Source organism: Spea bombifrons, chromosome 9 (assembly GCF_027358695.1).
Source record: "Spea bombifrons isolate aSpeBom1 chromosome 9, aSpeBom1.2.pri, whole genome shotgun sequence".
Lineage (NCBI taxonomy): Eukaryota > Metazoa > Chordata > Amphibia > Anura > Pelobatidae > Spea > Spea bombifrons.
Genome location: NC_071095.1, coordinates 29,942,055 through 30,014,143, shown reverse-complemented (window position 1 = coordinate 30,014,143; position 72,089 = coordinate 29,942,055). Strand labels below are relative to the sequence as shown.

General features: G+C 41.8%; 1 protein-coding gene across 1 annotated transcript; it reads left to right on the top strand.

The window, feature by feature from the left end:
- Positions 1-30,471: 30,471 nt before the first annotated feature.
- Positions 30,472-62,331, top strand: SPRED1 (sprouty related EVH1 domain containing 1). The gene is made up of 6 exons (XM_053475644.1): positions 30,472-30,716; positions 49,267-49,441; positions 57,059-57,227; positions 57,636-57,688; positions 60,356-60,505; positions 61,072-62,331. Exons 1-6 carry the CDS (start codon positions 30,694-30,696, stop codon positions 61,714-61,716), a joined length of 1,215 nt encoding a protein of 404 aa, XP_053331619.1. The 5' UTR covers positions 30,472-30,693; the 3' UTR covers positions 61,717-62,331.
- The last annotated feature ends 9,758 nt before the right edge of the window (positions 62,332-72,089 follow it).

Below are 72,089 nucleotides of genomic sequence, written 5' to 3'. Positions count from 1 at the left end.
ATCGGCTGTAGGTCTTTAATAATTTTGCGGATTTCCTCAAGAGTTGGGTTGTAGGTAACTACTATATATATATATATATATATATATATATATATATATATATATATATAGTGTTAGTGGCTATATGTATGGCTTTTAGAGTGGGTGCAAATGAGTACGGTATATGTGAGTCAGGAGAAGGCAGGTATCATATTTCCATAGAGAGGGAGTGAGTCGAGCTTCCTGGTAGCGTAAAGGTAGGGTATGTATACAGCAACTCTAACACTATATACTTACTATATACACTAGGAATCATGAGGATATGAACCAGCAGTTCTTTGTATGATAGGTAGGCCACCTAACCTTTACACCAGCTATGCTCTCTGCCTCCCTGCTGTAAACTCACATATACTCTGCTCTCACTCAAAAACATTACATATACAGTACATACAGCCATCCTAACACCATGGATTTGTATACCGACACAACAACTGTACCACTAATTACATACACAAATTTAACACCACACACGTAAAGGACTCATGGATATTTGAACCAACGATCCTTCCACTTGAAAACCTGATATATATATATATATATATATATATCTACACACACTCTAATACTTGTTTAACTGTACATTTATATACACACCAATTCTAACACTATATACTTAAACGGCCACACCAAAGGTAGGTAGGTAGTACACCTTACCTTTATCAGGCAGCTAGAATATTTGACTCACCATGGATATTTGATGCCTGCCTGCCTGCCTGCTCCTGACTCACATCTACTCTTATATATGCCCACTCTAAAACCTTAGATATACATACAGCAACTATATATATATATATATAGATATACACACACAGCAACTATAACACTATATACTTAAGCAAACAGCCACACCATACACTTACTTATGGGAGTCATGAGTGTTTGAACCAACAATCCTATGGTAGGCAGGTAATACACCTGACCTTTACCGTCAACAGGCAGCTATCATCTCTTTCTCCCCATGGATATATTTTGCCTCTCGCATCTCACATCTATGCATATGCAAACACTCAAAAACCTTACATATACATACAGCCGCTATGAAAACTGTCATATTTTAACTGACCTTGTATAACCTAATATATGACAATTCTAATTTTGTCATTACTGTTTTTATTTTCATTTCATGTTAATGTGTTGGTTGTTTTATCAATATCCATTATAAAATAAATAATACTAGAAAATCATTTCTGAGATTCAGTACAACTGTTCCAACGGCTATCTTTACCAGAGGGCAAAGGGGTTAGAGCCTAAACATTCCCAGAATCCCATACATTGGGTGCCCCTTTGCCAATTGATTTATTTTCAATAATCAGATTGGGACTTTATGGGTCATGTGAATACATTTAAGGTGGAAGTACTATTATATATTATATTTTGTATTATAGAGTAAAAGAATTGTCAATATCCTACCTTATTCTACTTAAATGCACACTATCCAGTCCTAACCGATACACATACAAACAAAGGGACAGCACCAAAACCCTATAAAGTCAATAAGAAATTATTTTTAAAAAATCCCTTAAAAAGCCAACAAAGCACTGGCTTAAGTGGATCAATAAAAAGAGTTATACCTGTGTAGCCATGCCAAAATTCTGATTGGAAACGGGTCATCTGTAGAGTATAGAGGGCCAGTTCCTGTGGATCTTTACTGAGCAGAGAAGACAACTTAGAGAGCATGGTTGCTCAAGTTTGAAAAAGGCAAACGGTCCATTAAGTTTAACCTGTACAAGTACCCATATCTCTTAATCAAGAAGAAGGCAAAAAGGATTTTATCCAATATTTGCCCAAAGAAGTTAAAAAAGCATTTTAACGTGGTTGGCAAAGTGAATCCCACCTATCTCATACATGGTGGCACTGCATGGTCCCCCCTCCGCAATCACTACAAGCATTTGTGGAGAAATAGTTTCTGTTGTGTAGGAGAAGCTGCTCAGGAGCCATCCAGAGAACGTCTTGTGCATTCAACACAATGGGACCAGGTTTATCCAACTTGACATAGCTATCCTCTGTATTCTGCCTTTCATCCAGTTCTGTATGCAAGTACATATGCTTTAGTAAAAACATATTAAAATCCAGAAAGATCACGTTCACTGCTTTCCCTTGTTCACACTGTGTCTTGAAGTTTCATAAAAAGCAAGCAAGTTAGTTTGACATGACATATCCATGAAGTCCATGTCGATTCATACTAATGATGTTGTTAAATAGACCAACATCCTATACATTTCTAGGTAATTCTTTAAGTAGCTTTCCCACTATGGTTTTCAGCCTCAAAAATGTTCCTTACTTTCCTATAATCTAGACATGGTTGACAAATTGCTGGACTAAGCTCCTGAAGTACTCAGCGATGAATCTCGTCTGGTTCAGGTGCTTTAACTTTCTGTCTATTCGGTTGCTCTTGAATTCTCTCCTAGATCAACAATGTAAACTTTGATGGTAAAGTTATAGTCTCCTTCTTTTGTGGAATATTTTTATAGAAGTTCTTTTTGCAGTCATTTTCTCTTTCTCCTCTTTAACGAACCTCTGTCTCCACTGATGTAGGAATGTTTAGCTTTTTACTACAAGAGTTAGTATTTTTCTATTTCCCCCCCAATTTTATATACTTACTAGTAGACCTTAAGTGGAAGAGTTCTCCACCTCCTTTACTCCAATGTAACGTTTGTTCAGTAGACCTTAATAAATCAGACTTGGCCTTTCTGAAATAAAGCTTTTTTTATTGACCTCATTCAAAACTGTTTATCAAAATACATTTGAAAAAAGACCGTGTTGTGATCAGTTTCCGAAATGATCCCTTTCTTGGATATTGGATAGCAATACTGGACGATTTATGATCATCAAGTCCAGTAATGCATCATTACTGGTAGATTCAGAGAGGTCCTTGTTCTAAGTGAGATTAAGGTGCAACATTTTTTAACCCCTTAATGACAAAGCCTGTACATGTACAGGCTCAAAATGCATTGTTTTCGATGGGTTTAAGGAACGCCCATTGTCCTTAAGGGGTTAAATAACTTATTTTCTATATGGGACTCATTCATTAGAGATCTTCTGAGGAGCTGGCTCTCATTACATATACTAAAATGCACTTCTATGGTTACAAGGGTGCACAACCATATTTTAGATCAAGGGTATTTAAGTTATGGCCGGGGGGGGGCATTGCACCTTCCTCAATGTTAAGACACAGTCAACATATTACTGTAGTAGGCAGCTTGGTTGTATCGTTTTATGGTCCCTGTAGTATTTGTTACTAGGGGCGCTCAGGTGAACATTCACCCCTGGACTATTTGAGTTAGGTTTTTATTTTTTGTTGCTCTTGTCCTGGCGTGTAATGATACGTTTCTTCTGATACATTCTCCCTAATTTTGCCTGTCAAGGAGAAGCTGTCTTTGTAACCATGAAGGGCCCTCCTCACACGTTTCCTGTGTAGACTCAGATATCCTCCTTAGGGGGGACAGCTCCAGAAATTTTTAATAGCTCATAGATGCAAATCTGTGTAATCAAAAGATTAAATATATTTGTGCTGCCAAGACAAATCACCACTGACATTTGTTATGGAAAGGATCCAGATCAGCAGATCTCACTGAACAACCTTGTGCAAATATAGTAGCCGTAGCCTGTGCCAGGCAGAAAAGGCACCGGCCAGACTGCATCAAGATTAACCCATTGTTGCTGAATGAAGCGTATTCAGCAGATTCTATGACTGGGTCCAATGGGCCATTCTGGGACGTTAAGAGTTAACAAAGTCTCTGCCGAGCTGTGGTTCCATTCTTGAGAATAACGAAAAATCTGGACTGCCAGAGTACGCAGACTGTGCTAATTATAATGCATGTACGATCCTCTCCTCCAAATGCAAAACTCTAGTCGCCATTCCTTGCTCATATTCTGCCTCATTATCTCATTGAATTTGTCTTTGAAAGATGCGGCCTCTGTCCTTCTGTCTCCTTTGCGTTTTCTCTCACTCTATCCATTACAAGCTGTCTCTCTTTGTCTGCATCCTTCTCTCCTTTCCTCTTTGTCACACTCTTTTCTCTCATTCTTGTTTTTCCTGCTCTTGGCTACATCTGTGGCTGTTTTTCCCTAAGATACAATTCCATATGTATTCTGGGAATGCTCCACTAAAATGGCTTGTACAAGAGATGGTCCCGGAGGCTTTCTAAATAAATAGTACTCTATTTTTTTTCTCCGCTGGAAATCATGCTATGAATTAGGATTCAGGCCTCGCAAAGAACTTGAGTTCCTTGCCTCCATGCAACAGGCAATCCAAATTGTAAGATCTTATAGGCTGGCTGATCTGAGATGTGGTATGTTTCGTGAGATAATTATATACTGGGACTATTCACGAGCTCCTATGAGAAGATATGCTTAACTGTTGGGTTAGTGAATTGGATACGTTGGTGCCACTAGTAGGAGCTGAGCTCATAACATTCATCATTAGTGAAGAAATTCCTGGCCTCGTTGTGTAAGTTAGAAAGTAACAGCTAACTAATGTTTATACACATTTAGGTTTAAGGATAACCACCTTATGTTAACACCAGGGGAGCAGCCTTCTTATCTTCCTGTTCTCGGGGTCTACACCATTATGCCTATTGAATTATTTATTGATCTGTTATTGTAACGTTGCTGAATGCTGTGTGAGGGTGCGCGAGCAGAAAGGAAGGTAACTCCAGGACCCTTCTCAGTTGGAAATATCTTCAAAACACACTGTATTCTGCAAATGTTAGCCTTCGTTTCTTGCCCAATTGAGAATTATGGAACATGGCTTTTTGCATGTACAGTATATTCTCTGATATCCTCTAAAAAGTAGCCAATTCGGGTTATTCCTCTATGGTAATTTTTACATATTTGGTGCATTTATTTCCCCATCAATCTCATATGTATGTAGTGTGTGATCAGTGTTTGTGTGTGTGATCATATTGTGTTGAGGTGTGTGCATATGTTGTGAGTGTGTGAGTGTATGGTGTTATGTGTGCATGTATGCTGTTTCACTCTGCTACCATTAGTATTAGTATGTGTGTTAGTCTATGATGTTAGAGCGAGGTTGAATGATTAATAATATGTGTTTGTGTCTGGGTGGAGGGTACCGAAGACACCCAGGCACAACTAACCCTAGGCTTATGTGTCGGAGATTTTGAAAAATACTAAAAATAAAGCATATTAGACATAAATGATATTTATACCAGTAGGCAGAATTTTTTAAGGACACTTGCTAGAAGAAGTCTAATGTTTCTGCCTATTTCTACACATGCACTCTGTCTACACTTCCCTATAGCATATTCTGCTTTTTTTTAAAAAAAAAATGTAAAATAATTTCCGTATGTGGAATTATGCCGGTAGTTTTACTGTCATGGGGCAGCTGGTCTCTAGATCTGACTTTGCTACCTTTATAAATAGATGTAGGGGGCATGTCCCAGTTAATCTTCTTCAATCTTAAATTTGTAATCAAACATCATACCGCTAAGAAAAAAAAAATCTCACGTTGGAAAAATTATTATCATTAGGGATAAATCCAAATGTTGGAATGAATACAATTCTGGCCTTACTAACATTTAAACTATAGAATTACAGAATAAGCAGATTACGCAACAGTTGTGTAAGGGGTTCCCTAGACCATGAAAGATGGGTTCCTCATAAAGTCATCACTGTAATATATTTTCCTTTAATAGCAATTAGTAGCAATAAATGAGTGCATCCTCAGTTCATGCTTTATTATTCTTTGTATTACATGTTTTAAAGGTGGGGCCCCCGTAAATGTTTTTGTTTATGCCCCCAAACATCTGGAGTTGCCCCTAATGGGTATGTATCAAGTGCAGCAGCATTCAGTAAACAGGAAAAAAAAGCCAGTTGACCTGAAGGACAAGTAAGACACACTTGAGATAGGGTTAAATTTTTTGCTGATAAAACTGATCCAACATGATTTGGAACACTCAGCAAATTCACTCTTTGTTGGGCAGCCATATGTTTCCCCCATTTCATTGAGTATCTATCTCGATAGGTGTCCTCCAATGTTGCTGGAAAGAAGAGCCTATGTCGAAAACATCTTATTTTGTATAAAAAATCTTCGATTGATGGGGTTTTAAGTATTGAGTGCATCTAGTGTACACAATTTCTGTGACCTTTAAAACCCATATCCAGTTATTAAAGTGTTCACATTTGCAGCATCATTTGTTGAGCAAGGAGGCTGAAGGTGAAGTAGGAAATGATTCTCATAAACTTTTTGAAGTTGTTTTCCAACATTGGACAACATTGTCTAGGGCTGAACATATCTTAATTCTTAGCACCAGCACCGAAAGTTGTTTTTTTTTCTTTTTTTTGTTTACTTGTGCTTTTACTATGATTCAAAATAAAATGCATTGGGGTGTACAGATGAAGTTAAAGGTGCTGTCCCACCTAAGGTACCTCTTGAAATATCCCTGCATCATGTAGAGAGAAGTAAAAGTAACCTGTCTGGCATGTTAACATAATACACAGTGATGGCCAGTGAGTTATGATGTGTGATAGGTATGATGAGAGTGATGTGTGATAGAAGTGATGGAGTGAAGTCACTTTAAACTAGAAAACCTCAAAGATAACGCTTCTGTGATATAAGAGATTGGCAGCCGGAGCAGCGCAGCCAGAAAAGATTAAGAGGCCCCTAATGTTTTCAACAAGAAAATACAGCAAAACAGTATACTATTTTTTTTTTTTTAAACTAAATACGGTACGTTTATTTAAGATGTTTACCATAGTAGTACATAATAATGGAAACATCTAGGAAAGTTGGGAAAATGTCTAGGTGGAACAGCACCCTTAAGTAAGGATTTTACATTCTGTGTTTGCACCGTTAACCGCCTCACATGTTATTGTTGGTTTTGAATGCAGTCTGGTTTTGGTGAATGAGTGTTTCGTGAATAGTCCCCATGGTTACACTACAGCGGGACTGTATGCTCATGAAAATGTATTCTTAGCGCTTGGCGTGCAATGCAAGGATTGTCCAGCAGATGGCGACACATTTCCAGAAATAGTAAGCAATAGTCCAGGAACCCACACACTCACCACTCCTTTTCTGTAGCTGATAGGAATATAAGTCAACCATTCCCTAATTGTATAGCCTGGTTGCCGCAAAAGTTGTTGACAAGATTATTTTATTTCTAGGCACCTAACTTAGTTGAATATACATGATGGTCGGTTTCATACCAAAAAAAATTACACAAAGACTATCAAGTTCCAAGTTCCCATATCTGTTGATGCAGATAATGGCGAAAAAAACCCCAACGACACTCAAATTCCATATTGTCCCAAAGGCAAACCAAAAACAATAATCTCCTTAATCAGAAGAACTCTTCCAGTTACCCCACTATTCCTAAAACCGACAGGAGTTCCACTTATAGGACAACAGAGGTAGAGTGTCTCCGAAGAGACTCAAGTGGATATATGCTGAATAAGGGAAAAGTGACAATAGTGTAACAATGTATGAAATATAAAAACAGTTACACAAAAATGCATTAACACAGCTCAAGTGCTAATCAGACTCTAATAATGAGGGTTACTAGAAGCCGCCCTCCTGTTAGATGGAACTCAGGAGCAACACAGCTGAGACGCCTTCTTGTCAGATGTATACAAGCTCCAAGCATAAATGAGGAACTAAAAAAGATCTTTAGTGTGTAGGCAGGCTTGGTACCCGAACCATGAAAAAACTATCTGAAATAAAATACAGCTGTCTACCCACACCCTGCGTATTTCTTATATAAAAATCACGATGGGCAGTACAGCATCCATTATCTTTAGGTGTTCAACCCAAGCCCCTATTGTTGCTATCTACATCCTTCCTAAGTTTCTCCATAAGAGTTATATTTCAAAATACATGTCTGTAGTCCAAATTGTTTGTTCTATAAGCAGTGTTGCCTCAGTCTAACAAACTGGCTTTTGGAAACCCCATTCGGCCACCTTGAGTGGTGGCGACTTGACCTGTCTATAAACCTGTCACCGTCTGTGGGGTTAAAATTTGACTGAATGTGAGGTCCTCGGGTATATAATGCTTGAGCCCAAAACTGTATAGAATAATTATTGTATTCTGATATAAAAATTAAATATTGGTTTTTGTCAAATCAATTAATGAATCGGGCGCACCATCTCAGATAAGGATGTACATTGATAGGTTCTTGTATGACTGTCTTTGTGTCTTTAAGGTAAGACTTACTAGATTTTAGATATGGTCAAACCTGGAAGTCAACAAAATCTGATAAGTTAGCTGTCGGTGAGTCTATACCCCTGATGACGGGTCGTCTGGGTGGTTTCTGCTCCTTACGAATACAGTAAAATATAGGGGTAAGTTGTAACTCTTTATATAAATACTCCAAATGTGATTTGGAAATAATCTGATGGTGAAAAAAATCTAATGAAAGTAATTGCTTGAGTTTGAAATTGAGTATTTTTGTTGGCTCTCCAGGGAGAATTTAATATGTTACATGGTCACCCAATATTCTATTTGCTTCCTCCCAATAGGCACTTTTGTACACAATAACTACCCTTCACCCTTCTCCATCGGCTTCCTGAATTACTAGATTTGGGTCAGATTGTAGAGACTTGCATGGGACCAAGCCCTAAATAAAACATTTTTTTTTGGTTTTGGGATTATCAGCTTCTCCAAGTCCTTCTCCATCATGTGGACAAATGTGTCAACAAGAGCCCTTTTACCAGGTGAAGAACTTGGACCGTGGTTTCAAAAAACAAATAAGTTGCCTTTTTCTTTTCAACGCTTAAAAAGCCTGATTTGGCCCCATCTTTTTTCATAAAAAGGATTTAAAAGTGAGCTTCCATAATTATTTCTGCACATCAGTCTACCAACTGAAATGATTGCAAGACTTCTCTGAATCAAATTTTAGACCTTTTTGCAACCTTTTTGTTGCTTCTGGTTTAGAGAACGAGAAGATAAATTAAATATTCCATAGCCATGAAGTTGTTCCTTACATAGCACAGTGGTATCCTCATCCAGTTGAAATTATATATGCCTCTTATTCTAATTCTCTTCACTGATGATTCTGTGTTTATTTGGGAAGCAAAGCGAATGGGATACTCCAAAATCTGCTGTGCGAGGTCTAGAATAATTAGTAATCTTCTCTTCTCTCTTTTGGACGGATGGCTTCTGGTAACCCTGATTATTAGAGTTTGATTAGCACTTGATCTGGTTCTCAGTGCATTGATACTGTGTTTACATTTTATACATTGTTACACTATGTGTCTTTCTTTTCTCTTATTCCCCTCAGGGGCGTAACTAGAAACCTCAGGGCCCCGGTGCGAGAATCTGTTAAGGGCCCCCCCAACCCATCTATCCCTTTCTCACTATCTCACCTCTCCCTCCCTACCCCCTTCTCACGATCTACCCTCTCCCTCCCTACCCCCCTTTCTCATGATCTACCCTCTCCCTCCCTACCCCCCCTTTCTCACGATCTACCCTCTCCCTCCCTACCCCCCCTTCTCACGATCTACCCACTCGCTCCCTACCCCCCCTTTGTAGGTCACTTACCGTCAACTCCTGTGTTGGGAGCATGAGGAGTTTGTCTCGGATGCCGGCACTCAGCGTGAATCGCCGGCACCCGAGACAAACGCCTCACGCTCCCAACACTGCACTCTGTGCAGTGCTGAGGCAGACGGCGGCAGCAGCGGCGGGGAGCAGAGGCATCCTGGATTTCTGTCAGTCAGGGGGGCCCAAGAGTTGCCGAGCGGTCGTTTTCAGCAACCGCTCGGCACCCCTTGGGCCCCCCTGACTGGCAGAACTCCAGGGCCCGGTCGCAGTCGCGACCCTTGCGACCCCGGTAGTTCCGCCACTGATTCCCCTATATGTCCATTTGAGTCTCTGCGGAGACACCCTACCTCTGCTGTATCAAGAAGATGTCCTATAAGTGGAACTACTGTCTGTTTGCTGTTCTATGTTAAGAATACACTCATTTCTAAAAGTTTCTACTAATTTCTACTCGGGTGTGCTGTTGTGTTGACGCCTTACTTTCTTATACAACTCTTGCTTTGCCCTTAGGTGGCGCTACTACATAAACAGTGTGTGTAGCTGGTAAGGGTCTCCATTGGACACAAAAAAGAACAAAGCAAGTGCACCACATTTACCAAACTGTTAAAATTACAAGAATATACTTAAAATAACATATATATTGCATTGTTTTCCTTAATTAACTTAATTTTCATCAACTTAACTGTGCATTATGCAGGGCCACAGTAACCCTTCCTGCAGATGAAGTTTCTTTTTGGCCCCTCATAATGCACAATAAAGTCAGGTTGAAACTGCAACTCTCCTGCAAACGTCTGCTTTAGTTATCTCCCCCAATTATGTTAACCATACAGATTTTTACTACCTGTCATGTTTATTTTCAGTGTGTGTCAATGGCAGCAGAGGTGGCTTTTGACATTTGGAATCTACTAAAGTATTTCTAAGGGAGCATTACATCTGATGTAAAGGTACCTATTACACAAGACATATAATATCTATAATGTTATTATTATTATTAATATATTTTATTTATAACGTGACAATTTATAGAGTACTTCTTACAGTCCATGTAGTGAAAAGAAATGGCAAAACCAGGATTCAGAAAGTAAGTTAAACCAATGCATTAGGTAACAAGTGCCATGCAGTACTCATCAGGGTTGTCCCCTATCCCCTTTACTTTATGCACTGGACCCAGGCAGCATTTTGACAGGGGTGACATGTTCTTTTGGGATAGATTCATGCCCCGCAAATCTATCTACATTATTATTGCCTCCTGCTTCTGTCTTCTTTCTTCATCCGCTTCTCATCATGTCTTCTTTCTTCTGTCTTCTGCTTCTCCATGAACCTGGCCTCCCAGTACACTTCAGCAAAAGAGCGGAGTCACGGGAAAGCCTCCCCCCACCCCTGTTCCTCCAATTCCACTTTTTGATAGTCAATGTAGCCACCTTGAGAATGTTGAACAGGAAACAATCTCTTCCTAGTGCTAACTTTTATACTTGATGTAGGTATTTTCTCCAAACTCTTTATTTTAATGTGGGAACCCCACTTTTTATGTTTCCTTGTTAACATTTGATTACCTGAACTGAGAATATTTTTTCTGGGTGTTTTTTGTATAATGATATACGGTTGTACTAATCTGTTATGTGCGTGGAAATTCTGTTTTAATTTAAAATGTTGGCAGGAATGGGCGTAGGAAGTGGGTGGTGGGGTTGGCAAATATATCAGAGCAGCCTTGAAGAAACTAGGGGGTTGTTGTTGAGCTGAGCGACTCAATAATATGCTACATCTATGGATAGCTGTTTTGGGGAATTCTTTTTTTATGTTGTGTTTTACTTGAAATTCCAAAAAACAAAAATCTGTATAGGATAAAGCTTTCGAGCTCCTACACTTATGTTCTTAGTATTATTATAAAGAAGGCAAAGTTACTCAAACCACTCCATTACAGGTATAAATGTAACAAAAATATTAATATCTAAAGGAAAGGTCAAAATAATAAAAACGTTCTCCCGCACCCACTCGCTGGAAAGTATAACAGGCTGTGGAACAAATGATCTCAGAAGGAGAGTTTTATAGTCTTAGTCCAGTGCAGAGGATGAATAGACCATGTGAATGATTATTCATTGGTGAAAATGTAGAAGAACCCTTTGTGCATTGTGACATGGACTGTGTATATTTAAGTACATGCACCCTACTAAATAGTACTGCTTACTATATAGTCAACAACATATAACCCTACAGCTGCCTGACTAGTGGTCTCTAACGATATATTGATCATAAAGGGGTGTGAAGGAACCCTCCATCACTAGGGCCACTAGAGAGGCCTGACAGCCAGCCTCCTCCCTACTGGCTATGGGCCCTGACTTTGTAAAGTCTTCTGTGGCTGCCCTCAGAAGGATATTGTCTCATTACCTGCCGAGGGGATTATCTCTGGCAGACAGCCAGGATCTGCAAGCATGGAGTGACCACCATTGTTTTAGTTTAATATCAGACCCCCCCCATCCCATGGTGTACTAATGTGTTGTTTAAGTCAGTCCTTGCCATCCCCAGTTCCACCACTACAGACATTTACCCCGGTCAATCCCTGGAATTGATTTGGCCGGTAAAAAGTAGTGGAGGTTGGGACCTAATTGTATTGTTAATCCCATTACTGACCCCATTGTCTCTGGGAGGCAGATTAAGGGTGGGGGGTTGTATCCCAATATCTTGTTTTATGTTAATGTGTGTTTTGCTGGCTATATCCAGCCATGTGTGTGAAAAGGTTAAAGTAGTCTTCGTTTTGGTTTATACCCTACACTGAGTCTCGGCTAGTGACTGGGAAATCGGGGAAAGAGTGTGTGTCCCAGGCTAAGGAAGCACAAGTCAGCCGAGGTAGTTGGTCGGACTATCCAACTCCTGTGACATTGGTGGCAGGCGGCGGAATTGCTTCCTAGTCTGAGGGACACTTTCCACCGGGATCTATCTCCAGGAAAGAGAATGGAAGGGAGCTACGCAGAGCTGATCCAGAGGAATTGTACCAGTCTGAAGCTCTGGAGGGAGGTTCTCCACCTGGAAATTAAGTATAAGGGCAAAAGCCTCCCAACATTAAATAGATAACACCCCTCCTGTTGTATATGTTTTATGTTTGTTAATAATATAGATTAAACAGTTGGCATTGAGGCAGTACCAGCTGTTGGGGGGAAAGCCCTTCTGCTACAAAACAGGGCAAATCGACATTTTGGGAGATCAGACTCCCTGCTGACCGCTATTCAATGGGACATATGGGAAGATCTTGCATGTAACTTGCCTGGCTACACTAGGTACCCATCCGGCGCAACCTACGTAGTATCTTTAGCCATGCATTCTTCATGTTGTAGAATAACACACAGCAAAGATTATAGTGGTTGTGAAAGCAGATTGTGGGGGCAGCTAGAGTGCTGCCCTAAATAAACCCTAGGGGCGCCCCCAAGCAAGGTACAACACGGCATTGAGGGTTGTGATCAAGGATTTGAAATTGGTCCAACTATCTGCTTGGGGACTATATACCCTCTGGAGTTGCGTAAATACAAGATACAGTTTAAAGTTCAGTATGTAAGTTCAGGTTTAGGTGGGAGAATAAAAGATGAATTCCTTCAGCCTCACAGACTGTAGCCGGGATATGGCTTCCTGGCCAGCTGTCATGAATGAGTTACAGATCCATCAAGCCGCACCTATCAGTTACTGACCCATTTTTGGGATAAACACAAGCTGTCCAAGTCTCAGTGGTGCCCCAGCAACTGGGCAGCTATCCATATTGGCAGACGTTCTATGCAATAAATAGGACACAACTGTGGTTGCGTGTAACGCCTTTTTACTTTGCGGGGATGTCACAGTGATGAGAGGCTTCTGTGTGTGGCAATGACTGGCATCCAATCTCTACACCCATACTTGTTTGTTTCCTGCCCCAGGGCAGTAAGGTGTAATTATATTGCTGCTTTTGGAAATAAATAAGCATGTGTGTGTTGCCATAGCGTGGAAATACTACAGAGCTGGGAAAATGACATCATGAACATGCATGTTGTTATATGGATGCAGTGGCTTCCGTTAAGTCTATTAGTGCATTGGCCCATACAGGACATTGTATTAAAGGGACAGTAAAGCATAAATATGATTAGGGATCCTACATTTCCACATACAAAGGACCTTTATTACAGATTAAGAGGTGTCAGGGTGAAGGGTTTGTGAGCACATGGTGGGTTTGTTGTTGAAGCCTTCTTTTCTTATCATGCTTCTACCAGTTTTTGGTGGGAACAGGTCACGCACTGCCTAGGTCTCTAAGTGAATCAAAGTTTCCTAGGTCTCTACGCGAGTCGCTAAAATGCATTCTGACACAGAGTTTTATTGTTGTAGAGATAAATTTGGTTAATCTCATGGGGGTAACGGAGAAGGATGGCTCTAGTGAAGAGTGGCCCCAAGCTGGTATGGGGATCAACAAAATCTAGGGCATTGACTTCTAGATAGACACTTGGGTAGCCCGTTATTAGGGTAGAAATGACACGTTTCTGGTTACTTGTGCCTGGTGTTGCAATGGTGTACAGATCGGCGTGAGGGAGTTCAATATAAATACGGCCACACATTATGGAAGTCTACATATTTTTTTACTTTAAGGCCAGTGGCCGCCTGATGGCCGCATTCTATGTTTTTATGCTCACGTAGTGCGCGACTGAGTATATACAGCCACATATAGTATTATCAGCATATGTAATATAAAAAGTGACACATATATGTACTCCCAATTCACCGTACTGTGTGCTTGTGGCAGTATTTGTATAGTCGTTTCTATCCTATTAACAAAAACACCCATAACATCCAAAGCTAGAGAATACATTTCTCCCTGGGTTATTTTCGGTGGATCCTATTCTTGGTCGTCTTTCTCAATTGCTTGATTCTGTAAAACACAGGCTGCATATATTCAGAGGGAGCAACAAGGCAAGGGGAGCGGGAGGGGGCAGCTGGAGGAGACGGCTTCCTATATGCCAGCGTTCATCTGAGGTTTTAGAAACAAAAAGCAGGGTGTGGGGGGTGTCGGGAAGTGGTTGTTAGGTCAGAAGCTGGCACTTCCACACTCAGACAGACTTGCTGAGGCTGCAGGGTGGCACGGCCACAACATGAACAAAGGCTTTATTGAGCGGCCTCTCTTCAGCAGGGAGATGAGGCAGCTTTAGCTCTGCTCTCGTAGGGTGAGGCTGTAAGACTTGCAGGACTCATGTGGGACAGATATTCACTGACCCCAGCTATTCGGCAGATGGGCCCCACATTTCAGGATGAATTGACCTCCAACACACAAGGAACCTATTACTTCTCTGAGCGAGCATTTAACCCCTACTGTACCATGAGACCAGTGGTTTTAACCACCAAACATCGGCTGTATTCTTTAAATGTGAGCAGAAAATTAAAACATTTTGTCTTCATTTTATCAAACTTTTCTTTTATCCATAATGATCATGTTATTACATATCTATCTATCTATCTATCTATCTATCTATCTATCTATCTATATATATATATATATATATATATATATAAATATATATCTATATATATATATATATATATATATATATATATATATATATATATATATACACAGCAAATAGTGATTTCAATTTACCTAACAGGATGCTAAATTAAGTTACCTTGGTAGAAATCGCAGTCCTTCACAATTAGCCTAATTATTTAACAACTATTACAAATGTAAGCCATATCCTCTTCCGTAAACCTGAAACCAGGATCTAGCAGAGGTATTGAGGAAACACTGGGCCATTGTAAAGGCATTTAGATCTTTAGGGTTGGGCAGTAGACGCTGTGTTTGGCTTTGTTGCATTTTGGTGCTGCAGGTCATAAACATTTAAGAAATAGGAAGCTCTTTCCTGTATCTCTGAACGCATCTTTAAGTGGTTCAGTATTTTACATTTACCTGATTTGGAAAAGCTGTACTGTTAAAAACCTTGATCATATAGAGAAAATAAATGCAAAAAAAAAAGGAGCAGCAAGTTTAAACTAGCGTGTTTAAGTTGTCACTTTGATGATGTCTACCTAGAAATCATTACAAGTTCTTTAGAAGAAGAATGATACTGATACTGTGAAATATATTCTACATATATGTTAAATCACCCAGAAAATCGGTGTTTTTATGCTCAATGCGGTCTTTAACCCGTTAAAGAAGAGCGCTATAGGAGGCTTTCAGTGTTAGCTTTGTTACACAGTATTGGTTGTTAACATAATCTCCTGTGCATCACAAAATACTAAATGCTGTACATATACATCATGGGGCATCATGTGCAACTAAGTAGGGTTGTGGTATTGTGTCCTGTGGAGTTAAAGTGTTAAAAGGTTAATAGGAGACAGTTCTATCTCTAAAGGAAAGGATGTAACTAAATCCATAACAGTTTATTGCCAGAACCCTTGCCATTGAGGTAATCACTATGTAGGGGGTCAACAATGTTTAAAGTCCAGTAAGACTTCTACCAAGGAATTCTAATATATGAAGGATAAAGAGGCATTGCTATTCCTGAGCTATATAGAATATGGGAAAATCCATGTGGCTTAATATTTAATTCTGAACTGGACTCTAAAGTAAAGGTTGAGCTCCCTGGAGCATGACCATCACTAGAGCTGGCTGCCTAATATATACTGGAGAAGGAGCACCAGCTTTCATAGATTGAAACTACCTATACCAAGGGTTTCTCAAACATGTGATCTCTACAAGTATGGATCAGACACAATTATATATTTTTTCTCTTCAATTGGTTCAATGCCTCCCATAGATTTAATCATTTCTTTTGAACCCCCCCAATCCATGGGCATAACATAGCCCCCCCCCCCGGTTCAGGTGAAGTGCAGTGGTAAGGCTTCTTCTTGGCGAAGAAGTTGGCACTTTGAAACTGGCTGTAGTCTATAGTTATTTAATTACAAAGTGTACACATGACACCACTGGCTTATATTTTAGGCAAAATAGTTTTGGTATTTTTTTTTGCTATTTAATACATGTGCACATACGTGTTCACTAATTTTACACGTTCAATAACATGACCCAAAGCATAATGCATACGAAGGTCGAGACCCCCTCCACACAACTTAAGTGGTGGGGTGAGATTTTGTCTTATGCCATTTCCTCCGACCAATTGAACACAAGATATGGAGTGGGGGGGGGGGTATAGGTGGAATATAAATCCCCACAAGGGTTAATATTTTATTTCCCCACCCTACGAGGTTGATAGGGGGTGTAGGGGACCCCTGTTCATTTAGATTTAATTTGTTTGCATTCCCTTGGATAAGTTATTTGCATGCTTTATCCACACAGACTATTAGCCATTCTCGTAACATGCACTTACCCAGACATTACTCTATTCTTTGATGTATGTTTTCCACCCATATATTTTGCGCATATCAGCATATTCATCTCTTCTAACAAAGTCTCATGTTTGTGGCTTATTATGGTTGATTATCTATCTCAGAGGACAAGTTAATTTCAATCACATGATACCCCAGGCAACAATTCAGGATGATGAAAGTTTAGTCTTTTCCACTGACCTTTCACCTACTAATTCTGTTTGAATTTAGTATAGATTGTTTCGTCAGTACCCTTAACTTATGGTCTCCTGAACCATACATAACTAATGGTGATAATAATAATAATAATAATAATAATAATAATAATTTCAGCCAGGCTTCAAATCCATGTATTGAACTTTTCTGTAGCTTTTTGTTATTTTAATCTGTGTAATTCTTTTGGAAATTTGGGAATTTTAAATTTAACAAGAACTTAACATAGTGTGGAGGAATAATCATGCAGATGCTCTCATCATTTGGTTGGCTTTTAATATATATACACACACACACACACACACACATTGGGTGTGTAGCTGAAAATGTACTTATTACATCATAATTTAAGAAATATGTTTTGTTCATTATTTGTCTGTAAGTCCCCTAAATATGACAAGTATATGGACTCTATAGATGGCAGGGCAGTTTGTTTGTGACGGAGTGAATATGTTTTAGTGTACGTGTGTGTAAGGGGAGTGTGTATGTGTGTCACAGTAAATTTGTATGTGTGTGTGAGTGTGTATGTTAGTGTGTGTGCAAGTGTTAAGTTAGTTACTGGGAGAGCAAGTGGCAGCAGGGGGGGTCACTCAGCTACCCCTGGTCCCTGTGCCAGCCCTCCCCTGGTAGCAAAGAATATTATGTCACAGCGGTAGAGAAAAGGAGAAACGTCACCCTCTGACATCACAATCGACACTGCTCTATTTACATTCTGATACGTTCATTTCATATGAATAGGAAGTAATAATCCATGTTCAAACCGGGCTGGAATCTGTTTTAAACAGTAAACACCGGTACATTGGTTTATTACTTGACGGTAAAATGCAGGTTTGGGGTATGCAATAGATCTTCTTTAAACTCATTTATTAACAAGCTATAAAGTTAAGAGAAGCTGAACACAAACTCTTACATACATTGAAAATATATAGGACGTATGAGATATGTTTGTCAGAAAATGTTCTTGTGGTGCAGGGAAATGGAGAAGTTCTTTGTCTAGTGCCGTTCTGACGCTCCGCCGTAACCTATACGAACGTGATTTCCCACTCACTGATGATTCCTCTTTTTCACCAACCGAGGTTTGACTGTCTTCTTCCTTGAGGGACAGACTTCCCTGTTCTGAGATGCTGCAGGAAGGTTTAAGTATTTCACTAAAACATTATTGAGAGAATACTTCTGGGCCTTGAATAAGTATTTCTAGAAGTTGTATGCCAAGATAACCATGACAACTGGTCTATATTACTTAAAGTGGATCAAACCTTACCTTTTAGTATTCTGTATAAACCTATGAAATGGGGATTAGATATTAAATTGACCGATTTAAATCCATTCGCTACTATGGCTGCTTACTACCATGGTAACCAGTGTTAAAAAACAACACCAAAAAAAAAACCAATTATGATTTGGATTGGCATATAATGAAAACAAAATATTACTCTTTTCTAACACCACTTAAACAGAACTCAACAAAAAAAATGCACAATGTGTGTTGGATATGTGTTAAAACTATAGTACGTTGCCAGTTACCTGGCTTGGTTGGATATCCGTTTCCTGGAAACTCTTTGAAAGGTTGCATCCATGGGTGTGGATTTAGAGGTAGCTGCTAATACGTTTGGTTTAGTTAGGAAGAAAAGAGAAGAGAATAAAAAAAAACAACACAAAAAGTGACAAAAGGTAAGTGAGAAAAAGAAAGAAAGGAGAGGGGAAAATAAAGAGACTACAAAGGTAGAAAAGAGGGAGGAGAAGTGAGAGAAACAGAAGGGGAGAGGAAAGAGAGAGAGGCTAGAGGGAAATGGAAAGAGAAGAGGGAGAGATAGAAGACAGAGAAGGGAGAATAGAAAGGAAAAGCTGAATGCCATTCGTCCATATGCGTTCTGCTTGTATTCCTTCTCTGGGGCTTCTCTGCCATGGATTGCTTACTGAAATGGCCACTGACCTGGCATTATCTCGGACACAAAAAGATGATGCTCTATAAAATGAGGTCTATCTTTGCATTATCAAGGTCAAATCCCAAGGAGAGCGGCTGAGTTGGGCCTACGCAATGCATCGGTAATGTGGAAGATTCCTTGAACTTTACTTACTGATTTAGCTATGCATTAACAATACATGCCTGAAAACTAAATAAGTAATAAAAAAAAAAAAAAAGATTCCTTCAAATTTGAATAAAAGTTGCAAAAACAAGATCAATACCAAGTTTCTTAGAAAATATTTTGAATAAATATAGTATCTTCCATGTAAAATAAATGATCCCTCGCAGTTACCGTAAAAAGATCCCCATAAAGGTTGAGATATTGCACAGCTCCAATATCGCTATGCATATCGCCCCAATAAGGCTACGACCAGGCGGTTCTTACACCTCTTTATTGCTCATCCAAGGACTCGATCCAGTAACATAAACCACAATTACTTTGTGTAGTTGAAGTTCTTCGCTGCTATGAATTTGAGCGGCAATTCTCAATAACCCTACACCAAAAACCTGTGCTCCTTTTCCGCTTGGCATACCGGGCAGCCAAGTCCATGCTTGTCTCTATTTGGCAGAAAAACAAGTTTAATACCCATCCTAAATAAAGAAGCTTGTTCTGAATAAATAAAGAACACAGCATCAGATAAAAAGGCGCAGCATACAAAATCTTATCTTGAGGACAAAATTAATGTAAGACATTTATATCTTAACTAGTGTATATATATATATATATATATATATATATATATATATTATTATTATTATTATTATTTTTATTATATTTTTATTTATTTTTTTATTGTATTCTGAAAAATTAAAAATTATTATACATTACAAGTAGTAATATACCCAAGCTTACATTTTAAATGTCAAAGGCAACAAGTAAATGTTGGCATGGAATGTTGTATATACTTTAATGGAACCACAGATCATCCACGAACGGCACATTTATTTAGCAATATTTATTTTACGTTAATACAAGATGAAAATGTCCATGCTAGAATGTCTTCTGTAGAATATATAGAAATATTTTTGTGGGCAAGAAGCCACCGAGCCAAATTAATATTTTTGTCACTTGTCACCCGTGTTGGTCAACAGGCACAGCAGTTGCTTCATAACTCACTGAAGAGTAGATCCAGCGAAAAGGTTCAGTGCCCCACACCAATGCCACCAGAATAAGATGAATGGCACGCAGCTTCAGCCTTAAGGTTACTTCCAAAAATAAAATGCAGCTTTGTTTAAATATGTGGTTATAGGGCTGGATTTGTGTAAAGGAAACCAGATGGGATGCTTGCTTTGAAATGTTCTCAAAAGGTGGACACTACGAGCTTTAGCCCCGCAACATGTGTGTCCTTCAAAACTGTGTACCACACAGGCAGGCCCACAGGGAGAATACATGCTGATTTATATCTTCCAAAAGAGCCAGGCTTTTGGGGGGGGGGGGTTTGCTTCCTTTTCAAAGAGAGACATAGTAAAGTTTTTTATAATATTCTTCACAAGACACAAGTCGCAGTCATAAAAAGTGTATAGCAATATACAAATATATATAGGTTCAACCGCTCGTAGCACAAAATCACATGAATTCAAAATGCCAGAGTTGTGTTTTCTTAATGTGCTCCAGATATGTTAAATTATTTTTATTGCAGGTTTTAACCCTTTTTACCACTGTCTTTAGAAGATAACTGGATCTATACAAAAGCGCGTGCGATGTATCTGTTTTTGCAGTCCAAATATCGACTTATTGCGCAACCTTTCGCGCAGATACAATTATTTTCCAAAGAAAAAAGTAAAGGTCTCTCCCTGTGTTCGAAGAGTTAACACTTGCAATCAAAATAATGTAAAATTAGATTTTTTGCAGTTCTATGGAGCCCAGCAAGAGACACTTTGTTTCCTCTTCACACCGTAATCCATTAGTATGATCACTCGTTTTATACAAGTGAAGCCTTCACTAAGTCATTGGAAGGAATCCAGGTTGGCTCATGTGTTCAGAAATGATTTATTGGGTCCGTGTTGAATGAGTATTCCCGCAAACAGTCCCATAATCACACTGCAGAGGGAGTACCCACATCTTCTTCGGCAGAAAGTAGCTACGGTCTTGGCAAAGCAATATCAATGGTGTGATTTCCAGAAAGTGGATTATTTATTTGAAAGGAAATCAAGATGAATAAAGATTTCCCAAGGAGAAATTGACACATTTGGGACCTATTTTTTTTTTGACGTTCAAAATTAGCATAGTTATAGCACATCATTGAAGTGAAACCTAAAATACTTTTATTGCTTCCAAAATTACTAGTGCCGCTAAAGAAACAACAAATTATCAATGTGTTCTTTGCTGGTTTTCTGTTTACATAAATCTGAAGGATATGTATTTTCTTCAGTAATGGTAATGCTTTCGTGCCTGGGATCTCGGGTTTATTCTACTATTTCTGCTTCGTGTACAGATTTGCTGTGGACTTAGTTTGTCCACGTGATACATTTTCTTGATTGGTGTCTTTCACTTCTTCTGCCATAAAGCCAGCTGGTGGAGACCCTATTTGAAACTGAGTGGCATTAAACCAAGAGTTATAGCACCAGTGTTAGTATGAATGACTGAATACAATTATACCTACTTAATCAGCACATAGGCCCAATGGCTATGCTGCGCTATGCACTAAAATAAACTCAGCCTAAAGTAAACACTCTGGAGTCTAAGTGCCAATTGACCATGATCCACTCCATCCATTTACCTTCAAAGCCCTAGCCTATCTAAGGCTGCATGGGGATAACCCACAGGTCTCTAGCTATGGTTTCATACGTAACTAGCTCTGCCCCTCTTAAAGCCACTCCTCAAGAAAGGATATCCCCAGGTTGCCTACCTGTGGAAGTTCCTAGGTATGGCAATAACCAATAATAACCAATAATATTAATGCACAGTAATTATCAACTGAGATGTGTGGTTTTTTTTTAAGTATGCCTTTAATTATATAGATCCATAATGTTGCCTTCTGAATATCACTGACCTGAGTCTTGTCGAAATATTTTTTTTTTTACATTTATGTACCTAGAACCATATGCATTCACTAATCCTACAAGAGTAGGCAATGGTTTTCCAAACTGTGATGGGCTGTCCTGTTGATTTAATGGGGAGCACAAGAAGTTGCATGGAATACGGTATACAGTTTATTCAGTCTACAGTTTAATAAGTGTGTTATTTTAATACTCATCTTTCCTCGGAACTACAAGATTTGGACAAATTGTGAACCTTGATACTGAGACTGATTTACACAACGTGCAAGTCCTTGGAGAGTAATCATGTGCCTCACATCCTTTCCTCCTTTGTCTGGTATAATTTCAGATATAAAGTTTATGTGCGATTGTTCTTTTCTTTTTTTTTTTTAATAATGTAAGAGATGTACAGAGGCCATCAGCAACACATTGGATGTGTTTGACTATTTTAAAGAGTAGTGGGACATCTATTAGAATAGAATTAGAAGATAAAATATTTCATCTCAAGTCGAGGGCTTATTCAGTCTATTAAACTGAGAATCTTCTTCTATATTTATATAGAGGGTGTTTATGTGTATTTAAGGATATCTAAGTGTACTTATCTGGTATCTGCTCTGCCTCCAGCCCTCAGGACCAGTCTCAAGTTGGGTCTGTTCCTAACACTCCAAACCTCCGTGCGGAGAACTGAGACATGAGATCTTATTGCAGCACTCTAAGCATAAACCTATGTAATCTATAAGATACAATGGAGATCTCGGGTCTTCCCAACCAGCCCATTGAGCAGCAGCACATGGGGAAAGGGCTTATCCCAAAAGAGGAATCACTTAAACTGATGGGAATCATGAAAACTGATTTCAGATGGCTAGTATATGTTGTATACATTTGTTCAGCTCATAATATGTTGATCCAATACAAGATTAAAGAGAAGAGACTGGAGCTGATGGATGAAGCATGACCCCATACAACAAAAGACAGACATCATTTTGAGGGTGCTTTGGTATGTCACAGTTAGCCCTATCTGGATAAGTATTATCAATCAATTTTGGCTGCTGAATTGATCTGCCTTCTTCCTTAATTCTGCAAACATATCCCTCTGCCCCTCATTATGGCAAATGAAGGCACCAACATTCCCCACCAACAGGAAAACATTAAAGTCTGCATACCTCATTTAAGCAGCTAGTCATTTTCCCAGAAGCTGCGTTATTCACGCTAACCCTAAAACCAGTTTATTTTTTTAATGATAAGATATATTCTTGTTTAAACAACCACGCTGTGTATACACCTTTTTGTGTGTCATGTCAACAAACTTATGTCTTACCGCTCAAAAGAGCAGTCTCATATGTATCTAGTATCTGCTATTCATGAATCAACTACTAGTGATTTTACTAGCCACATGTTGATACCGTGAGTTCCAAACATCCCTTTCCTGGAGAGTCCAGGTCAGTTGATTGATGTGAGCCCCCAAGGCAGATCATAAGTATAATCATCATTAACCCCCTTTCCCTCCTTTAAATGAGCCTCCAACATTAAAGTTCTCAATTATCATGGAACACAGGAACCACTAATGAAGTCTGACATTTCTGCTGTGTATCAGCAAGTCTCCGTCCTAACCCATAGGCACCATATCCTACACTTACTCCACAATCTGAACCTAATTCTTGTCGTTTTTATTAGATGTCCATGATCTTCCCTTCCGAACTTCACAATAGAGAGTTGTATAGTTGTTATGGTGTGTGCAGTAACAGAGGGTTCCATAAAAGTCAGTATTTAAAGCGTTAACGTGTTATTTGTCTCCTCCTGTTTGCCTTGCATTGGCAGACAATCCTATGTAATTCCGCCTACTGATTTGCACAGCATGAATCAAGACAGTAGCCTTTTCCCGATTTCTCCCACAACTGTTCCCAATCGCCCACACTTTATTCTCCTCTTCGGTGAGGAATCCTTTAATCATTGGAGTGCCATAATAGTGTGCAATACATCCCTTTGCTCACCCCATCATCACTGGTTAACTGTTTGAGTACCTCGTATACAGGAAGTGGTCAGACGGAATGTGGCGTACAAATGTCGCAGAACGCCAGGCATGATTTCTTACGATAAAATGTGTTTCTGTCTAGATCAGTTTCGTTTTTTATGACTGTGTTTATTATGCCGCCTATAGCAGAACTGGAAAAAATGATATGGAATTCAGAAGGAAGGCAGATAACATAAACAAGCATGTAATAGTACATATACATAAAAAGTATTGCGACAATTGACCATTACACCAACAGGGACATCACATTCTAAATACATAGACATTCATATGTAGTTACTTCCCCCCCCCACATCCCCACCCTTCGCAGCTATAACCGCTTCCAATCTTCTGGGAAGCCTTTCCAGAAGAATTTGGAGGGTTTCTGTGGGAATGATTGCCCGTTCACCCAGTAGAGCATTTGTACCCAGTAGGGCACTTAGTTGGATGAGAAGGTCTGGCTCGCAGTGTCCGTTCCAGTTCATCCCAAAGGTGTTTGATGGGGTTGAGGTCAGGGCTCTCTTTGGCTGGTCGGGTTCTTCCACACCAACCTAATCTAACCATGTCTTTATCCTTGTTCCTTGTGGAACAGCAAAGGGCCTTCACCAAACTGTTCCCACACCATTGTCCAAAATGTCTTAGTATTTTCCCATCAGCTAACCAAGACATTTGGCTGTTCACTTCCCTCCTATCCATCTGACATTATACACATGTACAAGGTACCATGGTTAGGGATGGCTGCTGACAGCAGGTTGAAGCGGGCAGGCAAGCCTACTAAGGGAGGCTTGCCCAGGGCCCACTTTCTTTACAAGTGGCCCTGCCCTTCCATTCGTGTATCCCTTCTTTCCCCCTTTCTTCTACCTTAGCCAGGCATTAAAGTCAATTGTCTCTGTAATAAGAGCACAAAAATGATCCAGCTGAAGAGTAAAGGCTGCCTAATGTACTATTTACTTTTGGTATCAGAGTACCCCATGGGAAAAATGGACAATTAGCATTTAGGTTTTGTTGTACTGTGAAGTGATCAACAGTGTCTCCATGGTCTCCCAGTTATTGTAGTTAGAAATGGATAACTTTGAGGTTTTTGTCCTAAAAAAGGCACATATGATGACAATTACAGGAGAAAAAAAAGGGGTAGGGGAAAACCGAGGGAAACAAAAAGGATAAGGCTAGGTAACTAAATGGGGAAATGGACAGAGGAAAGGAAATATAGAAGAAAGGACAAAGAAGGTAGAAGAATCAAGGAACAGGAGAAGACAGAGGAAAAGAAGCCTCAAAATAACAGAGAAAGAGGGGAAACTGAACAGTTTACAATGTGTAACCTACAATGGCCACAGTTAAAACCTTAAATATAAAATACTGAAACATGTTTGTGCACACAAATGGTGGAAGCCTTACCTCCTTAGTGGTGTAACAGGCATCACGTGAGAATAATGGATATGCAGATCTGAAGTTCACAAAGACCTGAACCAACAAGGGGTGATATCTAGCTAAATCATAGACATTTTAATCACTCATAATACTTCATTGATTACAGTATCAGGTCACATTAGTTTCCCATCAACTCTACGGAACAGAAACCAAAAGCTACTGGTGCAACATATAGGTGCACGGCCTATCAGAAGACATTGGCGTGGAATTTCTCCACTTCTTGCTGAGATAATAAAATTGATGTCAGTTTGAGGTTTATATCGGAGGGAATATCATAAAGATAAAAGCGCACCTGTCCTAAAAATGCCAGGGTGGCGCTTTCCATAGGGCATTATTTAATTTAGAAATTGGATTTGACTCATCAAAGGCATAGATCAAATCTCCGTGTAGGTAAAACCCCCCATCTTGTATTTCTATGTACTATTCATGTTCGCCAAATGCATTTGAAGTTGCCACCATCTGCCACATAAAGGAAGAACATTCATCCGGTGAGCAAACAAATGACACCCTCACTTGAAAAATGTAAATCAAGCGTTTAATATTTCAGGTATGACAATTAGAAGTGCTGTATCTTTTGCTGGAATGCTTTCAGATGGTGTGTGTATCACATGCTTTGATGGAAACCAAAATGTGGGCTTTATCAGACTCCAGGAAATGCTGGTTACACGATAGAGACGTAGTTTGAAGTGTATGTAGTATATGTGGAATGCGTTAGAAACACTGTTAGGGAAATGTGTAACAAAGGGTAAAGTAGTTTAATATAGAAAAACAACATTCTTTTATTTTGTTTAATTTTTACTACGTTTTTTTTCACAAGGTTCGGCTTCCTTTCCTATAATCTACAGCTTCATCTACGTATTATGGCTTTGCGTAAACTTAGCTTTCACACAGAGGTCAGTACGAGACTAAAGGTATTTTGCTTTCTATTATTTGCAGGAATGTAGATACTAGAATTGTAAAACCTGAATGATAAGGCAAAGGATGATTTAAGACATTCCGTTTTACGTCTTTGATATACCTTATGCTGTGTTTAATGGAAAATAGGATAATATTTCCATTGGACTGTTCCTTAGAGATATTTGCTTTGGCAGCAAAAGTCTTAAAATATTATGTTAAAACTGATATTATTATTATTATTAATAGTGTTTTCCATATGCCAAGCTTTCTTACATTCAGGGCCGGACTGGCCCACTGGTATACCAGGAAATTTCCCACGTCTTAAAAGGGTTGGGACGAAGAGCTAAGGCACGGCCATTGGGCAGCACAGTGCGTGAACACCAGCCCCTTTAACTTCATGAATGCCGGCCTCCACCCGCTGCCCTCACCAGTCACCAGAAGTAGTGGTAAGTCGGGATGGGGGGCTGTTATATGGGGGCTTAAGGCTTTTCTGGAGTCAGAGTGCCCCATGATATGCCTTTTAACCCCCTTTATGCCACTCTGCCTCTAGAAATGCCTTTTAACCCCCTATATGCCACTCTGCCTCCAGAAATGCCTTTTAACCCTCTGTATGCCAGTATGTCCCATGATATGCCCCTGGCATATAGAGTTATAAAGCACTTCTGCAGTGGCACATAGGGGCTAAAAGACATATCATGGGGCAGAGTGCCATATAGGGGGTTAAAAGGCATATCATGGGGCAGAGTACCATATAGGAGGGTATAAGGCATATCAGGGAGGCAGAGTGGCAAGCCTGGGGGCACATGTGCATAACTGGGGGGGGGCAGGTTGGCAAATAAAAGGAAATAAAAACAAAAAAATATTTTTCTCAATCACCGCTTTTATAAAATGTTTTGATTCCATTATGTCTAATGTATTTAATTTATTAGGGCCTTTTAACACTTTTGCTTTCTGGCATTTTAATACAAATAATGTGATAAAAAGAATGTTTTATAGTTATTTGTATGGTAAATAGTGTGACTCGGGTATGTATCTTGCAGTCGAGCTCCTATACCTACACGCACCCCTAATAAACTATATGGGGCTGATCTCCAAATGTTTGCAGGGCTGCTTTTCATTCACAGTCCGGCCCCGCTTACATTCCCTTACTGTGTTCACCTAAACTACATCCACAACTCTGATACTCTTTCTTAGATACAGTTATCAGCAATTCCATATCCCATCTTGTTGGGATTGTTGTGTCCTCAAGCCTCTAGAATGGACCTGTCTGGTCACGGCTGGGCCACCAGGGGGCCGATCAGTAGTGAATAAATGTAAAGTAACGCGTTACATATAAACCCTTTCCTTATCCGCTTCCTCTGCCTGTGCATTTTGATTGCTAAATTATAAACAGATGTAACATTAGGTTTGCATATTTCCTATAACATGTTGACTCATGTCTCATTGGAAAGGCTTTACTCACGCTGACCAGTCCTTCACTCAGATAATACTATGGCTCCTGCTGTTGATGCCACTTTAGTGTGGCTGTCCCCAAACACAAGATATAATATACAAGCCATAACTACCAAAAGACATGATCACATCTGTATTTATCTTTGCAGGTTAAATTAACTAGCGATATCACCATCAGGATCTTTTGCGGAACTCTATCATAATTACAACAATGGCCACAGTGGAATGCCACATGCTTCACATTTTTGAGACGCTATGTTACTTTTGTTTATGACCACATGTTGAAGGATGTGTACATTTAGGGAGCATTTCTAGGAGTAGGTTAGTTGTTCTAGGATTATAGGTCTAATAGGATTCCCACTCCTCAGAGGGAGGGCAGAAAATTCCTCTCCTCTCTCTCCTTGACCATTTCTTCAGGAACTGTGTGTATGTGTGGGTCAATGGGTCAGCTAAATCCTTAAGGTGATCGGGATACATGGAGCTAATCCCCCTTCCTCTGAGACAATCATGGAAGACATGAGTTGCCTTGGAGGGAATAGTTTAATGTCTTAATCTACCAATAAATGCTACAAGAGACTTTAAGTATATTCGCCCAAGGGCGTCTTCTCTATAGCAATCCAGGTAGTTAAGGGTGGATGTGCTAAGTCAAGATCTCCAAGTGGGTCATACGTTAAGGCCTGGGAGGATGGGCAGCTGTCACTTGACTGTGCCTCGGAAATGTGGCTTCTCCACCTCTACTCATTGTTTAGTGAATAAACCTCAATAAGCTCCATATGATAAATGTCCCCAGAGCTACTGTCCAGGTCTGGACCCTCATTTTTATGTGTGGGCATGCTGTTTGTCTGCCAGGACACAGATACATACAAGTCTAGAGTCCATACACAGAGACCAACATAAAGAGACCATATGCTGTAACTCTTGGCAACCGTATCTTCCGTAACAGTGTTTTCTAGACTACCATATCTGCTTATCTTAACAATGAGTAGAAGTCTATATCATTATCTGTACTGATTGTTGAATTGAATACATAGCAGCCTCAGTACTCACAGTAACCCTGCCTGCTTTTCTTACCCGCCTTTTGTAACCCAATAACGGTAACTCATTTCACATTAAACAAGAAACAAATTGATTCATCTCGAGCTATTTTTCTAAAAGTTTAGGCTTCGTACTCACTGGTGTCCTAACCTGATCACAATCTGACATATTAATTTGTAGCTGTGTTGGGGTAATTGACACTGATATCTGTCCCTCACGACACTGTCAACCTGGCTTGTCCCTCCTGATCATGGTAATTATGTGGCTGGCCGTATAAGAAGATTAAATAGCTGCTTAGGGTCTCCATTGGACCCATAGAGGATGAAGAGGAGAGGCCCATAGGTACATTCCTGATAAAGTTCTATCACGTCATATCTCATTTAAATTTGGGTGTATGCATGGGCGTCCACAGAAATCTTTTCGAGGGGCAAAATACTAGCCCTGCTCAAGGGGTGGGGCATGGGCAGGATAAGGTGGGACATGGGTGGGGCTAATCTGCCCATTCTATTCCGATGGGGCGCAGCATCATGATGAGAATGATATGGAGCCACTGTCAACTGGCCATCATGGTCGTTGCTGTAGTAGCCTCGCGAGTACAGAACACAGACGTATATGTAAACTGTATTTATTATTTCTTTTCGGGCTAACCTGGGAATCCAGCATTGTTCCGCAGTGATCTCCTGGAGGCAAATCACGACATATTGCAGGTGCAGTCCCCGGCAGAGCTTGAAGTAGATGTATCCCTGTCGTCGTACAGGTTGTCCAGAATAATCAGTAGGATAGACAATTGACTTATTTGAAATGTTTTTTTGTTTTTTTTTGTTTTTTTTTGTCTTTCGACCAATGGGTGAAATTCAAGTTGGAAAATGTCCCTCTTGAATTCCCACCTCGTGGACACACATGGGCGTATGGCTATCCCGAATGTAAGACGAGACCGAGGACTGGTTAAGTCAAAATTTTCTTATCTTCTGCAAAATTATGTTTCTATTGTACTTATGGGTAATTATTGTTTTATTACTTTCTATTAAAGCCGGGGTCATTATATATAATTTTAACCCCTGCAAACCTGAAATATGTAGCAGTTATAGGTGTGTATATACAGTATGTGTATATTGACCTTATACTTGTCTACCCTATAATAATATTATGAATAATAATAATAATAATAATAAATAATAATAATATAGCCATCAGCAAACAGATCTAGTCCATAAGAGCAGCCCATGGGCCATCAGTGGATGAAGAGGAGAGACCAGAAGTATGCTTGGCTGTGATTTACAATAATCCTATATGATTACACTGTGTATGTGTAGGGTTCCTGGTCTGGGTATTCTAAAATCTGTTTTTGGAGTCAGAAAATACACCTCAAATCCTTTATTTTTTTTTACTGAGCAGATGCCCTGAATTAAGTAACTCTTGTGCCGTAAACCTTGTCATTTTATTAAACTAATCTGGGTAAGGGCCCCCAAGTTAGGGCCACTTAAAAGTAAAGTTGGACTTGGTAAGCATGTGTGTGTTAGTGTGCATGGAGTTTGTGCAGCCGGAGCTGACTCCCTCTCTCCCACCCCCAGTGGAAGGAGGAGAGAGGAGGAGGAGGTGGAGCGGCAGCCCCGGGGAGGTGGGGGCCCCACTCTGGATGCGCACTCACACGGATGCTTGGTGCAGGATTGGCCCCGGCTCTGGATCGCTTTCTCTCTTGTGTCCCTTTGGATTTGGAGCTCTGCTAGGCGCATTCCCAGGATTAATACCCCGATCGCCTCCCGGATCCCCTCTCCCTTCACCATGCGGCTGTCCTGGAATCCTCCCCGCGCCCTGGCCGATCGCAGCCAGCCCCGGATCGGAGCTCGGTGAAGGGGGACAATGAGCGGCGACCAGGAGCCAGAGTGAGTGCCACCTGTATACGATCTATACTGTGCGCCGAGCCTGCAATAGCCGGCCATATGGATGTATACTGTGCCCGTATCATCTGCGCTTCTGCTGTGCGTGCGATATCCATAGCGCTACACCTTATCCTATAACTATATATATATATACTCTATGCACTCTTTACACACTGATCAGTATATACTGCACTCTGCCTATACCTGCATACCCACCCTATATACTGTAGCAGACATAGCCCTATGCAGGGCATGATTGGCATTAAAGGTAATGACCTCTCGCCATGTAGTGTAGGTGTTTTGTTTTCTTTCCCAAATATAAACATCTAAGGCACAAATAATATGGTTAGATGTATACAATGTATAGCATTTGGTGATGCATAGTATATGATCTGGATTCCACGATTCCGAATCGAAGCCTACAGCAGCTGGCCTACGTTTCATGGCTGCACATATGGCATCTGTTTGCAGTCCTCTGTAGGGATCTCATGTTGTATGTTCTTCTAGATCTTCTTACTACTTAAAGATCTGTTTTGGGATCCACTTATAGGTGTAGGTGAATGCTGATTATATTACTATCTGAGGCTGGTTATGTATGTCAAATGCTCACATGGCGGATTTTATATGGAATGATTGTGCTTTCATGTATTTCTATACCTTGCCTGTATTTGTGTTTCTGTCCCACTTTGTGTCTTTGCAGTCAACCAATTCATGATTTGCTCATTCATAATTTCATGTCATCTGAATGGTGTGCGGATGCAGTGCAATGTAGTAGCATGTTTTGTATGCATGTAAACATAGTTCTGCATTCATGTCTTATGAATGTGTGCTTGGGTGTATGACTCCAAATAGTCATGTATGGATGCGGTACATATGTATATGTATGTATGTGCTTCTACTTTAGGTCTGTTATTTTTAATGCATGAAGTCATGTACCGGAGTTCATGTATGTGTGTCTGTTGTTTTATGTGCACCGTGTAGCGTGTTGCTGAGCTTCTGTATGACTCACCCGATCATGCTACATTGTTTCTTGAGGATGTGATATGCAGAATTATGGTGTGGTCAATATGCCTTTAGGGATAATAGATTTAACTAATCTTATAACCACGTATTTGTTGATGTCAACATTATATAGCAGAAAAAAGAACCAGGATATGTTATATATGTAATGTACACGTTACACGTTATGAGGTATTTTTGTGATTACCGTGATAAAGGGTTGCACAGCACATATATATTGTGTATGGTGATTGTATGTACCACTGGGTTAATGATTAACAGGTGCTATATGTGTGAAATGAGTATAAAAATGTTTACATGTGTGAATATGGTATACAGGCCCTGGGTGTATATATGCCTATGCGTATATTTCATTAGTTCCATGTTGGTGGGTTTCGTTCAGTCTTGTATTCTGCATATAGGGTGTCGTTTTCCGTATAGATTTTCTGGGTACGTGGAATTAGAAAATTCTTTGCGTAAATCCCAGGAGCCAGGCAGCCATTGCTTCTCCTTTTATTTATTTTTTTAGATATGGCACTTTTATGCAATTTTCTATTGCTGTCTATCACTTTTAGGCTCCGTATTTTGCTCAGACATGGCATTGGGCAAAAATGAATACTGTCTTTTGTGAATACCGGCGGTGTACTCTGCTCTCATAAGTGCCATCTTAGGCACACTATGTATGGCTATGCTGGGGAACATCTGAGTGGGTCGGTGTCAGCTTGCGGCGTACTCTGTGCTGAGTGTCATCTTATAGTGTTCCCTGAACTAAATGTCCTGGTTGCCATTCGCTTGTGTAAAGTGCCAAGTTTCAGATCTCTGCTCAATGATCTGGTTCTCAGCTTTCAGAAGTCTGTGTGGATTTTTATATATTTTTTTCCCTTTAAGTGCATGGTATTTAGCGTGTCTGCTCCATGTGCTGCATCTGCTCGCTGTGTGCTGCGAGCCGCCATGTTGTGCTGCTGTTTTGTGAATTGTTCTCATTTGCATAGCAGGATCCCATTCATAAAATGTTCCCTCCCCAAGTCACCTTCACATTCTGTGACATGCTGGGGGGAGGGCAGCCAGAAGATATGGGGGGGGGGTTGAGAGTACAGACTGATGTGCTGGAAGGGGGCTTAGGGCAGAATAGGCTGAGAAGTAGGTAGATAGGGCAGCAGTACTGAACAGAAAGCGGTATGATATGATACCAGGAATAAGCTATGGGAGAGGAACTTGGCTGTGTGATTTAGGAGAGGTGGTCGGCCATACCAAGGCAGACCTAAACTAGGTGCAGATATCTGTACGACACTATATATATTATTTGTTCACCCCGTCATGCACACACTTGCTGTTCTTCAAAATATACCTACTTTTTTGCTCAATAATTCTCCTAAAACTAGCCTGTAAAGCTTGTGTATGTTGAACATAATGTTTTCTCTCATGCACCTTTTCTCCCCCCCCCTCAATCTTCTCTTCCCTCTCTTTGCTTCTTTCTCCTTCCTCCACTTGTCCCCCTCCTCCTTCCCCCACTTGTCCCCCTCCTCCTTCCCCCACTTGTCCCCCTCCTCCTTCCCCCACTCCTTCCTGGCCTCTCCCTCCGCTACCCCCGCCTCCTCCTTTGCTTGTTGACACAGCTATGTGGGAAATATCAGTGCAGGGAGGCTCTGGTGTCACGTGACCCCCTCCTCCATTCATAAAATACCTGTGTCCATTCACAGCACTGAGCGCATTTGCAGCGAGCAGACAATCTCACCTGTGGAGGCCGAGCACATTTGTGGGCCTGGGAAGGGGTAGTTTGTGCATTCACCTTCCTCAGGAGGGGGAAGGGTAATTCCCTTTTAAAATACATTTCTGTCTCAGGGGGTTGCCTTTTACTGACGCTCCTGTGTGGCGTCCCTTCCATTCATATGCGCTTCTGCCCGAGGACACATGCAGTTTTGACACCCCGTTTCCGTGATTGAGAGATTATATCATGTATCGATGGGGGTTGGTCTTCGTATTCATCAGGACGAAGAACCTGCTGTGTTCCTCATTAGGGCTTTGTTCACAGGTGCAATAATAGGATGTGGGTGACACCGTCTACCCTTTTAAAAGGGAAATGAGAAGGAGGTGGGGGGTATTTACCACCAAGGATATTAGTAGTTTCCCGTTAAATGCACTTTTGTCATAGGTCCCGGATTACCATTTTCAGATGAATGGGAGGGTGCCATTCAGCGACATGCCTCCTTGGAATGAGCTGTGCATTCCATAGATACTCCAACCCTGGTCTATTCCATTCATATCCGGAGGAACTTCTTCCTAGCTGGATGCCATTAGTGTTCCCTTCCTGATCTTCTGGAGTAAGCACTCCTGTCTGGCCTGCCGCGGATGCTACAGTCTAAATTAGTATTTTGTTGCAGTGGTTTACAAATTTTTTTTAGTGTAAGGAAGTTTCACTTCCCTACAGTCTCCCATCAGAGGAGGTAGAGGCTAATACAGCGAGGGAATTTATACATGCATTAAGTAGGCCATGGAACGACCAAGGTCTGAGTCTTCATGAATTACGGGCAGACTAGATGGGCCAAATGGGTCTTATCTGCTATCAGATTTAAATAAGACATAATTTGACAATTAGGTCTTTTGTAGTTTTTTAGCATTCGGTAATACTTTTTGGCTTTAGATCGTCAAGAGACCCTAAAACCAGGAGACCATATCTTTCCTAACTTCTAATTTGTTTTGTTTTTTGCATTCTGTATCCCATCAGTGGTGGAATTATAAAGGCAGTAATGCGTTGGCTTCGGTTCACCTTCTGTGTGGTGGCGTGACACAAATTTTTGTGGTCCCTTCTCCGTCTATGTATCCTGTTTTGAATCCTAAAAGATGTTTTAAGATCATGTCGCTACACGTGTGAAGTGATGATTTCAATTCTAGATGTTCCTTTGTTTCACTAGTTTACTACCTTATATTCAGGTTATTGTAATACAATTTTAGTTTTTCTGTAGCTTTCCTTTTGCTTTTTTGTAATCTTTTTGGGGATTTAGTTCCACCATCTTACATCTATTAGTGGCAAGTCGGTAATCAAAGTTAAGCGCTCAACAACCGTCCTGGAACCCAAAATTGCACGGTTGGATCCTATTTTTTTTTCTCAAGGGTTTTATGTATAATATGGTTATCCATCTTGCCTATTCTGTAAGAAAATCATGTTGACTACTTTGGCAAATTCATTTTCTTCCAAGTAACCAATAAATAAACTGGCTTGTACTGGGTTTCAGTGGAACATTTTTATAAGATTCTCTTATCTGGTGGCAGCTGTTACTGAGCTAGAAAATGGATCAGATCTTGAATGAAAGTTATGTTGTTCTAGTGTTTATAATCGTGGTGGGATTCTTTCCATTGTCCATCTGAAGCCTCAGACGCCAACATGCAGTGCTCCCTAATATACTTATGGTAACCCTTTAAGGCAACACTGGCTATCTTGGGGGGCGCATGCCAAACGGGTACTCTGGCCGACGACCATACAGTATGTGGCCAGCAGCTGGATATGCTCGGCCGAACGCTACGTAAGCTTGAAAGAATAAGTTGCGGCTGCTGGCCTTAAAGTGCCAGAGCTGCCTTGTCATCACCAGTCCGGCCCTGAACATATGTAAGGGGCTGCTTAGTGTTACAGAAGTTCAGAGAATGTGGCCTTGGCTCGAAGGATCTGATTTCCTGTTTTTTCTTTACTGCGATGGCGCTTGTTGCTTGGTTTCCAGCGTTCGGAAGTGCCAAAAGTTGGCCGCATGAAGAAGCTTTGTTGATGACAGAGAGAGTAGGCAGTGAGTGTTTGCACTGAGTCAGTCCTGTCTGTGATACAGTTCCTGAAAACTGAGCATCTGCAATGAGCGTAGCCTGGCTGCACATACGTGGGTGGATGTTCTCCCCCATCTGATTGCTGCTCATATGTTTCTTGTTTTTGGTCAGTCTCTTGATTCATCTTTTCTAGTGCAGTTAACCCCCCAACCACCACATCCATATTTGTCACTGTTTAAAAAAAAAAAAAAAAAAAAAAAAAAAAAAGGCTGTATTTAGTTGATCCCGAATACGAGTGAAACATCCTTAAAAGACTTGAACCTTGTTTGAAGAGTCTCCCGCAGCAATGGTTGTGATCCGTAATGTTGTGGGCATTCGATTCACATGGGTCATTTTTACAAAGATCCGTGTCTAATGTAAAAACCACCGAAATCTCTCATGCACTGAATTATCCGTAGGCCTGCTTGCCTTTATGTAACCAATCATCTTTGAATTATCTTAAGGCCTTCTTTCAAGGTTTATGTAACTACCCATCTTGTCTGGCATGCGCTTGCCAGGAACCAAAAAAAAGAAATCAAAGAAAATTTGCTTTTTCTTCCGCCCTACATTGTCCGCCTGTCGCCAACCCAGTTATTATGTCAATGCCTTTAGCAATAGGATATCTACAGCGTGTGATAATAAGCACTAATGTACATAACTATCTATTTAAGGAATGTCTTCCTCTCTTCACACGAAAGGATGTATGAAAGTGAATCTTTCACCTTTAGAACCCCTATATTTGACAGCTCGGTACACTTAATGAACCCGTCTAACCAGAACTGTATCTTTATTGTTGACGCTACTCTAGGCTTGACCTAGGGCAGCACCCCAGTCGCCATGATGGAATCGGCTACGAGGCCACGTCCTTGCTGCACGCCAGCATATGATGTCATATCCCAACACACAACCTCTTGGGCATATGCAGTGTGAGGTAGAGCATGACATGTAGCCCGTGTCGTCCTTGATAGTATAAATGTGCTATTTAGGAGATGGATCTCCCTTGTAATGGTACACCCTGGAGAATGATTGTCTCAGACGGCGATTGTTCATCCGTTTTGCGTCACATTGGCTTTCACCGCTTGGACCAGGCTTACTTAGTCCCCGGATGCATCAAATGGCAATTCCAAATGAATATCTGCCAATGCATATGTATGACTTTTACAACTTATGTATTGGGAATCCATATCGTGGAAGCAGTTGTCTTAACTTTCTGTTCTCAGGATTTGTTCTCCCAATTGATATTTCTTTTTAAATTGATATTCCCATTTAGTAAAATCTTATTGACACTGACAAGTTTTTTAAGGGTGAGAATGTCGGATCAGGAAGCAGAAGTAAACCAGTACCTAATCAAATAGCTCAACAATTTGACGTGTTTAAAAAAAAAAAACCAAAAAACTATTATTCGTTTGAATAAATCACTTTTCAACCAATAACTAATACTATTATTGTGATGTTTTTTCAAAATAATTCTAGTTTTCGCATTAAAAAGGCAGCTGCATATTAGCAATTTGTATGAGTACTTGTTATGTTGTTTTAGTTAGACTTACTAGACAAACACTCTTGACTCTTTATCGTACTGCCTGTGGTAAACAGTTGAATGGCTCAGTCTTAATCGCCCATCCGGATACTCTGACTAATGTCTAGGGAGAATGGACTTTATTATCATTGCCATAAAGAATCGGCTCAGTGTGGTGTTTGAGCAGAGAACGTCACAATGACTATCATGAATATCACATGACGACTTGCAAAACGGCGAGGTCTGCCGATTTTAAAATTTATTGAAAAAAAACCAAGATGAAAAACATTTTTTTATTCTCAATGATGACCTACTTTGCTGTGAACAACACTTTATTTTATCAGAAAAAAAAAAAAGTTTTTCCATTGGACTTCCTCTTTAATGTGAAGGGCTTCTATCTTCAGATTATAACTGTCAATGTTGGCTGTTGTTTAGTGCACTGCAGCCAGTATTATCAGCAACAAAATATAATATGTACTTTATTGAAGGCTATGCAAAAAGATCAACCCTAGTGGAAAGTGTAGCCAACAGGGAGATCCATTGGTTGCTAGGGGTACTTCACCGCTGTCCGCCAGGACTTTGAGGAGTTATTGTAAGTTTCACAACTTTCTGAAACCCTTCATGAATTATATTATTCTCTAATTTCTTATTCTTCTGCTTAAAGATTGTTTAAAATTGCTGTGGGATCATAGTTGTAGTTTGAAGATAGACTTAGAACGTGGTCCATAGTCCATGGTCTAGGCTAGGGTTCTCCAGCTGTTGGAGGCTTCTGGATTTTTTTGCTTATCTAATCTTCTTGCTAAAAACCCTTGATTTTGTTATTACGCGATGGTATGATCCCTGAGCATGCATGGCATGTTTAAACATATCTCTTCCCATTAAAAGTGGTATAAAAAAAAACCCAAAAACGTGTCTAGACAAAGAAGACAGGATGCTAGTGGTTGGTAGGGGCTCCGACATTATCAATGCAGACACCTTGACCAGCATTGCTATTCACTTCAAAGCCTTCTTTATCAGTAACAGGAAGCAATACAGACTGGCTGCAATCCATAGTCTAGGCTTATGTTGGTTGAGGTTCTTGCACACAAGAGAACACAAGAGCCTTCAGCATTCTGTGTTTTCAGCCCATTGTCTTGCTTTTGTTCCCCTTTTATCTAGACTATTAGCTTTCAGAAGCGGCCTTGAGAACTTTCTGCGTGAGGTTTTTCTTCCCAGAAGTAATCACCACTAAAATGTGCTTCAATCATGAAAAGAAGTCATAATGTGACAATCTATAAATTGACAATAATAGTACTATAGTCTTGACCATGTAGAACAACTCAATAATGCTAAACATGGCATTTTATGTTTGTGTTATTTCATACGCTATCAATGCCTTAATTAAAAAGGCACCTAAATATATCTGGTATTATACCTAAATGATACTGCAATAATAATAATAATATAATAAGTTTTCTTGTTATTTTTAATATTATTATTATTAAATAATACCCATATATGAGGCTGTGAAACTCCCTCCTGACTTTTTATTTTTCTTAATTTCTTTCTTAATATGAGAAACCTTATTTATTGTGTTTACGTACACTTCCGTTTATTTTGTGAATGACATTTTGTGATCTGCTGCTGGATTCTCCCTTAAATCATAGGGGGAAAATCTTTTTAGAGTTATTTTCCTTGCGCAAGAACAGCGAACTCTCTATGTATCCTGATGAGGAAAGCTAATCATTTTGGATGATAAACAGAATATCAACTGGGCTATTGTCCTGTGCATCACGAAATGGCTCGTACACCCCACCGAGTAATTCATGCCTGCGGCCAGTAACTTCCTGTCGTACGGTTTTTATGAGAAATCTGTAGCCATTCTTTTGTAGCGGTAACGCTTACAAACTTCGTAACATAACATTGTCTTTGCATAACCTGGAATTCATGGCATTAGCGCGCAATTAAACAAGAACACCTCTATGATCTACTTAAGTATGAAGTAAGGGATTAAAGCCCTGAGCCCTTCAAACTGATTGATTCCAGTTGCATTTGTAAAGGTGGGCTGACGAGAATGACTGCGCCTTTAAATCCTTATCAGATATGTGCAAACTTAGATGCTTATCTTCAGTCTTACTTAAGACACAAAGAAAGGAAATCTTTTTACAAGCTGGAATGTAACATTAAGAAATAGCCTTAAACCAACAGAGACTTTTCCCATAGGGTACATTTTGTGATTCCTTATGTAAATCAATGTGACGGTACTAAAATAAGCAAAATACATGTTGTGTTTACAGACTGAATTATATATATATATATATATATATATATATATTTGTCTATCATGAGAGCAGCTGTCTAAACTTCCTGTTTACAGAAGTTTTATTTCTGGATTTCAGGATTTGATCCTTGATTATCCCCCCCCCATCTATGGTGCAGGGGAAATGAAGTCACTGTGTAATGACATCACAGACACACTCCCATGGGGATGCAACTGATGAGAGTAGCCATTATAGCTTCCTGTCTATAGGATTTAAATGATATTGCAGTGGGGTTTTGTGGCTGGGCGGTGCCATAAGCATGACCCAGGGCAGCACCCCAGCCCCCTCCCCGAGTGATGGGATATGATGTCATATCTCAGAGATCTGCATTTTAAGAGGCCAGTAACTAGGTAGATTTCTGATCTCCCCAACCAGCCCACAGGGCTAGCCAAGTTCTTCCCGCAGCAGAACCTCACTGGGGATGGCCCTTCTAATATACAGCCAAGTTGGGGAGTTGAAACACAACTACAAACTTTCCTGACAACTCTCTTTAGTGAATAAACCTCAGTGTCTCTGTCATTAAAGCTCTGGCAGACTGCTCATCCTCTCCCCTTTGGTCACAGTAGCGCTCAAGCACTCAGTACCAAGTTCAGTTTACTTTTTAGTCAATAAAATTCCCCAGTCTTTGTGTTTCTCAAGTATTCTTTCTTTTGGGAGAGGTACTTTGTGTTAATCCGGAAGCACAGTCGTTCTGGGGTATGTCGGTATAAAATGTTTTAATTCTGTGATAATGGTGCTGTTATGGAATACAATATTTGGAGAGAAATTTTTTTTTTTGCTTGTATTTCTATGTATTGTAGGGATTATTTTCCGAATATGTTAAAATAGCAATAAAAAAAGCAACAAAATTAGTATGCTTTCTTTTTGCCACATTGTTATAAGGCGAACAAAACAAAATATAGAATGCTGCCATGTATTAGCTTCTTTTTTGCCCCTGAAAAAACAAAAATTTATGTTTTTCTGTGTCTTTTGCTCTATTCAACTGATTCAAATATAGGACTATGGCTTTACCTAGGTACATCAGCTGAATAGGCCACGATTATGTGATTCCCCTTCTCAATTACTGGTATACCAAAAAAAAAATTCATGAGGAACTTGTATATTTCTTTTTGCCTAACCATAGAATGGAGACTTCCTTATTTTTGACAGGGGGTTAATTCTGAGATTCTCAGCAGGATAGATTAGTTGGTCTCTACTGTTTCACTTTCAGGCCATAGTACTTCTGCCCTTTTGCATGTGTGTTATTAAGTGAACTTTATGCATTTAAAATAATTACACAATCCCCCCTCCTTTAAAAGAATAGAATTGGAAGAGCTAAGACTGTCATAAAACTAGCACTAACTAATACTATTACTTTTTTTCTTGGAAGAATGCAATATAATTAATTGTACGACTTCCATAACTGTAATTTTAGAAAACTTTAGATTTGGGTATTGATTTCCATCAAGTTTAGGTGTAGGTTTCAGGATGAGGGTTTAAGTGAAGCTGATCGCTAGGTCGAAAAAGTTGATGAATTACAAAGCAGAAGAGTCTTGTATCATTTGGCAAGAACATAGGCCACTACTTGAGCTATAGTCCCTGCCTTTAAAATTAGGAGAAAATTATACTATATAGACAAAAGTATTGGAGTAACTGATGGTTACACCAACAGGGACTTTTATATCATCACATTCCAAATACATAGACATTAATATGTAGTTGATCCCCCCCCTTTCTAGCTATGGCAGCTTCCACTCTTCTGGGAAGGCTTTCCTCAAGATTTTAGGGAGTTTCTGTGGGAATTTTTGCCCATTCATCCAGCTGACCATTTGTGAGGTCAGGCACTGATGTTGGATGAGAAGGCCCGGCTCGCAATCTCCATTCCGGTTCATCCCAAAGGTGTTGGATGGGGTTGAGGTCAGGGCTCTGTGCGGCCAGTAAAGTTTCCCTTCACCAGACTCATCCAACCATGTCTTTATGGACACTAGGGCACAGGGCACAGTCACACTGAAATAGAATAGGGCCTTCCCCAAACTGTTCCCACAACATTGGAAGCATAGCATTTTCCAGAATGTCTTAGTGTGTCCCCTTCAGCATACCAAAATGTTTTGGACAATAAATGTGATGTCATAAAAGTCCCGGTTGGTGTAATACTCAGGTGTCCCGATACTTTTGTCCATATAGTGTATTTCGCCTTAAGTTGTTAGTTTATCTTTTCTCCCACAAAAAGCTGAGTAAAAATTGTGATAGAACATGGTCCTGGTAGTACTTGGTTATGTCAGTTACATCCTTGTCATTAGATTTCCACTATTTGGTACACGTGTTGTCTTTTTACCCATGATGGCTTTGCGTTTTGCGTATGAAAGCACTTCATTCTCCCCTAATACACATTAGTCTGTTTTGGATCTGATCCTGTGTCATGTTTTTACTCTGGCGGCGGAGGTTTTTATCCAGTGTTATACTTTATTCGATGTACCCATCTGTAGCCGGTTAAAGTGGCGGTAGCGATGTCCTGGTAGACCCCCTGTAACTCCTGTATACAGACTGATCAAGAGATGTAAAAATTGCTTTCTTACTTAGTTCACCTGGTTATCTACTTGAGGTATGCGTTTTGGACAGAGGCGTATGTAATTATTATTATTCATTCTTTTGGTTAAAGATATTTTTGGTTTAAGACTGTGGGAATGGATGCCCCCACACACCTCATTCATAGTCTACTTCCTAACTCGGCCGGGCCCATCTGTGCATTTAATCTGCTTGATAAGCGTCTGCAGTAAGTGGTGAATGATTAACCATTGGACAGAGGGAGCGGCCTGGAGAGGAAATGACTGATAAGCAAGTTCATCAAGAGCGCCTTGAAGGTTAACCCCATGGTACCAGGACAGGCAAAGTGTCTTCTAAAATCCACAGGAAAAAAAAGGGGCGTCAGATCATTTTGCTTAGGAATAGAAGGCAAGGCACTTTTTGAGGCCAATTTCATCTAGCTTAAAGAATAAATGTAGGAAGGTTTCACGTCCACGTCAGGTGAACAAGAAGCTTTCAGTAGGCTCTAATGAGGTATATGAAGGGATGGATATTTATAACATCCATAATATGACACAGGGTGGACATGCTTCCCTAAGAAACGGATAATAAGCATTACAAATAAGGGGTAATATAGAAATCTGCATCAATGTACACATAGTATGCACAAATAGAATGCCATATGGATATGTACTAAGTACTGAAGATATATCAGGTGTCCAAGATACGTGTCATATTGTTAATTTATACTTGTGAATTAATCTGTTGCCCTTTGTTCCAAGACTGGCCAACTATAGAATTTACACCACATTCTTTTCATAGGGAATGATTCACCTGCCGATCACACACAGGCAGTGCGCACATCCCACGCAGAATACACTTCTAGATTCTCAGATATGAAGTTACGTACCCTAAAAGTTTTGGTAGCTGAATTAATTTATGCTGACAGCTGCGAAAACAACAGTTCCTCTTCTATTCTTTTTAAATAGTGGGTTAATCGCTGGCACAGTCTGTCTGGTAACCCTTATTGCAAGGGTTTTCCTGCATATTTTATACCAGTATTGTATGTATCAAGTAGCTTGCCTTAAATGATGGATACCTTTCAAAACAGCCTTGATTCTCTAAGACATAGGGTAGTAGGTCACCAAGTTTTTGGCCATCACTCAGAGCTGTTTAAGCCTGGGGCTCCTGCTCGGTCACTGATGTCCCATGTGCCTGAGAAGGACTCTGGAATCTGAATTCAGATGTTGACCTGAGTTGTCTGCTTAGCATGACCCTTCTGTAAATCAACACTGGTTTTAAATCTCAGCCTTTTGGGAATGTCTCCAGACAGGTTTACACTTCCTCAGTATGCGCTAATAACGAATCTAGCCTTATACACAGGGTTATGTTTCAAAAGTGACTCAGGCACACAGATCTAAAAGTGGATTTATCACTGTCGTAGGGCGGAATTGGCTCGTTCTATCAGTTGTTATGAACTTAAAATCACCTTTTTACATGTAACCCATGCTACCTGCACCAGGATTCAGACAAAACACGAAACACTTCAATTCAACAACTGCGGTACAGCAAACTGCCCAAACGCGGTGTAGAATTGCATACAGAAATAAGTGTAAAGACATTGAGACGGTGCAGTCCCGGAGATCCTTCTCCGTGGTAAGATATGCAGAAAGGGAGGGATGACAAACTCTTACAGAACAAAAAAATCTATTTGTTCATCCTAATGCTTTTCCCTCATAATACACACATTATCTCCGTTTATTTCCGTAATATGTGTCATCTTTCCACAAGATTTCATTATTTGTCCATATTACTCAGAAGTTATGCTTCCCCTTTCTCCATTAATTTGTCTCATTTTTCGCTTGCTCCCTCCTCTTCCTTTTCTCAGTTCTTATTAATCTGCTATCTCTTCCTCACTTTGTGGCTCACTCCTGGCTCTTTCTCATCTTTCTTGGCTTTGCCCAACATTACTGTCTCACTCCTCTTTGCCTCTCTCTCTTTCCTTTGCCTGACCCATTCTATCCCTTCTCTCTCCCTCTCTCATGCTTTCTCTCCCTCTTGTGCTCTCTGTCTCGATCGCTCTGTCTTGCTCGCTTTTTGTCTCACTCAATCTTGCTTTCTGTCTCTCTCTCTCGTGGGTTCTGTCCCTCTCTTGCTTTCTGTCTCACTTTGCTATATCTGTAATGAAAGAAATCCCTGGTGTTGATTGATAGGCGGGTGCTGGTGATGAAAAAATAGGTTAATCGTTTGCCGGAAGGGGGTTTAAAATCAGTGGATGAAAAAAATGAGTAAAAATGCATATGCACTTGAATTAACAAATTATTATTATTATTATATTTGTAGGGTCATAACAACAATATTATTGATATTAAATATGTATATGTTGTAGGGACCCCATGTTTGTGTATGACTGGTTACATCAATGGGTTGTTGCTGGGTGGGAGCTAAAGTAGTTGTCATGTGTAGTGGTGTACTCTATCCAGTTGGGGGGCCATTGGCATGTAAATGCCACACAGCAATGGCAATGCAACTAAACATTGTCATGGAAGCCGCTTTTCTGGGCTTTGTATTTTTTAAAATGGCTTTTTTTTTTCAAAGTCTGAGAGATAAAGTTGCTCTTAGTTTCCATCCAATCTAGCATCTGGACTTGGTAAATATTTGGGGTGAACTCACTATTTGCAACATGTTCGCTCCCTAATATTACAATTTAATTATACATATGCATAATTAAAGAGGATCCATGTAACCCCTGTGACTGATTAATGATTGGGGAACCTAATAAGATTGTAAGCATGCATTCTCTTTCCATACCAGTACGTCTTATGTGTCTTCCTGTTATTGTTAATTCACTATAGTGTTCATTTTAATATCATTTGTAATATTGTATTATCCCCCCAGTGTAATAGTGCTATGGGATCTGCTAGTGCTTTATAAATAAGCACTAGCGGATTCTGTAGAACTATTACACCTCAAACTCCCTCATTAGCGGAAAAAAAAAAACCTCTATCTAGCTATGCAGTAACGCAGAATACAGTTTTTCGCTACCATTTTCTTTTAAGATGGAGGTCTGGACAAATATTTGTATAAAGGGTTGTCTGTTTGTTATAGTATGGTTGTCCCCTGCCCCTTACTAGATGTATTCTGTAAGTTTTTAATTGAAGAACCCATCTCTCACCCTGAAGTTCATAGACTGTATAGATGGAGAAGACAGACTTGCTCTTGTGAGCTTACAATCTGTTCCTGACAGCTCTTACCATATGCAAAAGCTGAACAAGGGCCCATCTGTGCTCAATGAGTCAGCACTCAAGCTCAATTAGTTATAGATGCCATGAAGGATGGTTGCTAGAAGGAGGTCATTTTTATAGCCATTTCTGTCCTCCTAATGCCTGCCCGAAATGGGCATTTGGTTCAAGGCTGGACATTTGAAGGGCAGACACGCATAAGAGAACCAGCTCCATGCTTTTAGCTACAGAAGCAATGTTCCTACCTTGCTGGTATGTTCCTGGTTTTCAAAAGGGTATCGTTGAGACCCTGCACATCTGTCATGGGTAACTGTGTCTCTCCTGTGCTAATCCTGACTTGTTGCTTGGATGACAGATATACTTTTTTGTAATTGTTTTTATTACATATTGGAGTTTCAGTATTCTGCACATTTGCTCATTTCTTGTGTACACCTTTTTTGTCTTTGTTTTAGAGCTGAAACAACGAATCGATAAAATCGATAATAATCGATAACGGAAATCATCGATAACGATTTCCGTTATCGATTAATCGAGTGATCGATTCGTTGTTGGAGCACTAGGCTCCTTTTACTTACCTCCGCGAGCGTTCCCCGCTTCTGCTACACGCTCTGCAGTCTCCGCCTTCTTTTAGCTACGTGACGGATGTGACGCGTTCCGGAGGTAAGTATTCTTCATGTCTATGTGCACGGATCGCACAGAGCCACTCGCACAGAGCGAATCGCTCTGTGCGAATGGAGCCACTCGCACAGAGCGGTTCGCTCTGTGCGAGTGGCTCCACTCGCACAGAGCGGTTCGCTCTGTGCGAGTGGCTCCATTCGCACAGAGCGGTTCGCTCTGTGCGAGTGGCTCCATTCGCACAGAGCGGTTCGCTCTGTGCGAGTGGCTCCATTCGCACAGAGCGGTTCGCTCTGTGCGAGTGGCTCCATTCGCACAGAGCGGTTCGCTCTGTGCGAGTGGCTCCATTCGCACAGAGCGGTTCGCTCTGTGCGAGTGGCTCCATTCGCACAGAGCGGTTCGTGAGTGTGGGTGCAGGGCAGAGTGGGGGTGGGGGTGCAGGGCAGAGTGGGGGTGGGGGTGCAGGGCAGAGTGGGGGTGGGGGTGCAGGGCAGAGTGGGGGTGGGGGGTGCAGGGCAGGAGACTGGGTGCAGGGCAGAGTGGGGGTGGGGATGCAGGGTGTGAGTGTGGGTGCAGAGCAGAGTGGGAGACTGGGTGCAGGGCAGAGTGGGGGTGGGGATGCAGGGCAGGGTGTGAGTGTGGGTGCAGGGCAGAGTGGGTGCAGGGCAGAGTGTGAGTGTGGGGGCAGGGCAGAATGTGGGGGCAGGGCTGGGTGCAGGGCAGAGTTAGAGACTGGGTGCAGGGGCACAGTGCAAAGTGCTGGGTGCAAAGTGCCAGTGCTGGGTGCAAAGTGCCAGGGCTGGGTGCAAAGTGCTGGTGCAAAGTGCTGAATGCTGGGTGCAAAGTGCTGGATGCAAAGTGCCAGGGCTGGGGCAAAGTGCTGGGTGCAAAGTGCCAGGGCTGGGTGCAAAGTGCTGGGTGCAAAGTGCTGGGTGCAAAGTGCAAAGTGCTGGGGCAAAGTTTCTTGAACAGTAATAGTCCACCTCTTTTCAGAATGTTTGGGGTTATTTTGTTTCATAAATATTGTGTTTGGGTTCTTGTACTTTGAAAATATTGTTTTTTATTACATCATAACAAAATAAGAATGTTAATGTAAATTTTAAGTTGTTTTTTAACATCCAGTTCATTAAATTCTTTTAAATAAACGAAAAATTTGCATATTGTTTTTTTTTATCCGATTAATCGATTAATCGAAAAAATAATCGGCCGATTAATCGATTATTAAAATAATCGTTAGTTGCAGCCCTACTTTGTTTTTCTATCCTGACTTCAGGCCTCATTCATAATGTGTGGGTTCTTCTCAATCTGTGAATGGCATTTTCTGTGCTTTATCCTTTCTAAGCCCGGAGCAAGAAAACTGTTACATAAAATATGATAAAAGGGGCAACAACTCTGCCAAGTATATCTTGTTGTTGTCATTGCATTGTTGGTGTATATAAGGGGTGTAGTACATTTTCAGTAGAGGCATAACTATGAAGGTTGGGCCATAGGTCTTCCCTTGCATTCCGGTCTGCTCCCATGAGCAGCAAACTAATTTTCTTGTATTGTAGAACTGCTCCTGGTGCAACTAGTAAGCTGACCTCTCTTTCGTAATCCCTTCCGTCATCAATGGCTTCAGTCTAAAACTTGGCCATTTGGGAGGTCTGAACATGTATGCCCAACTGGCAGCCATGGTTCCAACAATCCACCGCCGTTTTATATTTTTCAATGTTTGTGAAGTCAGTAACACGATGACAATCCTGTTCCATTTTTAACCATATTTACTCCCTTTTATTTCTTTCCGAACATAGTAACTTTTTCCCCCAATGTTGTAATTCTAATTATAAGATTCTTATAAGAATGTTATCTCTTTCTGGCATCTCTAAAATGCTAATGCACATACTTATCCCGTCTTGTCTTTTGTGCGCTGGATTCACATCCTTCTAACTTTAGTCTATTGAAGATCCTGCTAGAAGGATAATATCACCATCCCTGTATTCGTCTCTGCTTCCTTCCTGATGAAATCTCTCTACAGCCTGTATTAAATTTCAGATCCACAACACAACCCTTCTTATATCCTTCAAAGCCCTTTACTTCCGCAACCCTCCCACAGATTTAATCTTTGCTTATGCACACTCTCGCCTCCCAGCTCTTCTCAAATGTTCTGGGTGGAATGCGTGTTTTAAAGTCATACTGCATGAAAAGGAGTAGCCAGGCTTCTCTGTTCTATTTAAAAGCCACCACAGCTGCTTTAAACTTAAAATTACATTTTGGGGCTCGGCTCACTAAATAATCTAACTTAATGGTGTTGACTTTTTGTTTTAATGTATATGTAGTAGTAACCCATCATATGTGGATGACACTAGAAGGAGATCTCTTAATTTTGAGATTGTAAATTTCCAATAGCAGGGTCTCTCCTCCATCAGTACTGGTAGTTTTAACGTGTGTGAATTTAATTGTTAAGTTGTAACCCTTTTTTATGTTCTTAATCATTTTCACTACCCCCCCCCAATGCATTGTAGGGCAACTTCCCGTTCTCGGGATTTAAATGGTTACTCCTCGTAATTGTTTCCTCATGTGTTAAGTTACTGTTCCTGGTTGGGGGCAGCTAATTGGAAGTCTTGTTTGAGAATTTTTGTAAAAAAATGGTATACTTGATTTGTGGGTTTACCTAACCAAGAATGAACTACAAAAAAGTGTATGTTTTTGGTATATAAATGATTCCAGTTATTTTTCAAATAAAGAGTTGGAATTTACATTGTGTCATTCCTTTCTGCCACTTTCAAAGAATCCTCTCTCTTGATCTTGGTAAAAAAACTAAACCCAAAAACCTAAAATAGGTTTACTAAAAGTAAAGTAAGAGTACCCCTTAGTGCAGGGTTCCAGGATCTCCTTATAATTACTGGTGGATTAAATTGCGTTATCATACTTATGTTATGAATTCCCATGAGGACAGCCTTGAGTGTTTATCAGTCCCCAAGGCTAGTATATGTTGACCGCTCAAATTAAATGGAGGCATACTTTTTCACTCTTGAGAGCGGGGTTCGTGGTGAACTCATAAAGTTATTTTTTTATGTTAGTGGATGCTATACTCGGGAGAACAGCTTATGAGAAATACACCATGTCCAGGTACTACAAATTCACCAATCTTTGGTGAGTACCCCAAGATGAATATAATCACTGTGAGTTAGCTGTAATCTTGCTAGATAGACCCATTTTAGACAAATGAGGCTATTAAATGCAGAATCTCACTGCTCCGCTGTGTAGCCCTTCAGTCCTCAAGTCCCACCAACAATGAAAATGTTGAAACACAGATGGTATATAGTGCAACAAATGTTATTTCAATGGGTAAATAGGTGTTCCAACATTGGCATCTTTAAAACCGCTTATAGATATTCGCGTATACCTTTTTTAACATCTGTTCTAAAAGTGTCTTTGGCATTAATTGAGTGACGTGTGTACATTCTGGTCATTAACAGAACAGAAACCGAGACTAATTCATGGGCCACCGACTGGTAAACTGGTTGAGCTGGCCCTTCCTCTGTGACTCTAAGCTCATAACTGAACTGGTGTAGCTAACCAGCATGCATTTGTGTTTCTATCTCTTGCAGTGACAGTTACGCCCGCGTGCGAGCTGTGGTGATGACACGGGATGACTCGAGTGGTGGATGGCTACCGCTAGGAGGAGGTGGTCTCAGCTGTGTTACCGTGTACAAAAATCTCCACCCTGAAGATAACGGTTGTGCTGATTTCCTCGTCCATGGAGAACGGCTTAGAGACAAAACCGTAAGCGATCCGAGCGCAGTGCTTTCCGTAACACACTCCTGCTGCTCATTTATGCGGTCTGCGGGCCCTCTCTCGCTGTCAGTATCTCTTCCTACTTCCTGTTCGGCCTTATTTTTCACTTATCAATCTTTTTGGTTTCCGCTTCCTCAGAGCTTCTTCCATTTAACGCCTTCTTAACCCATTTTCTTCTTTCTTTAAGCTTTTAGCCCCACTTATTTTGTTTTCTTTGCGGCATTGTGCTTGGTCTCTGTCCTTGCAAGAATTGTTGTCCCTCTCAGCTGTGCTTGTTTCACCGCATCACTTACCATATGTACTAATAACCAGCCAACCAGTCCACTAGAGCCCCTTCGAGGCCCCCAAAACATTACTTTGACCTAAAGAAGGTCTTAATTCTAAAGTCATTGTCAATTTGATCAGAAAGACCTACTACTCTAGTAATAGCATCAGCCGACTTTTAGCAGGACAAAATATCTCACGCTTAACGAACTTCATGCTGGAAATGCTTAATTGGAAGAGCATGCAATGTTTATGGCCCTGGGTTCATGTCCTTTAAGTAATAAAGTTGATTGGTGCTTGGCTCATCCCAAACATGCTACAATTGCCCTTGGGCTTGCCTATGTTATCATCCTGGGGTGCACTTTGCTTGCACCCATATCTCCCCGTGTCACCTGCCTTTACCTTTACGCGCAGTACTTGCTTCTTCTTTTATCTATGGCTACGTGTTTTGTAGGCCCTGTCAGCTTTTGAAGACCTTGATATGGTCTTCCGTTTAACACAAAGACAACAAAAAGTGTTATGGAATATGCAGATAATTGCCAGCAGTCTGCGGAATGTTATATTTTGCAGGCTGTACATGTAGGTATTGTTGGAAACATTTAGTAATTCTCCAGAAATGTGCATTTTGGAAAGGCTTGTCCAGTCCCGGACCTGCGTGATTTGCTGTCAGTGTGTCCCTGGACACAGAGAATACTAGCCCACACCCATACTCCCCTAAAATAATAACAATAATGAAAATCGGTGCCTACTATTCTCCCAAAATGTTGTTTCCTAAAGGAAGGCATTAAGATAAGTATGTGTTTCTTGCTTGTTTGGCAAAAACTAATGTAAAATATATATATATATATATATATATATATATATATATATATGAGCATATGGGGAGAAAGTGTACGCGGCACACTGTATGGACGGTAGGCTAAGTTCTTAGATGTACTACTTGCAGCAGCAGCATCAGTTTGTAATTCTTTCCACCATCTATACCCGGTAGTGAACAATTTACCCTCTAGTGGTTGTGGAACTACAACTCTTATGTCTCTCAGCTACCCTCTGGCCAGCTCAATGATCCAATGGGAGCTGTAGGTATGCTACAGCTGGAGAACTACCCACTGATCTCATGGGTTTGTGTTGGGTACACCTGCGAGAGGAGTAGGTCTGCTGACTAAAACAGACTGAGCCCAGAGCTGCCACACTGCTGCTGTTCTGGACTTTTATAGGCGTAATAGGAGTAGTGGTAGTAGTTAAAGGTATATAGTCCCCTTGGTTGTTTAAACCCTTTACAAATGTTCCTCGTATACATGGTGGCTCGTTGTACCAGGAGTCCATTGTCATTATCTCAACATCAGATGTATCAGTCCAAACCATTTTGAGACGATGAGCCTGAGTTGGCATGGAGTCAACAATAACCCTACAAAAACAAAGCAATATGATGCGAAACATAGGAATCCTACTGTGTCCTGTCTACCCGCATCCTCTTTTTTTTTTCTTCTCTCCCTTTTTATATTCTCAATTCAGTATCTGGCTGTTTTCACATATCTGCGTTCAGATCCATAAAGCGTGCATCTGCGGTCCTTGGTCGCCATGCTTGTTGCTGTGCGCTTATCTCCATGACGACAGAGCAGTGTCTCTGGCACAGAATAATGAGCCCGGGGAAGGAGACAGACTGTTAGTGGGAGAGAGCTGCAGGGTCGTGCATGAATCAGCTCTCACTCCTGGCATCTCGTTGCTAGTAGGGGGAGAGAGCGCTAGGCACACAGCCAGAGGGGAGGTGGAGCGGGTAAAGTGCAGAGAGGAGAAGATGCTGGGTACGGTGGATTGAAATGCACTGGCAGAGGGGATTTGATCTTTCTTTGCCTATAAGTGGCTTGCAGATCAAAGTTCTGAATTGTAGAATCTTCCCATCTCTGAAATACACAGCACAGCGCCGTGTCTTTCGGGAACATTTATTGTAACGTTTTAATTACCATCTGGCGATGGGCCTGGCCGTTTGAGTCGATGAATTTTTTATTCTATTTGTTCTTGTGATTGTAGACGTTAATGGTAGACCCTGATAAAATTGTTCGTCTTGTTGGGGCCGTTTTGCATATATCTCAAAAAATTCTAAGGATGGTAAAATGTAACCTGTAGGCTCCAGAAAAATCCCTTTTATAGGAGAAATCATGTATGTCTGTAGAGGGGGTGCAATGCTGCTGTTATATCACTGTATCTATTATTATAGCAGGCTCAAAAGCTAATAGGAAGGGTGGACTTCCCATCAATCATTTGTTAAACAAGTTAAGAAGCAGTTTGTTCCTGCCAGAGGTGGCAGTGGCCGGATGTCTTCTTCATCTGGGGACACTATTGGAAAAAATAGCCTACAGAGATGCTATGACACCATTTATGTCCCTAGTTTGGTCTCCGGGCAGGGAAGTGGGCTTCTTACAGGTCTATTGGGGCTCACCTTTGTGTGCCTCTTTAACTCATCCAGGTACTCTTACGACCTACTGCCAGGAAAGCTCTGGAGGTAGCCCTGAAGTCCCCAAGTATGGCTAGAAGTAAGGTCATCTGTTAAACAGCCATCATAGTAGAGCTGAAACAACGAATCGATAAAATCGATAATAATCGATAACGGAAATCATCGATAACGATTTCCGTTATCGATTAATCGAGTGATCAATTCGTTGTTGGAGCACTTGGCTCCTTTTACTTACCTCCGCGAGCGTTCCCCGCTTCTGCTACACGCTCTGCAGTCTCCGCCTTCTTTTAGCTACGTGACGGATGTGACGCGTTCCGGAGGTAAGTATTCTTCATGTCTATGTGCACGGATCGCACAGAGCCACTCGCACAGAGCGAATCGCTCTGTGCGAATGGAGCCACTCGCACAGAGCGGTTCGCTCTGTGCGAGTGGCTCCACTCGCACAGAGCGGTTCGCTCTGTGCGAGTGGCTCCATTCGCACAGAGCGGTTCGCTCTGTGCGAGTGGCTCCATTCGCACAGAGCGGTTCGCTCTGTGCGAGTGGCTCCATTCGCACAGAGCGGTTCGCTCTGTGCGAGTGGCTCCATTCGCACAGAGCGGTTCGCTCTGTGCGAGTGGCTCCATTCGCACAGAGCGGTTCGTGAGTGTGGGTGCAGGGCAGAGTGGGGGTGGGGGTGCAGGGCAGAGTGGGGGTGGGGGTGCAGGGCAGAGTGGGGGTGGGGGGTGCAGGGCAGGAGACTGGGTGCAGGGCAGAGTGGGGGTGGGGATGCAGGGTGTGAGTGTGGGTGCAGAGCAGAGTGGGAGACTGGGTGCAGGGCAGAGTGGGGGTGGGGATGCAGGGCAGGGTGTGAGTGTGGGTGCAGGGCAGAGTGGGTGCAGGGCAGAGTGTGAGTGTGGGGGCAGGGCAGAATGTGGGGGCAGGGCTGGGTGCAGGGCAGAGTTAGAGACTGGGTGCAGGGGCACAGTGCAAAGTGCTGGGTGCAAAGTGCCAGTGCTGGGTGCAAAGTGCCAGGGCTGGGTGCAAAGTGCTGGGTGCAAAGTGCCAGGGCTGGGTGCAAAGTGCAAAGTGCTGGTGCAAAGTGCTGAATGCTGGGTGCAAAGTGCTGGATGCAAAGTGCCAGGGCTGGGTGCAAAGTGCTGGGTGCAAAGTGCCAGGGCTGGGTGCAAAGTGCAAAGTGCTGGTGCAAAGTGCTGAATGCTGGGTGCAAAGTGCTGGATGCAAAGTGCCAGGGCTGGGGCAAAGTGCTGGGTGCAAAGTGCTGGGTGCAAAGTGCCAGGGCTGGGTGCAAAGTGCTGGGTGCAAAGTGCAAAGTGCTGGGGCAAAGTTTCTTGAACAGTAATAGTCCACCTCTTTTCAGAATGTTTGGGGTTATTTTGTTTCATAAATATTGTGTTTGGGTTCTTGTACTTTGAAAATATTGTTTTTTATTACATCATAACAAAATAAGAATGTTAATGTAAATTTTAAGTTGTTTTTTAACATCCAGTTCATTAAATTCTTTTAAATAAACGAAAAATTTGCATATTGTTTTTTTTATCCGATTAATCGATTAATCGAAAAAATAATCGGCCGATTAATCGATTATTAAAATAATCGTTAGTTGCAGCCCTACATCATAGTAAAAGGAACAAGGCTAAGGCCCAATCCTCTACAGCCTAAGGGAAGGTTTGGGGGGAAATAACATGACCTTTCCTTGAAAATAAAAAGGCTTCTGCATACAGAATTATGTATTTTGTAACAGATCTTCTGTAGAAGCATATACAGTAATTACTGTAGACTGTCATTTAACACCTGCTTCTAACCCCCTTTTATCCCTAGTCAGTGACCCACAGTGTACACAATTAGTACTTGTGCTGGAAGTCGTGGGTTGGAATTTGCTGCAGTCCGGCACTTTCCTTCCCACTGCTGTGATACATTAGAAGCCACAAAAATCCATTCTCATCCAAGACGAGCTTAAACATAGAGTGTAAGGCAGAGATATGATTCACTAGAGAGAAGAATAGAAGGGAGAAACGAGAGACAGAGAGAGTTAGAGAGAAAAAAGAATGATGCCCTAGGACATAATTAGAAGTAAAGAAAGTACTCTTGCGTCATTAGTGGGGCATAAAGCCCAGGAAATCGAGAGAGGTAATAAAGAGAACCGATTCCTGTCTTTTACGCCTTTTCCCTCCTTGGTTATACAGAAGTATAAAGGAGAGGAATTTGACCTCTAGAGGCAGCGGGAGTATTGATTTTTCGAGAGACGTAAAGAGGCTTCCCCCTGGGACCAGCTGCAGCATCTATGCGGGAGGCCAACCCATGTCAGGTCAAACCTCATGTTGGTTCCACACATCCTGGTGTATTACTGCGACCTTCCTGCTCCGGGCTCCAGCCAGTCTGCAGGAAGCAACAGCAACGTCCTACATAATCTCTGTCACCCAAGAATAAACCTACACAGCGGTGTGCAAATGTATACTGTAGGCTTAGAATGTGTACCGCCCGGCATCTCAAAACAACCACAAGAATTAACTCGTTTCTTGTCTCTGTCTGAACAAGTCATTTTTAGCTGTTTTCGTACTTGTTGTTTGTGCTCCCCTTTTGTATCTATGTGCATTTGTTTGGTCTTGCAACAAATCTTTCAGATTAATAGATACTTAAATACCAAACAAATGTATGTATTGGTGCTTATAATGCAGTTTTGTTCGTCTCTTGTCACGTGTCTGTTCACGGTCTGCATACGTGAAGATTTATGGTATTATAACATGTAGATCTTGTTACACAGCATTCAAAGCCACCACAATGCCTACAGGAGAAAGGGTGACTTCCTGACATTTAGTAAAGTCAGCCTTTAACTCACTAGCTCCTGTAGCATTGCAGCTCTTGTGACTTTGTGGAGTATCACGGGGGGGCCTGTAGTTAAGGAACAACCATTGACTTAACATTTAGTGGCCCCTTGACTGCAGGTTCTTCACTATGATTTAAGGTTCCATTGGTTTGGAAAGACTACCTCAAAAAGATGTTGCTCCTTGGATAAAGCTCCAGGAAAGCCATCTCCCAAAGTTTTTGACTTGGGGGGGTCTGTCATGTTGGTTGTTTTTGTCGCATTAATCCCGCTCATATAAACTGCTAAACATTATACATAGAAGATAAAAAAAAACAGGTTCCTTCAAGTTTTGGCATGCCTCTATTCTCGGCAAATGAGGGATAATAGGGATTTTAGTCGTGAAGTAACTGCAGGAGGGCTACAGCTTTTATATATGTAATATATTGAGATTTTGCGAATTGCCTAGCTGGATAATTCTGCCACACGTGCAGCAAGCCGTAGCACAAACCTCAGGGTGTGTTCACAGATATCTACACATCTCGGATGTGTTACGATAGCTGCACCCTGAGCGCCCAGCTAGGTCCCCTGCATAATATCACCCTGTAGGGAGTGTTCGTGAGCGATTCACAATGCACCCAGTAGACAACTTCCCGGTTTGTTATAAAGCATTCCAAAAGCTCTAAACTTTTCAAGCAATATTGGTTTTCTGCATGATTTACTCACTACAGGAGTTGCCAGCCTGTTAGCATTTAAATAGATAAATGCATAAGGGATATAGGTTTGCATTAACATATAAGGGCTTTGAAAGAATATAAGGGATAAAGGCTTGTATTTGCATATAAGAGATTCAATAGAATAGACGAGGGAAGTATGTTTCAAAGGAGGAGAACTGTTAGGACAATAGGTCGTGGTCTAAAACTAGAGGGTCAGTGGCTTAGATGTAGCGTAAGGAGGCTTTACGTTACGGAGAAGGTGGTAGATTACACTCAAACATGCACACGTTATACATCCCAGTTACCTGGTCCCGGTATGACTGGTGGCTGTGCTTTGGAAACACTGGTGTATAGTGTTACGTATAATAATAAATCGATCCCGCATAGTATTTTGATATTAAATCATATGGTTATACACAAGGCTGCAAGAAACACTCGAGCAGACTCATCCTTCTCATGCGTAGACTTTGTGTGTTTCAGCGCGGACTGATGTGTACTTGGTGGGTTGCTTTGTCCTACATGCCTATCGATGATCTAGTCCACGCATAGGCAGGGTGTAGAGAAACACAATCTCTTTTAGTGTGGACTGAATTGCATTGAGCTCTCCGATTCTTTCCTGAACTGCTGAATGTCTCCTCGCAATTCTCCAGCTGTTTGCATCTGGTCCTGTTCCAAAAAGCTTTCCGTAGGAAATGTAATCATACAAAATGAGGCCCCAGGTTAAAGTGATCCAGAATTCCAGGGGTACCGAAAGCTATCGAGGGAAGTGCAGGGAATTGTTTGTTGAGTATAGAAATTTGTGGACGATTCTAGGCTTTGTATAAGATTATACACAACTGCCACAAACCACTCCTGTTTGTGTTTAATACATTATGTTTTAGATTGGGTTTGTGATGGTGGTTGGCTGTATGGTTGTTGTAGGTTTGGTCCAAAGTGATCCGTCGATTTGTGTAGACTTTTGATAACGATTTTGGTATTATTAGGAAGGTCTTTTCCCAGTAATGGTTGAAATCTGCCGCCATTTTAAATGGCCAAAGAGGGACATATACTTAAGGAGGTATAGATAGAGGGGTGGCTAGGGGTCAGGCTTTTCCAAGACCTTTTCTGTGAAAACGTGACCGTCTCCAAAACATATGAAAGGTCTGTTTTAATGAAACATTTAAAAGGTATGTAGTTGTTTTAGCAATAACTTCCAAAAAAGACCTAGAAAACATTATGGCCTAATACAGAAATACAATACTATCGGTAGATAGACATATCGGAATCACATGACAAAGAGCACGTGCAAACTGGTGACATTTAGTAGATCAATCTGTATTGTTGCGTTCTGTTCCAAAGATGTTGGTCTAATTAAACAAGTTTTTCTACAGGTGGTCTTGGAATGCGTACTTAGGAAGGAACTTATCTATAATAAAGTCACTCCTACATTCCACCACTGGAAGATTGGAGACAAGAAGTTTGGCCTCACTTTCCAGAGTCCTGCAGACGCAAGAGCATTTGACAGAGGGATACGCCGTGCCATTGAGGACCTCACTCAAGGTATTTTCTTCTAGAGTAGAGAACTTTAGTGACGTAAAGGAAGGAACCAACCTAGTGGTTTGGCATATTGCCTGGTGGCTCGAGACTCAATGGAAATTGGGCTAATAAATCTATTGCTTTTTGACACACTATTAGTTAATTCACATTAACGTCTGTCGGCTGTCTTTTTTCTACCTTTTCTTGGAACATGCATCATACATGTGTACATAAAGCAGCCACGTAGAGATCATGGTGTTTTAGCATCTATCAGAAAAACTTCTTGGACTTTTCTTGAACGTGCATGCACTAAGATGTTTATATGTAGCGATGTCACAAGTGACTAGCTCTTCCATACTTGGTAAAACAGAGTACATGGGATCGGTGATTAACAGTTAAACCTTCCTTTATATCTCTTCCTGTTTACTGTAGGCTGCCCCACATCCTCCCATGGAGAAGCAGAGGCACCAGAGGATGGACCCCAGGTATGTGCAGTGATTTTCGTTTGTGTGGGAATGGAGCCATTTCTCCAACAACAAAAAAATAATAATATATAATAAAGTATCTAAATAATAATAAAAAACAGGATGTTTTACATTATTCACACTGAAGTGATTTTGGTCCCGTTCTATTGGGGTAAATTCTCAGATTGACTGTATTATTCGGTGAGACCAGGCTCATGATATGCTACAACTACCAACACTCAGCCAAAAATCATTTGCTTGAGCAGAGGTTAGACTCACAGACCATAGGCTAGTTGTGTGGCTCCAGTGGTTCTGGAATGTAAATCCCATCACAGCCCACTTTATAGGGAGTAAGAAAAAAGCCTAATGGCATCCTAAACGAATTGCTATCGGCAGGCGTTGTGTTTCCAATATCAGACCATCCTCTGGTGGTGGATCAATAGGGACCCCAAGCATCTGATGTACCCTGGCTGTGTCTACTCCGCTCTCCCTACTTGGCCCATGGAAGCACTCGGTTGAAGTTTTCCAGCTGCCTGTAGGATGCTCATGGATGACAGGAGGGGAAAGTTCTGTGTGCAGAGGAATGGGGGAGGGAATGCTTTGCTTTCCTTCCATCTCCCCCCTCCAACTCTTCTCTCATCTGGCTGCAATTTCTGCAGCTGGAGACATTTTATAGCTTTCCCCAGACTTGCCTGCCCCTGCACAGAACTGTGGCTTCAGGAGGGGGCTGGGGAGGAATCAAGCTCATCTCATAGCAACCACAGTACCATAATTGTTCTACCAGCAGCTGGGAGAAAGCAGATTTCCGAAGTGCATTAAAAGCTGGCAGTAAGCAAGGTGCAGATGATGCCAGACTCCTCTCCGCTCTATACTATTTCAGACTTTGGTTTCCTAAGACACGTACAATTAGCCTTACATAGCCTGCAGTAACCAATGTGAAAGTGAGCATACAAGTTTGAGGAGTGCAAATCCTGGAGGAAATGAGCAAAAAAAAAGAGAGAAAAAAGGGGAGGGGGGTTTGTAGGTATGTGAGCTTGGGCTCGATATCTGAATATGAGCGAGTGTAGGGAGCAGGTGGGCATATAGGCAGCAGGTGATATTAAAACGAAGAGGCTTATTCACCCAGTCAACATTTCATAGAATGTTCTGTACTGAGAACTTGTGAGAACTTTTATGATCTTTGCATCAAAGCTTCTGTATAATTCTTCCATTGAATGAGCTAGTGGCGTGGACGATGTTACCCAGATCCACAACGTTCCTAGGTCCTACCGGAATTTTCCATGTTAAAGGCAAAATGCTTCTGTAACAAGAAGGTGGAATATTCTATCTTTTCAGAGGAGCTTAGATTGACCATCCCACCCCATAATACACAAGTGGGTACAGCTACTACTATTTGGCCGGTTTATCCATTAGACCACCGTGGGGACACCAGAAAGCGAGGGTCCTTAGATATGTGCATCATGGGAGCTGTATGAATTCAAGAGACTGCTAGGGCAGAACTATTCCATTTAAAAACCACCTTGTATTTTATCCAATGCAACATCAGAATTAAATTTATTGACTCATTTAAAAAGTGATATATTTGCATATGAGGTCCGTTGATGTGGTAATATTATTCTGTCTGGACACCCTGCCAAGACTGAGAAACGCTGGACATCGAGCTGGTTTAGGTGTTAATTAGGCCGCTAGTTAGGCTGTTTTTTGTTACTTATGAATTAATTTTGTATATATCCTCACATAAAAAGGTAGTGTAATGGTGTTCAGAAAATGAGCCATAAGGGTATAGGTATCTGAGCGGTATCGAGTATTCAGAGAAGTTTCTCATGAGTTTGAGGGTATTTCACTTTCTAGTTGCTGAAAGAAAGTGGACCATGGCACAGTTGTTGGTCGCCATACGTTGCTGAGCTCCCTGACATCTAATTTTCTTTTCAGTTTTTTTCTTTTCTTTTTGTTGTTTGCTTTTTTCCCTCCAGCTTGTTCCACGGTGAGACTGTAGAGTGGTTCCATGGTAACATTGCCTTGATTATACTGTGAGTCTTCACTGTGAAGAATCTTTGTTATATTAAATCTAAATGTGATATCAATGGCAATTACCCATATATAATCATTATGTAAAATTTATTGTGATTTAAGCGATCCTTTTGTACGTTTTTAGTGGTGCTTGAAGTCTCAGTTTTTGATGTATCTGCCGTGCCCAGTCTATGACATGCATTTGATTTGACTTTTTGCAGTCAGTCGATTTGTCTTGGTCAATGTGTACCATTCAGGATAATGGGCTGTGATTGGCCAATAGTGTTGAGTGCAATGTGTCTGGTTTGCAGCATTTAGTAAAGTGGATTGTGATTGGCCTGTAGCATTCTGCGACACGTGGTACCATGAAGGGGTCAGCATTCAACGTAGACCCTACAAAATATGTCAGATCACTGAACAGGAACTTATAAAGAGTTGAACAAATGAACAATTTAATGTTTCCTTTTGTTTTTTTGGGTTTTTTTTGTTATTTATTAAAAAAGGAACATAAATGGTGGAATCAGTACCAATATTTGGCGGTATCTTTTTTTTTAATATATAGTACTTTTTGATTGATCATTTTAATCAGGAATAGCTTTCTATTTGCGTACGTACTCATTGTTCATTTTAACTGTACATTTTTGATAACGGCATAACGCTTCTGTATTCCTAATCTAGGTGAGCAGAGAAGACCATTACAACTCTCAAAACATTGACTCCTTTTTCCAACATGATCCACTCCCGATAGACGAGTTGTACCGCAGCTCTGCCATCAGACCCTCTCCATTTGAGAATCTCAACCCCAGAAGGGGTTACATGCACAATCAGGTGAGTGGGGTTTTGTAGCAGAATAAAGGAGCAGATTTCTTATATCCTCTCCCTACAGACTCTGGAAAAACATTTAAATGTCCAATATGGATAAAAGTCGAGATATTTGTAAGGATCAGCCCTGTCTGTTGTCTTTGGGGATCTGCGATGCAAACCGCATTTGCTTTATTGTCCCTCTCCACTGAGCGGTGACATCACAATAAATGCAACATTTCCAAAAACGTCGCGTCTGTCATAGCATTTTTTAAAAGTCCGCGATCAAAATATACAATTATCTCAGTACCTTTTCAATAAGAGCTAATGTTGAAAGATATTTTTGAACATGCCCAAACGTTGCTATATGTTTCGACATATGCCTCTTAAAATAAAAAGTGCGAAGAAGGACCGGGAGTTTTCCTTACTAATTGTAAACTAAGTTGTTCCGTCTGTTCTTTGTATTGCACTGGGGATAACTGCATATCAGGGTGACGGATTTACTTTAAATCCAGAAAAGTCTTCTTTAACTGCTGGTTATCAGTAAAAAAAAAAAAGGGTGAATCACCAACGGTTTGTTTCCCTTCGCTCAGGTCCCTTTGAAGCAAATGCGACATGTCAGTTTCCAGGATGAAGATGAAATTGTGCGTATCAATCCCCGGGACATCATTATACGACGATACGCAGACTACCGTCACCCAGATATCTGGAGGAATGACCCAGAGCGAGAAGAGCCAGAGGTCGGTCCTCCCGCCACCAAGACAGACAGTAAAAAATGCAACTACGTTTACTCCCCACCCAATGGCAGAGACTCTGTTAAAGAGCAGAAAGTCCCTGGGGTATTTAAGACTCAACCCACGTCCTCCCTGAAGAAGAGGCGGAAAGAAGATGGAGAGCGCTCCAGGTGTATATACTGTCAGGAACGTTTCAACCATGAAGAGAATGGGAGGGGGAAGTGCCAAGATGCTCCCGATCCCATCCGTCGGTGCATCTACCAGGTCAGCTGTATGCTATGTGCAGAGAGCATGCTCTACCACTGCATGTCGGACTCCGAAGGAGACTTCTCCGACCCTTGCTCTTGTGACGCCTCCGATGAAAACTTGTGCCTCCGCTGGCTGGCTCTAGTCACGTTATCATTTATTGCCCCCTGTATGTGCTGCTACCTGCCCCTACGCGCTTGTCACCACTGTGGGGAGATGTGTGGCTGCTGTGGGGGGAAGCATAAAGCAGCTGGATGACGTACTGATTCTTTGATCCCAGGAAGAATTCTTTATTTGCCAGGTGGCTGCTGGACCGAGGCGGGCAGTTTTACATTACGCCTCGACAGGTCTACACGAGGAGAACTTTACCGGAGTTGTCTGGGTTCAGAACGGACCAGCGTGAATATGTAACAGTGCCAGTTCTGAGTTTATATGTATGTATGTGTGTGTATGTGTATGTATGTATATATATATATGTATATATGTACACACACACCTTTTGTAATTAATATTATTTTATTTTTATTTGCCATTCCTGTTCAAACAGAAAAAAATGCTTAAGCCAACCGGCTAATGATCAGATGAATTAACCATAAGAAAGGCTTAGACAGCACATTGATCTGGTTTAAATATTTGATAGCTAAAACAAGGAAAAAAAGAGGAGGGCAAACGTACAAGAGAACAAAAGATATCTGTGCCCCCCCCCGCCCCGCCCCGCACATCTCCTGGCCCTTAACCCTTTAAAGACCAAAAGTTTGCACGCACTTTTAAACGTAAATGTGTTTCCTATACGTCTGGCCTGCCAAGGGTTAACACATGATTTAAAAAAAAAAAAAAAAAAAGTATGCGTTTTCAGGAATAATTAACATTGTACACAAATGAAAATTTAAAGAAAGTGGGAGGCAAACTACAGATGCATAATATCTAAATGGGTTTTTAGTGGAACTAAATCATTTCTAGTTTTATTCAAGTGATTTTATGTATAAATAACAAAAGTCTATATTTAACTAAATGTACGGTACGCAGAACTTTATGACTCGGGAGGGTGTTTCTAATGCTTTATCCATCTTCCCCTGCTGTTTTCCTGATGTTTAAATGGGGACATTCCATTAAAGGGCATAATCTTGCCGCTCTGAAGGTGACCTTCATGGCTACGGCAGCAGAACAGTTAAAAATAGCTGGGTTTTTTTTCCCAGTGCATTGTTTTTTTTTTCTGATGGTTCACTGTTAATCCAGATTTTATCTGTCTCTCAGATCTACCTGTGTTATGTCACATTATTTATACACTATGGTACATAGAATATAACACAAGTGTCAAGAGATCCGTGTTGTGTGACTTTCTTGAGCTGTGTATAATGAAAACTGTATTTTTTTAAAATCACAATTTAAACCCTTTAGTATTATTTTCTTCAGGGGAAAAAAAAATCAATGAACAAAAATATTCATTATTGTGGTAAATACATTTTATTTGATGTCTGTAATTCATTGCCAATTATTGGATTGAATGGTGTTTGGAGGCTTTTTCGGAAAGGACACTTATCACACTGGGGTCTATTCACTAAAGGGGTAGTTGGTAGGAGAGTTTGGATTTGACTATCACTATACCTTAAGAAGGGACAACTGCAGCAAGCTTCTGCTGCAGGGAGAGCTTGACTGGCCCCGTATAATGTATAGTTAAGATTTTTTTTTAATTCTCTTTTTACATTAAATTATACATGGCCCAGCCATTTTCGAGAAACCTGCCAGCGTTGGTCCTTCATAATGAAAAGAGAAGTGCGCGTTCAAACCACAACTCTTTTCAACTCTCCATTTAGTGAATAAACCCTGTAATGTAATATGAAGGACCAACCCTGGTGAGCTTCTCCTGCCAGAAGGGCTGAGCTGGCCCTGCGTAACACCTGGTAAAAGGTAAAATTGACATTCAAGAAATTGCTTCAAAGGAATTATGAATTTCAGTCGGACCAACAGCCTTTCTGGCAGTTAAAGTTCACATGCATTGATCTGTCATTATGGATCATAAAGGGTGAGCAAAGAGTACATACTCAAGTGTATGTCTCAAGATTGACAGGTTGGTATATATATAATAAATCCTTTTATAGCCTACCCTACCTAAAGGTACAGCTTCATCTGCTGAAAAAATGTACCGATGACATCAAAAGTGCAGTTAAATGCACTTCATTCTCAAAATCCATCTCACACGCTATACTGAATACAGATAGGATAGTTGGAGCTGTTCAATATTCTCACCATCCTCTAAGCACCTGGCTGGCTGGGAATAATGAGATTTGTATGTTAAATGTAGTTAGAATGAAGGCAGTCATACTGCGTTGGGAGGGGGCGGCTGTTTTTGGGGGGGGGGGTCCCCGTTGTTTCACAATAGAATATAAAGTGTCATTGGTGTTGCAAACAGGCTGGAATGAGGCCAAGCCGGTTCGCTTGCGTTAAGCTGTGACATTCAAGAAACAATTTTAGCAACCTTGTGATCCAATATTTTTAGTACACTTTATAGTTATTAACCAGGGTTAACTTTTGCATCTCCTACAAGAAGAGCTGCAAAATGTATAGCTAAATAGGTGACGAGTAAAGGCTGATTTAACTATGCATTGTGCAGGGCTAGCATGCAGGAGTGCAATTGGAATGGCATTTTATATTGCAAAGTAATATCGCATAGAAACACAGAATCTGACGGCTGATAAGAGCCATTCATTTAGTCCTTTAATCAGTCCTTGGTCTTTGTATTTAACGTAAATAAAGTGTATTAAAATATTTAAAGTAAACGAGTATCATGCGTACGCATGCAACGGGTTCTGTAAGATACTGGAGAGTATAGTAAAACAATGAAGCCATGGTGCAGAATATATAATAAGGGCTTGTCACAAGAGTTCAAAGTAATTACTGCAGTATAGATTGATTACTATGGCAATGTTCTCCGTTACACCCTCTTAAGCGCTGTGCCTGCATGGCCTATCCTGACGGCTTTTACCTCTAGGGCAAAGGAAGTGCCGGCCGACGGTGTATAACGTAGCATATCTCGTGCCAAGAGCTAAGAGTTTTCATTCCACATAGAATTTCTGAACCCTTTTTTCCCCATCCACATATGTTCCTTTAGGTTCATGTGGTTTAGGACCCATGACATGACTAAATATGGCAGAAAATGCTGTTTTCGTCTAAACTTTCCGTGGTTGACGATGTCATCTGTGACATTAACGTTACGATGCACAAAATGTATCGTTGTGATGTCAGAGAGCAGATGTTTGAAGGTTGTGCACAACTTCCGCAGGCGTTTCCACAACAGTTTTTCCATAAAGTAGGAAGGTTCTAGTTCTTGGGCCAGTCCCACCATATAGGTGACCTGAGCATGTGCCTATGGTGCTGAAGGCCTAGTTGGAGGTTGCTTCCTATGTTTGCAGGCAAATAAATGTAGGCGGTTTTGTTGTAGGAATGGTTGATCTGGGAAGCTGCGAACCCTAGAAGAAGACGTTGAAGCCATGTACATACGTGTTCATTCATGCAATCCTCATGGGCACATGACATGTGAGGTGAAACATATTGGGGCTCAGTAGATGTTTATGGTTCCTTTTTACCTCTATACTGGCCTCGTAACACTTGCTCCATCTTTTTTTCGTCAGGGATGCACTTATTCTTGTAAGTTCATAGAAGTATCTGAATCTGCAGAGGCTTCCCTCAATAAAAAGGTAGAGCGTTTTTGTAAAAATATTCTTCATCCTAATGACCAGTGGACCCCATGAAAAGTGGCTGGTGAAATGTGCAGTACGGGGCCCCAAAGGTCATGGGCCCTGGGCAGCTGCCTGTTTTCTCTATTTCAAAAGCGGACCTCTTCAGAAGCAACCAGTGAGTACTTCCTATACTATTGTGAATGGACACTACTGAATCAGTGGCAACCTGTTTTTTGTCAGCTGAAGGTATTATGCTACTATACTAGAGGTAATATGAAAGATCTGCAACTTATGCTTCATGTCTACACCAAAGTCAAGGCACATGGTAACTTTAAGGAATTGGCTCTGTTAAGGTACGCAAGTTTACGTTCTAACATACCACGAGGAGCTGGCTCCTTCATATTCTACAATGATTTTGAACATTTTTCATCGGTGCTTTTTCACTGATTTAAAACTCCTGCTTGAATATAGGCGCCTTAACTCAGAACTAAGAATCATTTTACGTCTAGACAACTTAATGGTTTTTCACAAGAACTGTTATTAGGTCTCTGCAACGACATATTTGTGATGGTTTATTAAAGTATTGATATTTGATGTGTCTCGGGATCAGCTCATTCAGAACGTTTGCCCCAGTTTATATACCAGAGGGACATATTTTTGTATATGTCCCTTTAAATACCATAACAATGGCTCAAGATCAGCCTCTAGTGGATATATTGGGAAGTGCACCACTAAAGCCTGCATAGGTATTTATGTATATTCTATATAAGTTGACATGTCACACTTTGCAACCCAAGGAAACTCTCAGGGGGAAAAATACATTTTTGTGTCTGAGTTTATAGCAATGCGTCACACATTTATTTTTATTTTTTTAGAAAATGTTGCGTGCAGTGGTTCTAAACTTGTGGTATCTGCCAATCTCGGCACTCCAGAAGCCTTTCACCTTGCTCTATTTAATATGCTGATGGTAAGCAATAAAAGTTACAAAAGCCTCATCTTCCTCAAACAAAGTGAAATACAAAGTATGTATGGATTTATCTGCGTTCGTTTGTGTATTGGTGAGTCTGGTGGCCAGATTTTCGTTCTTGCGAGTTCCATTCTATATTTGTTGGGACATTCACAACCATGTGACTCCATGGCAGCCATGATGTGAGTAACCCTGCCTTTTTTATTTGGAGATCTAATGATGCTCCCCTTCATTCATGCCTAGTTGCCAGTAGTCCACGAAACCGGAATATAGTCTAGGGCTGGAAGCGGTCAATAATGCGCTAGATGTCCATACTGGAGGCGTAGAAAGATCTGGCAGATGTTTACAGATGTTTGTCAAGTGACTCTTGTGTGTCCAGAGCTAGTGAGCTCCGATGACTTTATTCCTGGCAAGACCTTAGCAGTGGGAGGAATTGGGGGAGTATGCCCTGCAGTGCCAATGGCATGAGTATTTTTGGACTGGGGAGCAGGGAAGGGTGTAAGAGATGTGGGGATGTAAGAGATTCCTACTAATGTGTTACTGGGTACTGATTTGGGTAGGCTTTTATCAAAGTATATGCCTGAGGATTATACCTGTGATTTGTCCAAGTCTTCTAGGTGCCCTACTATTGAAAGGGCAGTGTGTAAAAATGTACCAAGGCAGCCTCATGGGGAGAGAGGGCAGAAAGGTTGTACGTGTCCGACTGTGTCAGAACCCAGAATGTCTGAGGTGATGTGTGAGATGGTGGTGGTTTCGCATCACTGGGAGGGAGGGCATAGCGAATCGGTGCCAGAACCAGAGATGGCTGAGTCGCTGTGTGAAAACGTGAGGGGGCCACCCGACTGTGAAGAAGGGCAGAGTGTAAGTGAGTGTTCCTCTGTGTCAGGATTAGCTGGTTCCCAGGGTCCTGTATGTATTCCTCCTTGGAGTGGAACAGGTGGAGAGACAGATGTTTCAACCGTAGCTGTGTTAACCTGGCAGCAGTCTTCCCAGAATAAGGGGCACGGGCTGACTCGGCCTGTGGACTCAGAGTGTGTGTCCGCAGGGGAGCACACTGACGGTGAGACCAGGGGATCTGGCACACCATCACCCTCCCCTCCAGTAGCTCAGGGGCAGGAATCTGTTGCACGGTACTTTGTTGATGCTGAGACTGAGGCACAGAGCTCCGAATTCCAGCAGGCCCAGCAAGACAAATCCCACATTAGAAATGTTGAGGGCAGCCACCCGCAGACAGCGACAGGGAGCAAGGGTACTGACATGAAAGTCTTGGGGAGATCTCTGACTGGGAAGGCAGAGCATGCAAGAATACCCTCTGTGCCTGAACCAGCAGCATCTAACCAAAGGGAATCTGGGTGTATTGTGAAAAGTGATGGCAGTATGTCTGTGCCAACAGCCAGACTCTATTTCTGAGGGGCTGGAGGAAGGATTTAGTGTAGCCCTTAAAATGGTAGAGGGGTGAGGAACAGAGAGAGGGCAGTTGTGCACTTGTGCCCGTATTCTGTGGGACTACAGAGTCTGGACACAAGGGGGAGGGAGAAACTGATGCCTTATGTAGCACCTACTCTGTTTGGGGAGTCAGGGCGTAACACCCTAGCTACCCATCAAGTAAATCTGTTAGTCCTTTTAGCTATAACCAGCAGCATGGGAAGCCAAATTATTGCTAAAGGGGTGGGCCATGCCCCTGGGTGCACTGAGACCATGGCCTTATGCTGTATCAGAGCAGACAAGGCAGACCCTGCAGCCAATGCTTTTGAAAGTACCTTCTGCAGGGTGGGTTTACCCAAAGAAATACTATATCTCAGCAGGAAGCTGCCGCCCAGGGAAGTGGCCTATGCCACTGTAGAAAAGGAGTGTCTTGCTATCGTTTGGGCCTTGCAAAAACTACAGCCGTACCTATATGGGTGCCAGTTTACTGTGATTACCGATCACAACCCCCTACACTGGTTTCACAGGGTGGCTGGGACAAATGGGAAACTTCTCCGATGGAGCCTAGTTCTCCAGCAATATGAGTTTGCCATATCCCACCTAATACGCAAGGGAGAGGCATGTGAGCCTCCTCCCACTGCGCCTCTTATTTGGGGGAGGTGTCACGCCAACTTGTGTAGTGCATACATGGACTTGCTACCCGGTAGAGATGGCATGGCCAATTTCAGTATGAGAGGGGTTAATTTGATTGTATACGCAGGTGGTGCCAAAAGGTCTTTTAACATGAATTTGTCTTTTGAAGCTGGGACTCGAACCAGGGCCCTCTGCAAGTTGTGAAATCTTACAGCGGAGGTGCCTCTACTCTACTTGCTGAGTAATCTACCGTATGCCTGTATCCCCTCATAGATAGTGGATTCTTTTCATATGCTAAGTGACCACTAGCAGTCAGGAAAACCATTTCTTCCAAGGTCATATTATCATTTATTGTTTCATATAGCGCCAACAAATTCTGTAGCGCTGTACAATGGGTAGACAGGACATAACAAGTAGTATGCAACATAACAAATTGACTTACTGAGACAACAGGTGAGGAGTCCAACACATACATCAATAATAACCCATAGATTCATAATCATACCTCCTTTTGTGCATATCTAGAACGGGAGAGAGCGCACCCTGCACAAAGAATACAAATAAGGGGGTGCAACTTAAGCTGTTTGGAAGAAATTCTGAAGTCCATGGTATTCAGTCATAAGAAGCAAGTGTGAGATATCTATGGACTTCATCATTTACAAGAAATTCCTAAATGCATGAATTATTGCTGTGGCGAGCACAGGAGGGACAATAAAATGAAAATGAGTTATTTTGACTGATATGTTTCCACAACACAAGGGGGAGGTCACTTATGGTTCCTATAGGTACACCTTCCCTCCGCTTATACCACCTCTGGGCCAGCTTGCAAACTCGAGATGAACTGGAAAAAGTATAAATTTAATGAGAGGGGCCAAAATCTAATTTTATAGCAAGACAGGAGGCTTCGTATTTTGCATTAACCTTCTTTACTGTTAACCTCCAGCAGCAAAACAGTTAACAGAACAATAAAAAACAACCAATAAGAACACAGCAACAAGTCTATAAAAGTATGCACATCTTGGCACTCCTCCTCTTTCTTTGCTGCTTAACCTCCAGGTGAGAACATTCCAGTATATTTCTTTATTACTCATTTTTAAATTATTTTATACATATATCTGTGCATTTATATTTATCGTTTATTTTCGTTTGTTCATTGCTAGCGCTGCTATTGCGCTTTCCCTTTCCTCCCCTTACCCCGGCCTGCGGCCTGTCCTGCCGGCCGCGTGGTCAGGGCCTTTGCTACGCCCGGGGCGTCCCTGCCCTGCGGCTTTCTCTGTCCTTACCGCCTGTTCGGCGGTTTATTCCCTTCCCTTGAGGAGGTTTGTTGCCACCTCCTGTCTACGGCGTTTCTGCGCTCTTCCGCGCGGCGTCCTTCGTTTTCCCGCGCAGCATTTTTTTTCCCTGCCCGGGTCCCCGTGCGGCGGCGGCGGTCTAACTTACCTTTGCCGCTTGCCTCGGTGTCTCCCTGCTCTGCCCGCCGCGGTCGCTCGCTTGTATGCGCCGCGGCTGTTTTGGTCCTCCGTTCCGCGGCCTTTTTCTTCTTTCCCGCGGCTTCCTGCATCTGTTAAACGCAGCTGCTCTTCTCGCGCGGCTGCCGTTTGTGGGATCTGCGGCGTGGTGTCGGCTCGGGCGCCCCCTGGCGGCCCACACTACGCTGCACGTTCATTTATTTATTTATTTTATTTTATTTTATCAGGTTTTGGGCCTTATTGGCCTCACGGTGTGCTTGTTTTGTCCTCTTTTTTCCTATTTGCTGCAGGTTCTAGGAATTTTTCTTTTGTATAGGCTGGCCATATTGCACATTATAGGGGTAACCCCCCTTTTGCCTGGGCTCCTCTGTGCCCCTTTATTGCCGTTGGATACCCCTCGGCTTCGGTGACCCCACCGCGTTCCTATTAGGGTAAACCCCTGCGGTTATTGGTTGTGGTGAACCCCTCACTGTGGACAAATTCGGAGTGTACTGCACCTGCTTTAGGGGTGACCCCCTGTTTCTGCACTTCCTGTGTTATCGGGTAAACCCCGTTTTTTGCTGACGGTCTCAGGACCTTGCATTTACTCACTCCTGTCGTTCTTTGTGTTCCTATAGACACATTTGGAGTGCAATGGCCGAAGAATCCCAAACTCAGATACCTGCTGCCGTTCAGGCTTGGCTCCGTGCTGCCCTGGCTGCGTCTCTTCCAACTGCTGAGGACTTGCATTCTGCTCGCCCTTCTCCGCCTCTCGCTTCCCCTACTGGGGTTGAGGATTCAGAAGCTGGCGGCTCCTCATCCCCTGCGGCCACAGCGGCCTCCCAGAAGCGCACCTGGGGTGAAGCGCCCTCCACGTCCGGGAAGGGGAAAGCTCCGTTAAAAAAGGCCCGCAGTTCAGCCCTTCCACTGGTTTCCCCTAATGAAGACCTCACTGACTACGAGGTTATTGATGAATACTGTGCTGGCTCCTCTGGTCCGGCCTCTCCCATGCGGCACCGGGACTTCACTCCTGACCATCCTAAGCTCCCTCTCATCCCGTCCAACGCTCCTGATCAGCCGTTTGAGGTCACGGATGACCTGGGAACTCCGCTCTTCGACCCCAGGGCTCTGCGCCACCCTCGCTCTTCGGAGTGGACCCCATCGTCCCACATTGCGGAGTTTTTGAGATTCTGGATGCGTCGCCCCCTGGACAAGGAGGTGCGCCAGCGACTCCGTTCAGAATGTCCTCGGCCCACAGTCCGGGATAAAGTGCTGAACACGCCCGAATTTGACCCAACGTTTGTGACTTTCTTGACCAAGAATGGCAAGGACCCTCGCAAGGGCATTGAGTTGGGCCTACGTTCGGCTCAGGATAAACTGTTAGACGTCTCGGGCCCCTTGACGCAGGTGTTTCAAATGGCTGACGAGGCCATTGCTGACGGCTCTCCATTGGATCCTCACCTGGTCCGTGATTGGACTCAGAGGGCTTTATGTTTGCTGGGAAACGCCAACTGTGCGATCTCGTCTGAACGACGCAAGGCGGCCCTATTCAAACTGGATGCCAAGTTGGCCGACCTGGGCCCCAAGGAGCTGGGCGCGGACGCCAAGGGCTTGCTCTTCGGCGAGAGGTTCATCAAGGACCTCAGTCAGCATGTCAACCTGTTTACATCGCTCACTAAGGCCCAGACCAACATCAGACGCGTCTTTCGTACGGAAAGCCGTTTTTCCCCCAGAGCTGGTCGGCAGAGGGGTCGTGCCGCCAGCAGAACTGCCTCCTTTGGCTCTAGACCCCGTTTCCCGGACGCTTCCACCGCCTACCGTTCCCAGTTTCGGGTCCCGTTCTCCAGAGGCGGCTCCAGAGGCAGAGGCTACACGTCCACCAGAGGGAGATCAGCTTCAGGTAAGACTGATTCCTATTCTTCCTCATATTCCTGTCGGGGGTCGTATCGCCCATTTTTTCCATGCTTGGTCTCGCCTTACGTCCGATCCCTGGGTCCTTCAGACTGTAGTAGGTTTCCGTCTGGAGTTCCTCTCTGCGCCTTGCCAGGATTTTCCACCTCCACTCCCCAGGTTGTCGCGCGACGCCGCCGCCCTGGTCCACACGGAGCTTTCTTCCCTTCTGGCGAAGGGCGCTATAGAAAGAGCGCACTCCCCTCCGGTTTTTCTCAGCAATATCTTCTTGGTGCGCAAGAAGTCAGGGGAGTTTCGCCCTGTTATCAATCTTCGGTCCCTCAACAGGTTTGTGGTGTATCGCCACTTCAAAATGGAGGGTATTCACCTCCTGCGCGACCTGCTCAGGGAGAACGACTGGTTCTCCCGGCTCGACCTCAAGGATGCTTACCTCTCGGTCCCGGTCCATCCCGACGATCGGCGGTTTCTTCAGTTCCGTTGGCGAGGCCGCCTTTGGCAGTTCACCTGCCTTCCTTTCGGTCTCAGCTCCGCTCCGTGGTGCTTCACCAAATTGCTGAAGCCAGTCATGGA

What these genes read in the sequence shown, in the direction of transcription:
- SPRED1 (XM_053475644.1), top strand. Translation starts at nt 30,694, where the DNA reads ATGAGCGGCGACCAGGAGCCAGA. An exon ending in AGCGGCGACCAGGAGCCAGA is followed by an intron (nt 30,717 to 49,266) that starts GTGAGTGCCACC and finishes TATCTCTTGCAG; the next exon opens with TGACAGTTACGCCCGCGTGC. An exon ending in AACGGCTTAGAGACAAAACC is followed by an intron (nt 49,442 to 57,058) that starts GTAAGCGATCCG and finishes GTTTTTCTACAG; the next exon opens with GTGGTCTTGGAATGCGTACT.